This window comes from Bufo bufo, chromosome 3 (genome assembly GCF_905171765.1).
Source record: "Bufo bufo chromosome 3, aBufBuf1.1, whole genome shotgun sequence".
Taxonomy (NCBI): Eukaryota; Metazoa; Chordata; class Amphibia; order Anura; family Bufonidae; genus Bufo; species Bufo bufo.
The window spans coordinates 65,815,645-65,887,733 of NC_053391.1; positions in this window are offsets into that span (position 1 = coordinate 65,815,645).

The window sequence follows — 72,089 nt, forward strand, 5'->3', positions numbered from 1 at the left end:
ACTGCATACAGACCCCGGGGGTACAAGTTGTGAGAACAGGACAGTAAACAACGACTTCCAGCGAGAGAGATGCACCTGACTACACAGAAGTCTGTTACGGTCCACGCAATATCTCCAAACGGACACCACAGCGACTTCTATACAGTCCAGTGCTGCAAGGGGATAGCCGCTTCAAGCAATGTAGACACATTTGATTGCATACTGTGACCGCTCTCTAAGCACAGCGTCCGGCATTCCATAGCACAGTAGTCTCCACGCAGTTAAGTGTCTTCACCAACACCATGTCGCGTAGCACAGTATCAAGCTACAAAACAAGATCAGGGAAGGATGGTTCCACTGAGTCGTCTTCAGTTAGCAATGCGGCTACCATTGCCCGCGCAAAGGCAGAAGCCGCGAAGGTCAAAGCAGCCTTTGCCAAACAAGAAATGAAGATGAAAGAAGAAAAGGCACAGCTGGAAATGAAGATGAACGAAGAAAAGGCACAGCTAGAGGCTGAGAAAGCAAAGCAACAGGCTTCAATAGACATGCAAAAGGTCCTCTTAGATGCAAAGCTAGAGAAACTCGCCGTAGAGAAAGAAACGGCAGCCGCCATAGCTGAAGCAGAGTTCTTGGAAGCAATGGAATACCCGAAAACCGGAAGTCACCGCAGTGTGCTTAGCCCAGAACTCGGCCAGCAAGATCCTGTACAACGCACTTCAGAGAACGTCCGTCAACACTCTAGACCAAACAGCAATGCTGATCCATTCCCAGGAACCGAAGACGTCACCTATGCCACAGAAGAATCATACCGTCCAAAAGAAAGAGTCACACTCAGATCCCAGTCCTATAAACAAGAGAGCCCAGAGCCACGTGACAAAACTCCAGCTAACTTCCCTGCACACTAAGGAAGCCAGCTTCCAGTCCAGCCTGCAGAGCCACCTTATCCCACAAGACGGTATGACATGGGCTGGCCTAAGTCAGAGACTCCATACAGGTATGATCGCCCACCACACTCTCACTGTGACTTTCCACCTCCAACTAACCTTAGTAGTAACCATAGCACAATAGACTTTGCCAGGTTCTTTACTAAACGAGAGCTAATTACAAAGGGACTGGCGAAGTTCAGTGATCGCCCTGAAAACTATAGAGCATGGCGGGCCTCCTTTTATAACATTACAAAAGACTTGGGTCTGTCACACAGTGAGGAGATAGACTTCCTTGTAGATCGGCTTGGAAAAGACTCTGTAGAACATGCCAAGAGAATCAGGGATATTAATATAAACTACCCAGAGATTGGCCTAAAAATGATCTGGGATAGACTTGATGAATGTTATGGTTCTGCAGAGGTCATAGAGGATGCGTTGTTTAAAAGAATTGACGAATTCCCTAAAATATCTAGCAAAGGGTTCCAGAAACTTAGGGATTTAAGTGATCTACTGATGGAATTACAGGTTGCCAAAGCCGAAGGGGCTTTACCGGGGCTTGCTTTCCTCGACACTGCCAGAGGTGTCAAACCTATTGTATTAAAGCTTCCCCACAACCTGCAAGAGAAATGGGTCTCCCACGGGTTAAGGTACAAACATAACTACAATGTGCCATTCCCTCCCTTCAGTGTGTTTGTTGACTTTGTAAGGCTAGAGGCCAATATTCGTAATGACCCTAGCTTTGATCTATAACAGTCTTGTGCAACTCTCTATGACCACAGACCACACAAAGGATCAGTGGCAGTGCACAAAACTAACATTTCACCTGCAGATTCTTACAGGCATTACAGCTCCGCCAGCCGCGAAACAGTCAAAGATCCTGATAAGCAGTGCCCTCTACACAAGAAGTCACACCCTCTTCTGAAGTGCAGAGCCTTTAGAGAAATGTCCATAGGAGATCGCAAAGCCTTCCTCAAGGAGAACCGCATTTGCTACAAGTGCTGCTCATCAACATCACATATTGCCAAAGACTGTCAGGTTAGTGTAAAATGCACAGAATGCAACAACTCAGATCACAACACGGCCCTACATCCTGGGCCTTTCCCATGGACCTCATCACAGAGTAACAGTGCCAGAGAGCATGGCGGGGAGGAAAGTAACTCTGAAGATAACCCACCAGCAGTTACTTCACAATGCACTGAAGTCTGTAAAGGACCCATAGGCGGCAGGTCCTGCTCAAAAATCTGCCTAACAAAAGTTTACCCAAAGGGCTGCAGAGACAAAGCCATCAATTTTTACGCTATCCTAGATGACCAAAGTAATGCGTCCCTAGCCAAATCTACTTTCTTTGACATTTTCAACATCAAAGGGCCTAACACTCCTTATTCTCTAAAGACTTGTGCGGGTACTGTAGAAACAGCGGGGAGGAGAGCTAGTGGCTACCTAATTGAATCCATAGATGGTAAAACGTGTCTTTCCTTACCAACTATTACAGAATGTAACCAAATCCCTGATAATAGACACGAGATCCCTACACCAGAGGTAGCCATACATCACCCCCATTTACAGCGTATAGCCCATCTCTTACCAAAACTCGATCCTAACGCTCAGATAATCCTACTCCTAGGGAGAGATATCTTACAAGTTCATAAAACTAGAGAACAGATTAATGGCCCACATCATGCTCCTTATGCCCAAAGGCATGACCTAGGATGGGTCATAGTAGGAGATGTCTGCTTAGGAAACATACACAAACCAACCTCCATTAATAGCATGCTCACAAGCACATTAGATAATGGACGTCCCTCTATTTTCCAACCATGTAAAAACAATTTCCTCATAAAGGAATTGCCACATAGTACTCACCTACCTTGTTCCTTCATAGACTCTTTAGACCACGACATAGCTTGTGACAGTGACAAAGACCACTTAGGTTGCTCAGTGTTCCAAAGGACCAAGGAGGACAATCAGGTAGCAATGTCCCATGAAGACAGATTGTTTTTAGAAACCATGCAAAAGGAAATCAGTAAGGATGAAACAAATAGTTGGGTCGCACCCCTTCCCTTCAGGCCTCAAAGACAACGTTTGCCTAACAACAGAGAGCAAGTCGACAGACGTTTTTTTTCTCTAAGACGTAGCTTCCACAAGAAGCCAGAAATGAAAGATCACTTCTTTACTTTCATGAGGAAAATATTTGAGAATGGTCATGCTGAGGTAGCTCCCACCCTTAAAAACACAGAAAAATTTTGGTATTTACCCATATTCGGGGTTTACCACCCAAAGAAACCAGGTCGAATTAGAGTAGTGTTTGACTCTAGTGCTAAATATGAAGGCGTCTCCTTAAACGACGTCCTGCTCTCAGGTCCAGATCTTAGCAACAAGCTCCTAGGAGTACTGCTTCGTTTCCGTAAAGACTCTGTTGCCTTCATGGCGGACATTCAGCAGATGTTTCATTGCTTTCTCGTTAAAGAGGAACACAGAAACTTTTTAAGATTTCCTTGGTTTATTGACAATGACCCCACAAAAGATATCGCGGAGTACCGCATGCAGGTACATATCTTTGGTAACAGCCCCTCTCCTGCAGTTGCAACTTATGGTCTCAGACACTCTGCTCAGGAAGGCGAACTAGAATATGGGTCAGACGTCAGACAATTCGTAGAAAGAGACTTTTATGTAGATGACTGTCTAAAATCACTACCCACTGCTGTTGAGGGCGCAGTAAGTCTCCTTAAGAGAGCTCAAGAAATGCTTGCATGCTCAAACCTGAGACTCCACAAAATAGCCTCCAATAGTAAGCAGCTGATAGAAGCATTGCCCTCTCAAGACCACTCAAACGACCTACAGAGCTTAGACTTAGGGACTGACTCCCTTCCTATACAACGTAGCCTTGGTCTCCTCTGGGATCTAAAATCAGACACGTTTACCTTCCAAGTCAGCCAGGAAGAGAAGCCCTTTACCCGTAGAGGTGTCCTGTCTGCCATAAACAGTCCACGGCCCCCGTTACAATCCAGGGCAAATCACTACTTAGAGACTTAACTCAGGAGACATTGGATTGGGATCACCCACTTTCCCCTGAAAAAAGAAACATATGGATAGAGTGGAGAAACTCCCTAAAGACTTTATCTAACCTGCATGTTCCATGTTCTTACGCTCCTGTGCCATCCACAGAAGTAAAAACACAAAGACTTTATGTATTCTCTGACGCGTCCGTCAAAGCAATTGACGCTGTAGCTTACCTTAAAACTATAGACAACAAAGGTCAGTGCCACACAGGGTTTGTCATGGGCAAAGCAAAACTCGCACCACTTCTTGAACATACAATACCCAGGTTAGAACTCTGTGCCGCTGTACTAGCCGTTGAACTAGCTGAATTAATTACATCAGAGATAAACCTAGAGATTTGAGACACCGAGTTTTATACAGACAGTAAAGTGGTCCTGGGCTACATTTACAACCAAACTAGGTGTTTCTACGTTTACGTTAACAACTGAGTGTTAAGAATCAGGAGGTCCACTTTCCCAAATCAATGGCACTTTGTACCTACTGACCATAACCCAGCAGACTTAGCAACCAGGTCAGTTGCTGCCAGTCACCTTAAGGACACAGTTTGGTTCACGGGTCCTGCTTTTCTATACAACTCAGAACATTCTTCTGCCTGTGACTCATATGAGCTGTTAGATGCAGATTCTGACAAAGAAATCCACCCCCATGTATCTGTGCTACTTACTGAAAATTCGTACAATCAGCTCAGTAGCCACCGTTTCATCAGGTTTTCCACCTGGAAGTCACTTGTGCGAGCTATCACCTGCTTAGCGCACACTGCCCCCAGAATCTTGAACTCCATCTTCCTACGAGTGGGCAAAGATAGACTCTCTCATGAATGCCTTACAACCTTTATGGCCAAAGTCTCTGCCATTATCAATGCCAGACCCTTGGCTCCGATATCAAATGACCCAGGAGATCCAATACTGCTTACACCTGCCTCTCTACTTACCCAAAAGACTGGTATAGTGAGTGCTCCTTCTGGAGAGTTTGGCACCAAAGATCTCTACAAACGCTAATGGAGACAAGTGCAAGGCCTCGCCGATACTTTCTGGAATAGGTGGAAGAAGCAATATCTTCCCACCTTACAGACAAGAACCAAATGGCACACAGTTAAGCCCAACCTAAAACCTGATGACATTGTTCTTGTTAAAGACTCTCAGGCTCAAAGAAATCATTGGCCTTTGGGCCTCATTACTAAAGTGTTTCCAAGTGAAGACGGACATGTCTGTAAAGTTGAGGTCAAGATTTTCAAACAAAATGAGACCAAACTGTTTATCAGACCTACTTCTGAACTAATCCTACTGTTATCTGTTGAGGACTCTAATAGTGACATCGGCTGATGTCAAGCGGGGAGTGTGCTGTCTTCACTATTGCATAGTCTGTTCATTTGTGTGCCTTCAGCACCATCTAGTGACCTTTAGCTGTAAGTGCATCTTTTGCCTTGTTAGTTATGCATATTGATTAGGTCACCTGACTTCCTGCTCACAGTGCTTTCTGGGAAAGAGACAGGCTCCTGCTTCCTTTTCTCCTCACCTCATGGAAGGAGCAGCTACACATTGTGTGTCTCTTACTAAAGCATCGTCGATAAGGGATTAATTAATGTTTTTGTGTAAGTTTTGTGTACACTGTACTGTATATTCAGTTCTTGTATGTTCATTTTCTTATAGTTTACCTTATCTACTGCCGGTTAATAAAAACCACAGACTACAGAAACAAGTCTCATCTTATTAACTAGTAGAATGGTGATATCTGCCTGTTGAACTGCATATAGACCCCGGGGGTACATGTTGTGAAAACAGGACAGGTTTGATTCAGGAATTTGAAATACAGCCATTTGAAATACAGCCATTTTGGGCAAAGAAATATTTAATTCAGGCCTACACTGGTTCAGACAGTGTGAGATACACCCTCTACATACAGGGGTTTGATTCAGGCATTTGAAATACAGCCATTTGAAAAAAAAAATTGTTATTTACTTTTTCGGGAGAAATTAACCAATTTTTGGGTGTATAGTACCACTGCTATACCTAGTAGGCCAGTTAAACATATATATATTTTCATTTACTTTTTAGGTTGAAATTCACCAATTTTGGTGTGTATAGTACCACTGATATACCTAGTAGACTGGTAAAAAAAAAAAAAAAAAAGTCAGTTAAATATTCTGCTGAAATTCAACAATTGTTGGGTGTGATGTACCACTCCTATACCTAGTAGACTGAAAAAAATAAATAAATTTGTCAGTTACATTTTCTGGTGACATTCACCAATTTTTGGGTGTGATGTACCACTGCTATACCTTGTATACAGGTTTTTATTTTTTTTAAACTGTCAGTTACATTTTTTGGTGAAATTCACTAATTTTTGGGTGTAATATACCCCTCCTCTACCTAGTTGACAGCTTAATAAATTTTCAATAATTTTTCTGTTACATTCTTGGGTTGACATTATACAATTTTAGATGTGAATAAACCCCTGCTATGCATAGGTGACAGGGAATAAAATTTTATATATTATTCAGTAATTAATGCGCACCACATCCTTACATCAATGCTTAAACTTTGAAAAGTTTTCACACTATTATGCTTTAATAATTTCTCCCATATTTCAACTCTATAATTTTTAATTTTAAATAATGAATCCTCCCTTGGATGTGGTCTCTCTTTCTCACGCTCCCTCTCTGGCCTGGAACCCTGATTCCCCGCCACCCGTGATCACCATGGTAGGCGCAGAAAAGAACATCGAAAGTTGATAGAGCAGATATCAAATTGGATCGTGAACATCACGGGGACGTGCGACATGGTGGGGCAGTAAGTGTGCACACGCCTACACGAACTGACTGACAGGGGTCAGCCCCTGCAACTTCTGGCTCTCAAAATTGGGCACATGGCCTGAGCTTGCCCTTTACCCCTTGGAGGTGCTGGCCTATCCTGCAGCCAGTGTATTGTCTAAACGTGTGTTTAGCATGACTGGAGGGGGTTATCACAGGTTATATTTCCCAATGATTTGGGGTGTACCCTAATTTAAAAAAATACAAATACATTTTAAACCAAAAAGAAGTGTAGGCTACCTCCTCCTCCTCCACCGCCACTTCCACCTACACCGCCACATACACCGCCTCCTCAACCTCCTACTCCATATGGTCCTGGTCCTCCTAGATCAAGATTATTATTTTTAATTTTTACATATTTTATATTATTTTAAGTCATTTCCCTATCCACATTTGTTTGCAGAGCACTTGCCATGCTCTTAACAACATTTTGACGACATTTGCAGCCCTCTAGCCCTTTCCATGACATTTTTACAGCTATTTTAGTGCTCAAAAGTTCGGGTCCCCATTGGGGTTCGGGTTCGGGGTCAAGTTCGGGTACCGAACTCAAACTTTTTTCTGAAGTTCGGCCGAACCCGTCGAACCCGAAAATCCAGGTGTCCGCTCAACTCTAGTAACCAGTCCACTGTACTTTACTGAAGCAATTTAGGCAGACAATACATACAGGCAATTGCAGACTAAGCTCACACTTTTCAGGTTACATGCACAGTTTTCCCAAGGCTGCATATAGGCCATACAATGAGTATGTCTCTGAGTCTCTTTCCAGTTAATCCAAAAACACACTTTTCAATTTGGTCAAAGGGTTAGAATATACCATCGGATTTGAGTTTTCACAATCTCACTGAGAGCGTGAAAACTCAGATCCGGTGGTATATTCTAACCCCCAGGCAAGCGTCCCCGTCACCATGAGAACGCCTGGGGGTTAAAATATACCATCAGATCTTCTGAGTTACTCAGTGGCCTGGCTGGAGCCTCCCCATCCCCAGCCTTTGTGTCGGCCCGGCCCTGCGTGCGCCCTGCTCCAGTCCTGACTCCTTCTCCCCAGTTAGGCCCGAGCCGCACCCCGCCCACTACACTAGTCTAGTGATGTAGTGTGTGTGTAAATAAATAAAAAATAAATCAACAGAAGGTGGCCCGGACGGGCCCCCAGTGGCGTAGGGCCCCATAGCCACTGCTATGGTTGCTATGGCGATCCCTACGCCACTAGTAGGGTGCTAGAAGCTTCTTCCCAACCAAATGCGGTTAAGTCAACAGCCTCAGCACTGTACATGCATTTTCTTGAACTGATGTCTTGTCCCTTCTGCTAAATTCAATGCTTTCTCTCAGAGACTGACACAGGTTTCCAGTTACTGATCACCCTCAGCTTGCACGGCTGATGTAACCCTGTCTGCTGCTTCTCTCACAGACATCAGCTAGCCACTTTAGCTGCTCACACTTCGGCTGCAAGCTGCACAACCTGACTGCTGACTGCATACTACGCTATTATACAACTTCCAGCTTAGAGGGGATGGGGCCAGCACACACCTAGCAACTGAGTCTAAGGAAGGGAAATTAACCATGTCTCCCATATACAGCCAGTGTGACACACAACAAAGTTACACAACCCCATTAACCAGTGAACCCCCAGATCACTGCATAATTAACATGGAACAAGCCTAATGCTCGTTCCCAATAATTGCCCCATGTAAATGTGCTGCTGATCAGTGATCACCTGATGAATAAGCAAATCAGAGCTGATTTCCCGGATGTGCTGCCAGCAAACAACAAATCTGTATGGGGACAAACAGTCACAGAAGCGATTACTTGTTCCCATACAAAGGTAATGATTGCTGCAGCTCTCCCCTTTGCACAACAGGCAATTATCAAGAACAAACAGTTTGTTACTGATAATTACCTCAATCGTTCCATCTTCAAGGGCCTTTACTATCCTGACATTTGTAGGCTTCCAGTAGTACTATGTAGCTGTCAATAAATACCCCAGCTGTCTCTGTCCCAGTCTACCCAGTAACGCAAGTGAGCTCCATAAAACAGGAATTGTCAGTCTATTGTGGCCAGTGTAAAGACTGAAGTTTTTTAGGTGGATAGTCACCAAAAAATAATAGTATCTACTTTTTTTTAGTCTTCTACGTACGCTTCAGTTTTCAGATGATACACATGCTTGTTACAGTATGTACTGTATATTCCTGCGTATAAGACTACTTTTTAACACATGAAAATCTTCTCAAAAGTCGGGGGTCGTCTTATACGCCGGGTATGGCGGGCGCTGCAGTGCCGGGACGCCCGAATTATCAACAGAGAGAGCCCGGGCTATTGCCTTGTATCCCCAGCAGCTGAGAGCTGCGATGTAACCCACGGCATATGCCCCCCCGCGCTGTACCTTGTATACCGCCCCCTGCTCTGTACCTTGTATGCCTCCCCCCTGCTCTGTACCTTGTATGCTCCTTGTACCGCCATCCTCCCGGCCGCTCACATCTCACTCCTACGCATGTGCGAGATTTCATGCGGCGAGCGTGGATACACGGGATCCTCACGGCCGCTCGCATCTCGCTCCTGCGCATGTGCGAGATCTCCGTGCGGCGTATCTAAGTGCGGCGCAGATGTGCATATGTGAATGTGAATATGAAGAATAACATAACAAAAACATGTTCAGGGTATAGGTGGCACATGTTTAGGGTCTGGGAGGCAGGGAGGGAGGACAAGGAAGGTGGTGGGATGCAGGGATGGTGGTGATACCATGGGATGGCGTTGGTACCTAGGGATGGTGGTGGGATGCAGGGATGGCAGTGGTATCGAGGGATGGTGGTGGGATGCAGGGATGGCAGAGGTACCCAGGGATGGTGGTGGGATGCAGTAATGTACGGCTGTGTGTTGAAAAAGGGGTAGTCTTATACGGCGAGTATATCCCAAACTCTATATTTTCAGTGTAAAAGTTGGGGGTCGTCTTATACGCCCAGTCGTCTTATACGCCGGCATATACGGTAATACAGTTCTGTATTCTATAATAGCTGTACATTATTCTCATTTTGGCAGCTACTTATAAGAGATGACTGGACCTGTCTGCTTGCCTCTGGTATACGCTGCAGACTCTACAACTAAGATCTTACTATTGTTACTATTTCTAGATGAATGCCTTCATGTGTTATTAGGTCAGTGAACGCCTTCAGGAATTGTTTCAGTGAAAGTAGAAGGATCAACTATAACAAAAGACATAAAACTCACCGCAAGGCCAGCGCATACAAAGCTGGTACATATACTTAATATGTTTGAAATACTATGTAAAAAAATAATGAGTGGATCTACACTCACCTAAAGAATTATTAGGAACACCTGTTCTATTTCTCATTAATGCAATTATCTAGTCAACCAATCACATGGCAGTTGCTTCAATGCATTTAGGGGTGTGGTCCTGGTCAAGACAATCTCCTGAACTCCAAACTGAATGTCAGAATGGGAAAGAAAGGTGATTTAAGCAATTTTGAGCGTGGCATGATTGTTGGTGCCAGACTGGCCGGTCTGAGTATTTCACAATCTGCTCAGTTACTGGGATTTTCACGCACAACCATTTCTAGGGTTTACAAAGAATGGTGTGAAAAGGGAAAAACATCCAGTATGCGGCAGTCCTGTGGGCGAAAATGCCTTGTGGGTGCTAGAGGTCAGAGGAGAATGGGCCGACGGATTCAAGCTGATAGAAGAGCAACGTTGACTGAAATAACCACTCGTTACAACCGAGGTATGCAGCAAAGCATTTGTGAAGCCACAACACGCACAACCTTGAGGCGGATGGGCTACAACAGCAGAAGACCCCACCGGGTACCACTCATCTCCACTACAAATAGGAAAAAGAGGCTACAATTTGCACAAGCTCACCAAAATTGGACTGTTGAAGACTGGAAAAATGTTGCCTGATCTGATGAGTCTCGATTTCTGTTGAGACATTCAAATGGTAGAGTCCGAATTTGGCGTAAACAGAATGAGAACATGTATCCATCCTCTGATGGCTACTTCCAGCAGGATAATGCACCATGTCACAAAGCTCGAATCATTTCAAATTGGTTTCTTGAGTATGACAATGAGTTCACTGTACTAAAATGGCCCCCACAGTCACCAGATCTCAACCCAATAGAGCATCTTTGAAATGTGGTGGAACGGGAGCTTCGTGCCCTGGATGTGCATCCCTCAAATCTCCATCAACTGCAAGATGCTATCCTATCAATATGGGCCAACATTTCTAAAGAATGCTATCAGCACCTTGTGGAATCAATGCCACGTAGGATTAAGGCAGTTCTGAAGGCAAAAGGGGTCCAACACCGTATTAGTATGGTGTTCCTAATAATTCTTTAGGTGAGTGTATGTATTACAATGAATGCAAAGAACAATGGCGTTGTTGCCTATTATAAACCGTTCTATGTCAGCTCTCAGTGATCAGTGTGATGCAACACCAGCCCCTGGCTTATTCGGTAATGCCTAGCTTCTAATTGACACATTGACAGAACGTAAACACTTTTGGTATCTCCACAGTAGGTGGCATAAGTGCCCTTTGGGTCTCTAATCACCCCTATTCAATGATTCTGTGTGGCCACTTTCCTGACTGAATTTAATAGGGACAGTGGTGAATTGTGAAAAGAGTAAGATTACTCTTGCTTTCCCAACAGGTGAGTCTCAGAGGAGGGACCTGCACATACCAGACAATGATGGCATCTTCTGTGGATTTATCATAAATGGTTAAAGGTGGAAATATTCCTATAAACAGTTTTTCCAAGCCACCTAAAGGCCCGTATACTTTCAAGCAGCCTATCTGCATCCAAATCAGAATTTTTTCAAATTGCCTTTGCAGCGCATGTGTTATGGCAACAGTCCATGTCCATGCCGCTCTGTTCCTCCAGTAGTTACAGCTACCGTATAGCTCACCCCTTCCATTGCTCCAGGTCTCTGATGGCTGGAGCCAACTTCCTGCTTCTATGCTTCTGCTGCCCGTAGGGTGCGTGTGTGTGCTCTCTTGGGCATTTAAAGGGTCAGCAAATGCACTCTAATCAGTTTCAGGATATGGCAGATGTTCCTAAAGTATTAAAGGTACCTTTCCCAGTGGGAGAGTACCTGAGCAATAGGTTCTCGTTTTCTGTAAATGTGTTCTACTTGTCCCACTTGCTCTCCTGTGCTGACTTCTACCTGATTCCAGATTTGACCCTTCCCTCCGTGACCTGAACTCTGCCTGATCTCCATACTGACCCTTAGCTTCCTGCCCTGACCCTCGGACTGACTTTGGATTGCATGAACTCTGCCTGACCTCAGCTTGTCCCTAACTACAGTTTTGCCTGGTCCCTTGTTGCTTCGCACTATTGTATCCTGACCCTCGTGAGTCAATAGTCTATTGAGCAGAGACTACTCCAAGAGCAAGAGGTAGCAGCCTGGTGGTTCAACTGCAACAAAGCCCAGATCCCTGTAAATGGGTTAAAGGGTGAAGACCAGGGAGGCTATGGCCCTGAGATAATGCCTTAAGGAGTAGCTCTAAGTCAAATCTGTATAGTAGACACAGTAGATCTACATCTGCTTAGTAATATTATGGTGATAATATTGTCTTTTACCTTGTTCCTTTCAATGTGTCCCCATTTTCTATTTCATTTTTCTCTCCATTTTTACTCTTTCTCCTCTACTCACCAGTTTATACAGCCTGTACTTGTTATTTTTGTGGTGGTCCCTCGAGTTTTACTTTCAAAATCACAATCGATGCTCTACCGACTTTATTATCTTATTTCTTGCTCCTCAATTGCAAAGTTTTTGCTCTGATATCACAATGTTTTATTATTCTAAGACAATATTTACTTCTCATCAAGGGTACAGGTACCATAGAGACAACCCTAGGCCCCTGGTGGTCCAGACCAGAATGGTCCAGACCAGGTTGGCTGCATCCCTTATTTTAATGGGCCCGCAAAGCAACCACCTCTCCACAGGTCCTACAGTGGTATCAAGAAAGGTTGTGGAGAATTAATTCAAAGATCTTGTAAAGGAGATTAGAGGAACAAACAAGCACCAAGGCATCTCGATCAAGAAGGTTAGGGTTGTGGTACTGTATTTTATTTTATGCTATGAGGCCCCACACCCCTATATGACTGTACTATGGCAGTCAGTGGTTGACTAGGTTTAATATATACCACCAAATTATTGTATCTAGAGATGAGCAAAGTATTGGAAAATTCAATTTAACTGCTTTGGCGAATTAAAAAATAAAAGGCTTTGCGATGAATTACTTCGTCACGAAGCGCATTTCTTTGTAAGTAGTGGGTGCAATGACAGGGAACGGCGATTGCGCCGCTCCCCATCATTGTACCCCTCAGATGCCGTGTTCATAGCTGATCGCGGTATCTGACATTAATATTAAAGTGTAAACTAGAAAAATAAATAAATGAAATCATACTTACCTCATCCATTTGCTAGCGAAGAGCCGGCCGCCGACATCTTGATTGAAGATCCAGCACGAAATCTTGCATGGCCCATGATGATGTCACCACATCTTTTGGCACGCATGGGATTTCACGCGTGATCTTCAGTCAAGATGGTGGCGGCCAGCTCTTCGCGTTTAAATGGATGAGGTAAGAAATATTTTTTATTTTTTACTGCAATTTCAGGGAAAATCGATTCGCTACCAAGAAGCACAAGGAAATTTGGCTTTGCGGCCTGAAATTTGGATCGAATTGATTCGCTCAACACTAATTGTATCTTCAGACACATACAGAGATGCCTGTCTGTATACATTCAAATACAGTTTTGAACCGATGTTCCCCTGTAGTAAATTTCACCTCCAGAAAAGGATCAATACTGCTAACTTGCGGAGACAAAATACGGAATCGATGTTCCTTCTTCGTGTCATAAATGCTGTCTGTGCCCTTTGCTATCACCCTTCACCTTCTAGGCTTGAGTTCTGTCCAAATTGACCATTCCCATATAAAAACTGAGTGACTAAGAGTTATCCGAGTGTTTCTGAATATACGTCCTATTTATAGTCAAGGACAGTGTAAAAGCTTAGAGTGGGATCCGAGCCATGGGAAACAGTGCAGATTTCCATCAGATTTAAATAGATGAAACACATCTACTATAATGTGTGAAGCACATTGGGAGGTCACCTTGCAAGTTATAGGCTACTTTAAGCACAGTATACTGAGAATTAAAAACTAGCATCGTTATCTACCAGAAAGAGCTATGCTAAGCAACCTGCTACATAATAACCACGTGTTCCCCGTGATATGAAAGGCATCAACTTTTACTCACTAGTATATTTCATTTTGAAGCACAGGTTAATTTTGGGGAGTCTATGCATATACAGTAGGTAATTACACTTAAAACAATTCCAGAACATAATAATAAAAATAAATAATGATAAATACATAATAAAGTAACTTAAGATGTGAACAGAATATATATATATATATATATATAAATATATATATATACTGTATACATATAATAGTAAGGCAGCTCTCACCTGCGTTAATTGCAATCACCCTTTGTGCACGGATGCCGCACCTGGATGCGGTAAAGTCCAGAAAATTACAAAGATATCCAGCTCAGTTCAGGTGAAATTATAGTTCGCTTTTTTTCCAGCGTTAAAAATCCGTATTACAAGTATATATCTACGCGTTTCAGACCTCTTAGATATATGGGTCCTTCCTCATGACAAGCTTGCTATATACATACATTCCAGTTGGCCTTGGCCCTTTAAAGGCTAAAAAATGTCCCCCATATGCCCGGACCCCTCACACTGAATCTACATACCTGGCTCCCCGCTCCCCGTGTCGCTCCTGGTCCCTGGACCGCCACTGCTGCTTCTCCCCATGTGTGGATGGCCAATGGCAGGCAGTGACGGGGACGAGGCTCGTCCCTGTCACGCCTGCCATTGGCTGCTCCCCCCAACACTGGATGTTTTCATCTGCGCGACGGGGGAAGCAGGAGCGGCAATGCGGGGAGCCAGGTAAGTAGATTCAGTGTGAGGGTCCTGGGCATATGGGGGACATTTTTAAGTCTCAGATAACCCCTTAAAGAGTGTGTCTCTGCACAGTCTGACACTGACAGAGCAGACAGGACAGTGTCGGTCTGTGCAGGGACAACCTCCCCCCTTCCCCCAAATGCTAACACCCAGTTGGCAATTCATTTTCAACACTTCTAGCAGGAATAATAGAGGAATGGGTCAAGAATTGCCATTTCACGTAGAATACAAAAATTTACTCAAGCAGACATGTCAGGAGTAGTGACAGGATATGGCCAAGTCCTTGTGCATGGAGCCTATATGACTCCTTTGTATCGAGCTGCATGCCTTCATTGGCCACGTCCGGGTTCAGTTGCTTATGTATGTTTCTAGGGGATACTAACTTCATAAGTAAGAGTCTAGTGAACATGACACATTTTTCTGTCACATCTTTATGGAACGTCTAATAAACAAAATCTTGGTATGTCTCCGTATGAAATCGGAAGAATGCAGAGGTACGAATGCATGAGCCCTCAAACAACTTTAATAATGTGCATACTATTTACGAACAAATATCCCATTTGGATGCAATAAATAAAGTGTCTCTTTACTAAATTGATAATGGGAGTAGTAGTTCATATAGCAGCGTAGGCACAGTTACAGAGCAGCCTTCTCCCAATAGTTGTGTATAGGCAGTAGCAATGATGGTAGTAGTTGTCCTCCCTGTGTCTCACTCTCAGTTCACTTTGCAATTTCCCCAAATAACCACTGGTGTGAAAATCCGCTCTCGTTAACTCTTTCTGCAATTCCCGGGCAGAGGGGTGCAGATCTAAGATCTGGGTGACCAGTCTATGCGCGTACCTTCAGGTTTATCCTCTCAGTCAAGTGGCCTTCTGGCAGCTGTTCAGTTTCAGGAGCTGTGTCTCCTGGATGACGCTTCTCTCTGGGCCTACTTTGTAGAGACTTTCACACACATCTTACCTGTAGCTTCTCTCAGCTAACACTCTAACTAACCAGGAGGCGGACCAAATCCATCACCCTGGTAACCTATCCAGGTGTGCTAGTTTGTTAACCATTTTTTTTCCATACATTGCTGTTAGGCACCTTTTCTTCCTTTGGGGCACACCCTGGATCTTCTGAGGCTCTTCCCTGGTATGGGTGCCCTTGGTGGGGGATGTTTGGTAATACAAGGGAATTGTATGGGTGTAGCACGCCAGCAGATGGCTGGTGGAGTCAATAACCAGGCCCGTTCATTGTAATAACAAAGTATTTCTTTGCTGAATTGAAAATGGGAGCAGTAATACATAGCTATGTATAGGCACTATGTGCTCTCCGCATTCGCATTTCAGGAGCGCGGCCCCGAATTTCTAGGCTTTGGACCCGAACTTCCAGGACACGGCTCCGGAAAAAAAAAAAACATGACCTATTCTTGTCCGCAATTGCGGACAAGAATAGGCAGTTATATGGGGGGTGCCGGACGGGTGTATTGCAGATCCTCAATTTGCAGATCCGCAATACACTACAGACATGTGAATGGACCCTTAGTCAGAGGGTCATTTAGAAAATGACAGGCAGAGGAAGAGGCAGACCGTTCTGCAGGGATGGTAGGGGTCGGGCAGGTGCACCAGGCCAGAGCCTAAGTGGGAAGTTGGAGAAGGCGCATGCGATAACTTCAAAGGGTGCACCAGAGTTGGTTGAGTGGCTCACTCAGACTTTCGCTTCTGCACCCTCCTCATCCTCTGCATCTGCACCCTCCTCACTCTCTGCTGTGTGCAACCCCAAAGACACCACCACCACCATAGCCCCACCACCACCATAGCCCCTCCACTCGAGTGAGAGGAATTATTTTTCCATCCATTCCCAGACCTTACCGATGTGCAGCCATTCTTGGCATCGGATGAGGAAGAGGAGGTAGCAACGGTCGCCGCCCAGTGGTCTGACGACAGTACCAAGATCAGCCCAAGGAGGGTGGTCCCCGCTGTTGCTGCCTACTCCGAGATCTCTAATGTCAGTGGTGGTGAAGGTGACGATGATGACGTGTCGATGGATGTCACGTGGGTGCCCACAAGAGAGGAAGAGGAGGGAAGTTCAGAGGTAGATACGGAGCAGCAGATAGGGAGGAGAAGCAGGCAGAACTCGCAGTACACAGAAAAGGCAAAAAGCAGACGAATCTGGAGCGAGCCATCCACCATGCACGGTCACATCTTGCGCTCCCAGGACGCTGGCACATGCCTCCGCAGTGTGGTTTTTTTTAACGTGTCAGCTGCTGATAATAGTGTTGCCATCTGCAGCCTGTGCAGTCAACGCATAAGTCGCGGTAAGCCCAACACTCACCTGGGGACGACCGCCTGAAGAAGGCACCTGAGCCCAGTGGGAGCAACGCCGTCAGAACCCACAAAGCCACACTCCCGGCGCTCTGCGTCCAGCCTCTTCTCCTTCTCCTCTCACCTACATTTGTCCTCCACTCCACCTTCCACCGTCGCGTTCATCTGGCACAAGGCAGGCTTCCGTGGACCAAATATTCTAGCGTAAAAGAATAATGACACTGGATAATCCTCTTGCCCAACGACTGACCACTGGCTTGTCAGAACTGCTAGCCCACCAACTACTGACATATAAATTGGTGGACTCTGAGGCCTTTCGAAAATTTGTGGCCACTGGCACACTGCAATGGAAGGTCCCCGGAAGGAAATATTTCTCCCAGAAGGGCATCCCTGAACTATATAGCCACGTTCAGCGGCAAGTTAATATATCTCTGGCACAAAGTGTTGGTGCCAAGATACATCTGACCACAGACACATGGTCTTGCAAACACGGGCAGGGAATGACCTGTACATAACTTTTACTGCCCACTGGGTGAACCTTCTGATGGCCGTCAAGCATGTTACCCGTGGCACCGGTGTGGATTTGGTGTTACCTCCACGGATTGCATGCAGGCCTGCCTCTTCTTCTCCTCTTCCTACTGCATCCTCCGTCTCCTCCTCGGCTGACTCCTCTTTTTCCACTGCTAACGCCTCTCCCGCTGCACCCCCCAAGCTCCAGGAACCTATTCGACGTGCCAGGTGAGACGTTGCCATGCTCTGCTGCGGCTGTTGTGCCTGGAAGCCAAGAGCCACACCGGTCCTGCACTCCTTTCAGCTCTGCGATCACAGGCCGATCAGTGGCTAAACCCTCTCAATTTGACAGTTGGTAAAGTGGTGTGCGACAACGGTGCCAATCTGCTGAGCGCACTGAAACAGGGCAAGATGACACACGTGCCGTTCATGGCACACGTAGTCGTGCAGAAATTCGTTGCCAAATTTCCTGGGGTCCTGAACATCTTGCGGCAGGCCAGGAGTGTAATTTCAAGTGGTCACAGCACCCAACAGTAGCCTGGCTTATTTTGGGCATGCACGTCACGGATATGTTCCTCGCTCTACCTCAGGAACCACACTTGTAATATATATACAATTAGACAGCACTCCGTTTGATTGATGTGATGATTAGTGAATTTTATTCAGCCGGACATAATGATGTACAATGTACAGTTATGACAACGTTTCAGGCTTAATGAGAGCCCTTCATCAGGCTTGCGGCAGGCCAGGAAAATATCTGGCCATTTTAGATGATCTTACATGGCCATGGCTCGCTTTGCTGACGTTCAGCAGCGACACCACTTGCCCATCAGACGTCTGATTTGTGACTACCCGACGCGCTGGAACTTCACCTTGTATATGCTTGATAGGGTGCTCCAGCAGAAACGTGCCGTTAACGACTACCTGTACGAACTCTGCGGCAGGACAGGTTCTGGGGAGCTTGGTTTCTTTTTACCGCGCCAGTGGCTGCTCATGCGCGACGAATGCAGACTTCTGGCGCACCCAGGGCGCCATTCTTTCTGGAGCGTGCATTGCATTGTGTCATTGATCAAGCCGAGGAGCAGAAGCTGGAAGATGAGGAAGTTGCAATGCTGAATGAATTCCCAGGTGGGCTACTCCATCTGAGACAAGTCAGCAGGAGTCTGAAGAGGAGTCAGAGGAGGATGGTGGCTGGGGGGAGAGGAGGAGGAGCAAGAAGAGCAGGCTTCAAATTTTTCAGGGATCCCTGGTGTTGTCCGTGGCTGGGGGGAGGAGACCGAGGACGACATTCTCCTGGGCGATGAGCAGGAGCTAGGGCGCTCCACCGCTTCCAATTTAGTGCAAATAGGGGCCTTCATGCTCCAGTGTTTGAAGAGGGACCCCCGGATAAAAAGCATAAAGGTCAAGGACCTGTACTGGGTGGCAACGTACTTAGACCCCCGGTACAAACACAAAATTGAGGACATGTTACCAGCATCACAGAGGGCTGTCAGAATGCAGCATTTCCAGGCCTTGCTGCGAAAGATGCTGCAATCTGCTGTTGCGGGCACTGGCAGAGGAATTTCCACCCACAGCAAAACAGGTGCGGGTACCAATCCTACCGCACCTGCAAAAAGAGGGCGGTTTGAAGATGTGTTGGTCACTTCGGATATGAGATCATTCTTGCAGCCAACTAATCGAGGGCCGCCCTCCGGATCCAGCCTCAGGGAACGCCTAGACCGACAGGTGTCCGACTACATCGGGTTAATGGCCTATGTGGACGCTCTGAGAAGCAAGAAACCCCTTGACTACTGGGTGCGCAGGCTTGACCTGTGGCCAGAGCTGGCACAATTTGCCATGGAACTCTTGGCTTGCCCCTCGTCGAGTGTCCTGTCCGAAAGGACGTTCAGCGCAGCAGGGGGGACGTTCAGCTCACGACAGTGTGGACTATCTCACATTTTTTAAAATGAATAAGGCATGGATCTCAGAGGAATTCACACAGGACAGCCCACACATTTCCGCCACCACCCAGAACAAAGAATGGTACTTGCCTTATATACATAAGCGGCATAAAATGAATTTTATGTCAGGTGAATGCCTAATTTTTGGGGCCTGTACTGGCTGACAGTTACATATTAATCTTGTGTACGCCTAATGCACATCCAGCCACAGAATCCAAAGTTCTTTGCTGTCAGCTGAACGCCTATTGCCTAATTTTTGGGGCCTGTACTGGCCGACAGTTAATTTTTTTTTATCTCTAGCCACATTATCACACCCCTGTCTCACTCCTCTGTCTCTCATTATGGTGGCGTATGAACCACATTCACCATAAGGACCTTCTAATGTCACAGGGTCATGTGACTGTACACCCCACCCAGTACTGTGCCCCTCACCCCGTATTGTGCCCCCTTATACCCTGCATTGTGCCCTCTTACCACACCCTGTGCAGTGCCCCTAGTCATTCCCTGTACTGTGCCCTCTTATACTCTTTTATCCGGTCATGGTATAGCGGTGTTATCCGGTCACTGTACAGAGGTGTTATCCGGTCAATGTATGGCGGTGGTATCCAATAACTGGATGGCCATAACTGTATCCCTTTCCCTGCCCATGCCATCCTTTTTTAGACCTGGCATAAGCAGGAAAAATATTCAGATTGCGGTGCTAAGGACCTTTGCGCCACAATCTGTTTCAGAAATACGCCTAACATAGATGTATTTCTATATAATAAATGACCACCTAATAGTATTATCATTCGGGGGTAGGGTTAATATCTTTATATTATATAGATTCTAGTGTATTATACGTGCCCTGTATTTCCTAGTAGAAAATGATCCTTGGGAAACACAGTCCTCATCCCTGACCACCAGGACCAGGTAGCGCTCTGTCAGTACATGGCGGCCTCCCCTCTCCGCCACGCTGCTCCGCTGTGTACTGGTGCTTATTCTGACACTAGGGCTGGGTTCACATCCTATTTTTGCCATGCATTTAATGCTTACCAAAAATGTATGCGTTAACAGATGCCTCTGACTGATGCCGTACAGTGGCGTCCGTTCACCATACAGTTCCATGGTAGAAAAAACATTTACGTTAACGTATGCATTTTTTTTATGGACTCTGCAGGATACAAAAATGTGGAGTGCTGCACATTTGTATACATCAAACCAATAAGAAATATAATTTTTCTAGGCTCCAGCAGGGCCTTTGAGAGTTTCCCTGTAAGACGCATAAAAATGGCCTCTGATTAAAATACATATTTTTGGTGGGAATTTTTGCCAATGATCCCCCTCTGGTATATCACTGTCCCTGTTGTGGGACTATTTGTGTACTTCTAGCAAGTGTTTGCTGGCTGCGAATATGAGCTGAAGGTTTTTCAGGTTCGCCTGCCATTATAGTGAATGGGGCCCGCCGCGAAAGCGTGGTTTGCGAACATTTGATTGCGAACACACATTTGCAAATTGTCCCGGCCTATGTTCCTCCATCACTAGTAATGATTAATTCAAACCCGCCCCCCCCCCCCTCCTTCCCAAAGTGTTCAATTTCCCTGCAGCACCTACACAGGGAAAACAAAGTATTACACAATTTCTATTGAAATCAATGGGTTGTACTTGTGATGCCTATGTGCGACGGGTCCTTCAGAGCACTTTGTTGTTGCTGCGCTGTTTTCTGGCTAAAGTATAAGGTTTCTGAATGGTGGACATCCCTATATTAACTCTAAATGTCTTTATGTTTTTCTAAACTAGACAACCCAAAAGATAGAGATGGATATGGGCCTGAAGTACGAGGGTTTTCATAAATGTCTAGGATTGCTCTTTGAAAGTCACCTTACATTTCTGTATAAAGCAGCCATCCCACAGGTTCATTACGACTTCAATTATCTTTAAATGTACAGTTGAGGTACATTATATAATAACTGAAAAGGCACAAAAATCTAATTATCAGATCGAATCTTGTTAGCTTAAGCCTGAGTTAAATATTTGAGGAGGTTGTTTGATGCAAAAATATCCACTGGCTTGAAACTAGAGTTAATTAGTGAATAAAATGTGAAATATTCTTTAATCTCTGCCGTTAATGTAGGGCTGAGAGCGAACCATATGATGTATGCTCAAGCTTTGATACAACCATGCAATTTCTTGCAATAAGAATCGTTGAAATTAAGGAAATTAGGTGTACTGTTAAAGGAATGTCCCACAAAAATATTCTACAGTTTTCATTCCTCCACCTGGATCTGAATGCTTTTGTAATTGCATGTAATTTAACATTTAGCATAACCACTGAGTTATTCAATAATATGTATCTGTACAGCGCCACCTGCTGTTTGTTTTTTCTTCTTTGTCCTGCTTCTTTGTCCTGCTTACTGAGATGGCCGCACATGCTCAGTTTCATCTTTCAACTACCTCCTGGTCCGTGATAAGGAGAGCATGGACACGCCCCCTGAGCTGTGATAGGGAGAGATTGGACACACCTCCTGAGCTGCAGCAGAAGAGACACTCCCCTGAGCTGTCAGCTTGATATAAATCTAGTAGAGCAATGAATGGGGAGATCTCTTGAGTCTTGATCCATGTGAGGTACAGGGCGGTTCTAGTTTTATTAGAAAGAGATTGTCATGTGCTATATGATGTCTGATTTTCACTTTTTACATTGATCATGGGATAACCGCTTTAAGTTCGTTATTCTCTCCTGATTGAAATGTTTCTATCACTATCCACTGCTGTGCCTTCATTCCTAAGAAATTCAGTTTTAATATGTAAATTAGCTGTTTGGTGCAACAAGGGCGGCACTATTGCACCTCGTCGCACTGCATGATCCCTGCTCCCCCTGCTTTGTGATTACATGGCCAGGCAGCGGCAATGTACTCTCCTCTAGCCCTGTGTTCGCGGTCATCCACCGTCACTTCAGCACTCAGTGCATGCACAGTGCAGCCCTGATGCTTGCCAGGGCTGAAGTTGTATGTACCGCGCAGCCCTGGCAAGCATCAAGGCTGAACTGCGCATGCACCGACTGCCAAAGCGACGGCACCTGTGCAAGATCACATGGCCAGGCAAGATTACATCCCCACTGCCTGGTCCTGTCAATCAAAGGGCGGGGGCAGGGCTGTGATAAGGAACTGAGCTTTTTGGTGAATAGTAAATGGTGAATAGTTGCAAATTGCACAATGGTTGCAAAAATTGGTGCAAATCTATACCCGTTCATTTTCTTATTGTTAGATTTAAAATGTATACTCCTTTTAAAAAATTGGGCACAAATCTTTCTGACTACCTCTATATACTAGCATAAGATACACCAGTCTTGGTAAATAGTACGTAAGCAGAATGCTGCACGCTCCTGTGTATGCCAACAGTGCTGACTTACATCTCAGGAGCCCGAAGGCACAGGGGGGCAGATTTCTGAACATTTTGTAAGAGAAAAACTCTTTGTTACCCAGAGCAACCAATCATAGCACAGCTTTCATTTTGCATTCTGCTGTTGAAAAATGAAAGCTGCACTGTGATTGGTTGCTATGGGTAACAAAGACAGTGGAGGAGATTTATCCAAACTGGTATAGCAACCAATCAGATTCCACCTTTCATTTTCCAAAGTGACTACACCAGTTTTGATAAATCTTCCCCATTGCTTCTCTTAGCCAGTTTCATAAATCTCCCTGATTGTACACTTAGCATCTTAGACTTAATCCATCACGTAGGCCTCACTTTACATGAGTTGATCAAGATTAGAAGAAAGGGTATGTTTTTCTTCCATAAACGGCCCCAAGGCATAGGGATAAGCTGCAATACCACACTGAGCCCATAGACAATGATGGCGCTGTTTTTTTGGGAAAAAATGCAGGCTTCCGGGCTACCTGTCCTCTGTCCGGTGCAAAGGCCTGGATGGATGCTGGGGTGTCCTCCTTTTCTGTGGCTCCACGCTTAGGGAGCAGCACTGCACTGTCTGAGCGTGTGCCAAGATTAGAAACTGACCTCCCTCAGTCACTAGAGCCGGCCGACCTGTCACTCTGTGACTGACTGAAGGTGAGCGATGAACTCAGGGCCCGTGTGCAGCTGAGTGCCCCGTCTGAGTTCGGGCACCAAAGCAGCTGCTTCCCTTATGCCCCTTTTTCCTTACCTGGAACTGATACTAGGAGGGGGGTGTAGCTCAGCAGAGTTGGGGCATGACTTAGCTGAGTTGGGAGCGTGGTCCTCCTTTTTGGGGTTAATCTAGTTTTGGGCTCATTCACACCACCGTATGAATGAGTCCACATCCGTTCCACCCATTCATTTCAATGGGGCTGCAAAATATGTGGACAGCACACGGTGTTGTTCCGTTCCCTGGCCCAGCAAAAAATATAGAGCATGTCCTATTCTTGTCCGCAATCGAGGACAAGAATAGGCATTTCTATAATGGGCCGCGCGCTTCGATCCGCAAATTGCGGAACGCACATGGGCGGCATCCGTGTTTTGCAGGTTAAGCAGGTGTCCACCCTACTCCTGACATATAGCATGAGTAAAATGTATTTAACAATTACAAGGAGAAGAAAGTGAAAAAATTAAATATCCACATAATCCTAGAATTTGCATCTTTTCCTGGTGAAAGATGAGTGCGACGATGACAAGAAAAGATCTGGAAATAAAAACGGAGATTACTGGTGGAGTTTACACGAGCAGTGGGATTACTGACAGGATTCTCTGAAAGCACTGGCTGGATACTCCTAACGTGAGAGGTGTATGGGGCGAGCTCCAAGAAAGATTAATGGAGGCTAAAGACGGAAACACGTAATAAATACATGCAGCAGATGGGACTGCTCAATGAGATAAATATATTCCACTGCTCTTTACAGATCTTTCAAGATGTTAGCTCTATGAGTAATTTGTAATTTAGAAGGGTGACAGTAATCAGACCTTAACTTAACCCTTTCAGCACATGTCGATTTTTCGTTTTTGCGTTTATGTTTTTTTACTCCTGCCCTTCCCGGAGTCATAACTTTAAAAAAAATTCCTTCCGCATAGCTTATGGGGGCTTGTTTTTTTTCAGGACAAGTTGTACTTTCTAATGGCACTATTTACTGTTGTATATAACGTAGAGGGAGGCTGGTAAAAAAATTCCAAATGGGGTGGAATTGGAAAAAAACACCCAAAACTCCACCACAGTTTTATGGGTTTTGTTTTTAAAGTGTTCCCTAATGCGACACAACATTTGTATATTTTTCTTGGGTTTTAATACTTAAGAAAAATAAAAACTATAGAAAAAATACATTTATATTTACATTCTGACTCCCATAACTCTTTTTTATTATACATTTTATTTTTCTACGTCTACGGACCTGTACGAGGGGTAGTTTTTTCAGGGAAATCTGTAAAAAAAAAATAATCTGTAAAAAAATTTAAATACCATATCGGGTTGTGTATGACTATTTGAACACTTTTTATAAAAAAAATTGGGGGAGGTGAAGTGATGAAAAAAATGGTGAATTGGCCATTTTGATTATTTTTTTCCATTACGCTACTCACAGTATGGGTTAAATATTTATGATGTTTAATGGCGTTTATTTTTTACTGTTTATTCTTATTATGCAGAAAAAGGAACATAGGAACAGAACAAGCCTGCCACAGGGAATGAATGGCCCCCAATTGCTGGTAGGGGTGCTGTTCTGGCCCAGGGAGTGCAGTGCTCCTGGGTAGGAGTGCACCTCCAATGAGGCCAGGTGAGGCGGTTGCCTTAGGCGGTGAGACCAAGAGACAAGAGGGGGCAGTGGCAGGGCCATGACAAATGAGCGCTTCCATGCTCCTGGGTTTTCAGCACTCAGATGCTGTGGTCAGCACTCAGATGTCTACGATTATCACCAATTGCAGACATTAGCCCCAGGTGTCTGCTGTGTCAAACAGCAGGCACCCAGAAGCTATGGTGCTTGCTCTGCAGTAGGTGTAGTTTTTAAAGGAACAACATCCTACATACGTCTGCCAACTAGGCAGGCCAAGGAAATCTTGCAAGCTGCCGGAGACATTCCTGGTGAAACCTTGCTATGTGTGGGCGAGCATTTTTCTGCTGAAAAATGCCAGTTGGAAGCCCTGCCATGAGAGGCAAAACACATGTGGCTGCAAGATGTCCTACACAGATTGTTGTGTTGCATTTTCCCTTGTATCACTACTAGGGGTGACTGACTATCGTAAGTGATGGCTCCCCATATTATCACACCAGAAGTTGGGGCAGTGCATTGCTCCACAGCAAAGGCATGGTTGAAGCACTCACCATGAGGCGTTCATACTCAAACCTGACTATTGTGGGATCCCAAGCAGAATCTGGATTCTTCAGTAAAGAAAATATGGTTGCAGTCTGTAGCAGTCCAGGTTTCTAGTTCATACTACTTGCAAACAAAAGCAATGGTGCTGGCTGTCAATGGCAGGACACAAATTGGGTGATGTAACACCAAAGTTCCTTCTACTAAGGGCTTGGAATGGTCTGAGCAAAGACAGGGGTGTGTAAGAAGAATGTGACCTGTATCTTCATGGTGGACTGAGAAACTGTGGGAGCTGCTCGTGCTTTTCGGTGGAACAAACTATCCTCTACACTGCGTGCAGAATTATTAGGCAAATGAGTATTTTGACCACATCATCCTCTTTATGCATGTTGTCTTACTCCAAGCTGTATAGGCTCGAAAGCCTACTACCAATTAAGCATATTAGGTGATGTGCATCTCTGTAATGAGAAGGGGTGTGGTCTAATGACATCAACACCCTATATTAGGTGTGCATAATTATTAGGCAACTTCCTTTCCTTTGGCAAAATGGGTCAAAAGAAGGACTTGACAGGCTCAGAAAAGTCAAAAATAGTGAGATATCTTGCAGAGGGATGCAGCACTCTTAAAATTGCAAAGCTTCTGAAGCGTGATCATCGAACAATCAATCGTTTCATTCAAAATAGTCAACAGGGTCGCAAGAAGCGTGTGGAAACCAAGGCGCAAAATAACTGCCCATGAACTGAGAAAAGTCAAGCGTGCAGCTGCCAAGATGCCACTTGCCACCAGTTTGGCCATATTTCAGAGCTGCAACATCACTGGAGTGCCCAAAAGCACAAGGTGTGCAATACTCAGAGACATGGCCAAGGTAAGAAAGGCTGAAAGACGACCACCACTGAACAAGACACACAAGCTGAAACGTCAAGACTGGGCCAAGAAATATCTCAAGACTGATTTTTCTAAGGTTTTATGGACTGATGAAATGAGAGTGAGTCTTGATGGGCAAGATGGATGGGCCCGTGGCTGGATTGGTAAAGGGCAGAGAGCTCCAGTCCGACTCAGACGCCAGCAAGGTGGAGGTGGAGTACTGGTTTGGGCTGGTATCATCAAAGATGAGCTTGTGGGGCCTTTTCGGGTTGAGGATGGAGTCAAGCTCAACTCCCAGTCCTACTGCCAGTTTCTGGAAGACACCTTCTTCAAGCAGTGGTACAGGAAGAAGTCTGCATCCTTCAAGAAAAATATGATTTTCATGCAGGACAATGCTCCATCACACGCGTCCAAGTACTCCACAGCGTGGCTGGCAAGAAAGGGTATAAAAGAAGAAAATCTAATGACATGGCCTCCTTGTTCACCTAATCTGAACCCCATTGAGAACCTGTGGTCCATCATCAAATGTGAGATTTACAAGGAGGGAAAACAGTACACCTCTCTGAACAGTGTCTGGGAGGCTGTGGTTGCTGCTGCACGCAATGTTGATGGTGAACAGATCAAAACACTGACAGAATCCATGGATGGCAGGCTTTTGAGTGTCCTTGCAAAGAAAGGTGGCTATATTGGTCACTGATTTGTTTTTGTTTTGTTTTTGAATGTCAGAAATGTATATTTGTGAATGTTGAGATGTTATATTGGTTTCACTGGTAAAAATAAATAATTGAAATGGGTATATATTTGTTTTTTGTTAAGTTGCCTAATAATTATGCACAGTAATAGTCACCTGCACACACAGATATCCCCCTAAAATAGCTAAAACTAAAAACAAACTAAAAACTACTTCCAAAAATATTCAGCTTTGATATTAATGAGTTTTTTGGGTTCATTGAGAACATGGTTGTTGTTCAATAATAAAATTAATCCTCAAAAATACAACTTGCCTAATAATTCTGCACTCCCTGTATACCAGGGGTACTCAACTGGCGGACCACGGTCCAAATACGGACCGCGGCCGCCAGTTGTCCGGACCCCGGCCATCCTTCAGAGCGCTCCTCCTCTCCTGCACACTGTACCGTGCAGGAGGAGGAGCTTACCGGCGCACTTCCTCCTGTCCCAGAGCGCAGTGAGACAGGGCTCCCTCCACATGTAGCGCTCCTCCTCCTGCACACTCTGGTACGTGCAGGAGGAGGAGCTTACCGGCGCACTTCTTCCTGCCCCAGGGGCGCAGTGAGAGACGGCACCTGCCCGTGGAGGGAGCTTTCTCCCTCAGTGCGCTCACAGGTCCCTCCTCCCCTGCAGCAGCGGCAGCACGTAAGGGAGCTTCAAGCTCCAAAGGACACTTACGTGCTGCTGGAGAGGGGAGGGACATCACCACTGCCACCAATGAAATAAATGTCACATTTGGGAAGGAAGGGGGGCGTGGAGAGGGCTACAGAGAGGCTGGAACACGTCACTGACTGCAGGAAAGGACTCCAGTCAGTGTCGTGTTCCCATCTCTCCTGGGCCATCTTCTTTAGGTAACCTGATTAAATAAAGTGATAAAGCCCCATCAAACCATGATAGTTTTGTTCCGCATCCAATTCCCATTATTGGGGCATTGGATGCGGACCCCTTAGTTTCAATGGAGCGGAAAAAGATGCCGACAGCACACAGTGTGCTGTCTGCATCTCTTGTGGCCCCATTGTAATTAAGGGGCCGCATCCAATCCCCCAATAATGGGAATTGGATGCGGAACAAAACTATCATATGTCTGTTCTGTGGCTTGGGTTGCCACACGGCCAGTAGTTCACCAGCAAGGCTGGTATTTTAGTTCCCTTGCCGGTGCCAGAATTTTCCTGTAAGGACTGTTAAGGTACTTTCACACTTGCAGCAGGACGGATCCGACAGGCTGTTCACCCTGTCAGATCCGTCCTGCCGCTATTTCGCCGGACTGCCACTCCCCATTGACTATAGCGGGAGTGGAGCTACGGCGCAGCATGGCAGTGCACGGCGTGAGGCCGCCAGATGAAAAAGTCGGACATGTAGTACTTTTATTCTGGCGGCCTCTCACCGTGCCATTATAGTCTATGGGCACAGAGCAGCGGCACGGCGAAGTAGTGGCAAGATGGATCTGACAGGGTGAGCAGCCTGTCGGATCCGTCCTGCTGCAAGTGTGAAAGTACCCTTACTAATGAGCGCTTCCATCATGGAACGCCCATTAGTACAGCCTTTACCTCCACCGCTACTTGTGCTAGTAAAAAAAAAAAAAAAAAATTATGGTACCTCCACCTCCATTTGCTCACGCTGTGGAGAACACTCCCTGCTGACTAGAAGCTCAGGACAGGACCTACAAGACGTCATCACGTTGGAGCACCGGTCCTGAGCTTGCAGTCAGCAGCGAATGGTCACCGCAGCCAGGTGAATGCAAATTATTTTTTATTTTTTTTGGCAAAAGCAGAGAAGGGGGGCACTAATGGGGGCATTACTCTTACTGGGGGCACTAATGGGGACATTATTCTTACTGGGGGCATTATTCTTACTGGGGCACTAATGTGGCCATTTTCTAATTCTGGGACTTACCCAGGGCGCTCCACTATAACGTCAGAGCGCCCCACGCGCATGGATCACATGATCACATGGCATCTTTACTGTTGGCGTTCAGCTTGGACCTTCACCTGACTGCAGACCCAGGTATGTGGACCTTTAATAAAACTAGTTGAGTACCCCTGCTCTATACTGATGTTCTGTCTATGCCATCCAGAGCCTGTTGTGTGCTCTCACATAGCCACTGCTCCAAACAGCTCCTAACAGCAAGGTCAGAACTGCCTAGATGGCGGGTAATTCATTGAAATAGCCATCCTGCTTCTCTCATTCCAGTGATGCAGCCCTTTTCAAAGTATGTCAACTGGGCAAAATGTCTTTGAGTGCCTCATAGAGGCATGTCTAGCAGACAACGATCTCTCACCAAAATGTACACTATATCAAAAGTATCCTAGGAGAGCTTTTTTTTAGGGCAGCGAAGGAAGTACTTATATGCCTTCTTGTGGAAAGACTCTAATCAGACCAAACCTTTAATCAGGCTTGGACTGGCCCACAGAGGTACAGGTGAATCTCCCAGTGGGCCCCTGAGCAAGGTGGGCCCCTAGTCTCCCACCCACTGCACAAGTGGCACATAACACAGTAGACTTACTGCACTATATACATATATTCAATGTACAGCACCTCAACCAGCCTATGTTCATATAAAAAACTTGTTAGGTTATTAAAGAAACTCCCCAGTTTATTATTATAGACACGATCAGAGCTGAGATGACTTCTAGGTATAAAGGAAAGCTAGCCAGTGTCCTCTTCTCCCCAGGACCTGTCGTCTCAAAGTTCTGGTAGCATCTTACTGCTGTGTGAGCAGGAAATATTTGAATATATCCGTACGGTGGGCCCCCAAAATACATTTTACTGGTGGGCCCTAGACACCTCAGTCTGACACTGCCTTTAATCATTTACATATCTGTCATAACTGCATGCCGAATTTTGCAGCATTATCTGGGTGTGTAATTTTTGTTAACCATCCATATTTGGACAATTATATCACTGGAGTTTTTTAAGTCATTGTGACTGCCCAAATATGGACATTTACATCAGTTTCCAGCTTTCCTGGTCACTGCTTTTCCCGACAGGCGCCCTAGTGTAAGCTGCAGTAAGCTCGCTCTAGCATTGGGTCCATGCAGGGTTGAGAGGATGAAGCTGCTGGTCAGGAGGACGCAATCCATGCTGTTCACCAGCTCAGGGGAGGACTGGATCTGCCGGTATCCGCTGCCTTCTCCTGCACAAACCACACTTGCAGATTACCTTACCACCTACCAGAGAAAGTGGAGCTTTTCTCCATGCCCTAAAGTCCAGGAAAAAGCACTTTTTGTGACCGGACTAGGTTCCTATGGATCTTCCCATAGAAAGCCTGTTGTGATAAACCCACAAAGGTTCATTCTTATAATTAGTTCCAGATTTCATGCGCCCTTCTATCCTGCCAGGTGGACTATCATGAGCTCCTCAGACATAACCCTGGAAGAAGCTGCAGGTCAGAGCTGAGCCATTGGGGACATTGGTCAGAAGTTGAACTCCTGTCAGCGGATGTGTCTGCTCCCATGCTCAGCAGTTCTCTGCCGGGGAATCCAGTGATGTCTCTGGAGCTTTGCAGTGCATAAATTAACGGAGGCCAGTGACACATATTATGGCATCCATGATATATATGAATTTTTGCAGTTGTATGAAATAACATAATCTACTATATTGCTCCATACTGTTTTTTTCGGTACTAAAATGGTACGATTTATGAAAACTGATGTGATGGGTCGCTGTGGTCAGTATCCGCTTATATTCTCTTGCACTGTTTGAAAAATGTATTTTGTTATGTAAGATTTAATATAGAATTAGGTAACATAGCAGATAAGCCACAGCCCCTGTCAGGAGCTCTGACTGATGCCCCCGGGGGCTCAGCTCCGACCTGCAGCTTACCTGTTGGCCATTATGATGAATAATGAATGTAATCCATGAATGGCTCAGAGCAGAGATGTCAAATTGAGACAGCCCTTCACAGAGTGATATTATTGCAGCAGATGACAACAAAAATAGGAGGGTCTTTTTGAGTCCCATGGCTTACATAATAGGGTGAGGCTAATCTACTATTTAAGATACAGTAATAGCATAGATACAGTGCTATACCAAACTCAGTACATAAATACAGCACCGGAACCAAGGTCTTACCAAAAATTCAACACCAGAACTAAGCTCAGCACATATATACAGCACCAAAACCAAGCACAATACAAACCAATCTAATAACATAAATACAGCCCCAGAACCAAGCAAAGAACATCAACCCAGCAAAGGAACCAAGCATGACACATATAACCAACATCAGAACCAAGCTTATAGCATAAATACAGCACCAGTACCACTCTAATAACATGACTATAGAACCAGAACTAAGCATAGTACATAAATAAAGCACTAGAACCAAGCTCAATACACATATTTATATAAGCACTAGAACCAAGCCCATACATAAATGCAGCACCGGAACTAAGTATGGTACATATATACAGCACAGGAAACAAGCTCAACACATAAATGCAGCACCAGAACGAAGCCCAATACATATATAGCATTGTCATTTAGCTGTCGCCATTTAGGTTTGTGAAGTATGAAAGTACAGCTCTCTGTATAGCCTTAACAGTTGTGGTTTCACAAGCGGGCCTTCCCGGATCCAGGGTGGTGCTACAGGCCTCTAGGCCTTAAGTGCCTAGTGGTTTCCTCTCTCCTTGTAGATTGTCACACTTACACAGAGCAACCATCCTCCCGATGCTCCAACGATCCCTGGGTGTTTGCTCCTCTTTGACCCAGCAGCACTAGCCCTAGTCTGTTTTCTCCTCTACTTACCCAAACTTTGCTGCTATAGTTGCATACACAGAATACAGTATATCATGAATACGGTTATTTGTCTAATAAGTGTTATAAGTTATTTGTGAATAATCTCATAACACATAGACCGTAGTGACTGGATGCAAATCAAATTGTCTTCTGATGGGTCCTATTCTTCTTTCCGAACCTGGTCCTACAGGAAGATCCTCTGGTATTCTGGTATAAGGGTTGACGGGGTAACATAAAACATGAGTGCTGAGTTGGAGTACTGAACCAAGCAATTAAAATAACTACAGACTCATGGACTATGCAGGATCGTTTTATGGCCCGATCCAAACCAACAGTACTACTTTCCTCTTTGTATTCCTACATAATAAATAGAAACCTGATGTCCGACATGTATTCCACATCTACACTACTCACAAAAAGTTAGGGATATTTGGCTTTCGGTTGGAATTTATGGAAAATGTACAAAGTTCACGCTACAGTGATATTATATTATGAAAGTATGGCATTTAAGTAGAAGCAGCAATGGTGATTTCCTCGTCTCAAACAATTTATTGAAACAAAAGCCAACACCAGTGGTGGGTATACCTCCACAAAAATGTCAATGTCTCAATAACTTGTTATGTGGCCCTGAGCATGTCAACTTATTGTCTGCTGAGGCATGGCATCCCACTCTTCTTGAAGGGTGGATCTCAGGTCATTGAGGTTCTGGCGTAGAGAGTTACGAGCCTCTACACAGCGACTCCGCTGATCCCATAGGTTTTCAATAGGATTCAGGTCTGGAGATTGTGCAGGCCACTCCATTTAAGGTACTCCAGTCTCCAGCCAGAGCCGGTTTTAAACAAAGTGGGCAAAATTAAAAGTGGGGCCCCAAATCCTGAAATATTGGACTAGAAGTCTGACAGGACTTTGTAGGCATGGACAATGTTTGCAACCACAGCAGCTGATTGTAGAATGCCACCTTATCTCTTTTTAGCCTTTCCACTGTAAACTGCTGATCCTGCAGCGTCTTTGGGTATGTTCACACATTTTTCTGTGCTTAAAAAACCTAATGCAGAATCTGCATCAGTTTTTTTTTGGATGTGTTTTTTTCTGATGCATTTTATAACACACTTGTTGATGCAGTTTTGCTGTGGATTTTCATTAATGCCTATTTTCAAACCTGCATCAAGAATGGCCAGGGCACTTCATATTTTTTTTTTATGGTGCAGTTTATAAAACCACAAGCAAAAAAAAAGGGGTTGTCCCATTTGGACCCCTGAAGTGAAATAAGATGTCACGAGGGTATCAAGAGCCACGTCTGACTCCGTTATACCCGGGGTCAGGAGGTCGCAGCGGGTGGCTGCGCGCTCTATATCTAAAGATCACGTTGTTTCTTAGTGATTGTTTTCTGTGTTTGCCTTGCTATCCTTTTTGTCTCAATCAGGGATCCGTAGCTTCTCCTCCTCAGCTGTTTCTTGTCTGCCACTCCCAACCTCCTTATATTCTCCCCTCACTCTTCTCTAGTTGCCAGTTATAGAGCTTCCTGCCTGGACATCTATACTGACCCACTGGAGTTGTGAATCCTGGTTGTCGTTCCAGAGTGCTTCCCTCCGGATCCCTGTTGGGCTTCTTGTTGTCTCCTGTTGTCGCCCACCTGGGATTATATGTTGAGTTTGTATTGTCTGTCCTTCCCTTGGTGTTTTACTTTAGAGCTAGTGGTGCGGACTAGTGTTCCCACCGCCCTGTTCACTATCTAGGGCTCAGCTTAGGGAAAGCCAGGGCTTTAGGCACGTGATCGGCGTACGGGTGAGGAACCCGTCTAGGGACGTCAGGGCAGCCAGGTGCCAGCCGCTAGGTGAGTCAGGGGTCACCACCTTCCCTCTCACTTGGGCAGGGCCTTCCTTGTTCCCTCCCTCTGTGTCACGTATGTGATAGTCACGCCGACCGTGATAGGAGAGCACAGTGTGCAGGCACAGTCATCCTCCATTATACTATGAGTGTTCTGATAATAGCTGATCACTGGCAATTCCATAGCAGTGAATGGAGATAATGCTGCGCATGCACACTGTTATGGGGGATCTGTGGATGACACACTGTTATGGAGGATCTGTGGATGACACATTGTTATGGAGGATCTGTGGATGACACATTGTTATGGAGGGTCTCTGGATGACACATTGTTATGGAGGATCTGTGGATGACACATTGTTATGGGGGATCTGTGAATGACACACTGTTATGGAGGATCTGTGGATGACACACTGTTATGGAGGATCTGTGGATGACACATTGTTATGGGGGATCTGTGGATGACACATTGTTATGGGGGATCTGTGGATGACACACTGTTATGGAGGATCTGTGGATGACACACTGTTATGGAGGATCTGTGGATGACACACTGTTATGGAGGATCTGTGGATGACACATTGTTATGGAGGATCTGTGGATGACACATTGTTATGGAGGATCTGTGGATGACACATTGTTATGGGGGATCTGTGGATGACACACTGTTATGGAGGATCTGTGGATGACACACTGTTATGGAGGATCTGTGGATGACACTGTTATGGAGGATCTGTGGATGACACATTGTTATGGAGGATCTGTGGATGACACATTGTTATGGAGGATCTGTGGATGACACATTGTTATGGGGGATCTGTGGATGACACATTGTTATGGGGGATCTGTGGATGACACATTGTTATGGGGGATCTGTGGCTGACACATTGTTATGGGGGATCTGTGGATGACACTTTGTTATGGGGAGATCTGTGGATGACACTGTTATGGGGATCTGCGGATGACACACTGTTATGGGGATCTATGGATGACACTGTTATGGGGGATCTGGCTGTGATATGACCACAATGTGTGACATAGCCCTGGTCTGCTCCCCCCAAGTACTGAAAAAATAATAATAAAGACACTGCTAATTTGGACCTCAGATTCTTAATCTATACTCCAATGCCTCCCCCCACCCCCCATATAACAATGCAGGCCACCTAAACAATGTCGTCTTCAATATTTTAACTAGAGCACTCTATGGCCCAGACAGCCATGCAGTAATTGAATGCAGCATGGCCACGTCACAAGCACCACAAGCCACGTCACAAGCACGCCATTTGGTGGTGTCCTAAAAGTGTTGCAGACCTAGCTCCTCCTGGAGTCACAGGGAACTCACACAGGGGTCGCAGGGAGCGCACACAGAGGGTGCAGGGAGTACACACAGGGGGCGCAGGGAGCCCACAGATCAGTGACCATCAATACTTGAGGGCAGTGCAGGACTGCTACAATAAGAGTGTGACCCCCAACAGCCCTGCACCCGCTCCTATACAGACACTGCTACATGCCTTTTACTGGATGGACTTACCAGGTGCTTTCATAAGACATGGTCCTGGGAGCTCCTGCAGTCCAGAGTCTGGGGGTCGGATGCAGCAAAAGGCCCAGTCATCCCAGTCTGGTTTGGGCCTTGCAGCCTGGAGCAAGTGCAGCCAAAGGATGGGGGCAGGGCTATGTTAGCTCTGCCCACACAGAACGTCCGATGTCTGTGGCAGCAGGATTCTAATGCTGCGCAGTTACCGAGGTCTGGGGAGATGGGGAGACTGAGCAGGATGGACAGCTGCGGACCGCTGCAGCATGCTAGAGTGCCAGTCAGGGACCATGTGGAGGCAAAAAGGCTCCCACCGTCGGCCCACTTAACTTCCAAACAGCAGGGGGGCCCTGTTTGCCCCCCTCCCCCCCTAATGCCGGCCCTGTCTCCAGCAGCCGTTCCCTAATAATGCTACCTCGATGAGCTGGCGCATTATCGTCCATGAAGATGAAATTAGGCCTGTGTTGTTCATGCAGAGGCACAATGCCTGGGTTAATGATGTTATTCAAGTAGTATGGGCTTGTCACTGTACCATTCACAAAGTGTAGGGCAGTTCTGTATTGACTAGACACACCTGCCCCCACTGTAACACCACCACCACCAAAGGCTCGCCTGTGGCTGATGCATAGCGCTCTCCTTGACATCTCCAACATCGCTGGCGGACATCATTTCTGCTCAGTGTGAATCGACTTTCATCAGTGAACAGTCTAGCGTAGATGCTCCCTGGCCAGTGGCGTAGCTATCAGGGAAGCAAGGGAAGCGGCCGCTTTGGGGCCCGAGCTGAGAAGGGGCCCAGGAGAAGCAGCAGGGGAGGGGGGGAAAGGTGGCCATCAGGGCCCTATTAAATTCTTTTATTAATTTTTTTTATTTGGCTATTCCACTCTTTCCCTCCCTGACGGTGGTGGTGGGGGCTTGGGGGGGGGGGGGGATGTGGTTCCTACTGCTGCGGCCTCTAATGAAAAAAGAGGAGAGGGGAGAGAGGGATTATCCTACCTCTCCTCTTCTGCACTTTGTTATCTGATTGGTGGAGCAGCAGTGGGCGTTAGCTGCTGCTCCACCAATCGTTCAGATGGACCCTGGATTTGCTCTGACATCCCGCCCTCTTGCCCAGCCGCACCACACTTTTGTATGGCCATCCGCCTTCTTGTCCAGCTACCCCGCACGTTTGAATGGCTGGCCGCCCTCCCGCACGTTTGTATGGCCAGCCGCCTTCTCACTCAGCCACCCCGCGTGGTTGAATGGCTGCCCGCCCTTCCACCCAGCCATATTGTATGGCCACCCGGACTCCCGCCCAGCCGCACGTTTGTATGCCCGCCCGCCAAGCTGCACCTTTGAATTGGCGCCCAACACCCACCTCTGAGAACCGCTGCTGCCTGCCTGCAAGCCAGAGCCAGGACTTAGGACCCTCCTGCTTCAGACTCCCTGCCAGCTTTGGTGAGTCTGATACCCTGGACTGTGCCCCACCCTGCAGTCAACTGTGCCCCCTAAATATACACTGTTGGTGGCACAGTACAAGGGTATAAGGGGTATACGCCTGTACTGTGCTTCCTAACCTCTACTATGCCCCCTTATACTCTATAATGTGCCTCCTACCCTGTACTATGACCTGTTATACCCTCCATTGTGCCCCCTTACCATACCCTGTACTATGCCCTCTAATACTCTATACCAGAGGTGGGCAAACTTTTTGACTCGTGGGCCACAATGGGTTCATATATTGGACCCGGAGGGCGGACCAAGAGTAGATGGATGGGGCATTTGTGTGAATTAATATAAATTAAATTAAAATTTTGTAACATTAAAGGTTTCGTTTAATTTAAGGTAGAAAAGCATAAAAAGAGTTATTGTACAAAACTTTTATGCAATGTATTTCTTTCATAACATAGTATGTATAACTCACCTTCAATTTTAGTGGGAACAGTGTTGTTGGTCTTCCTGCTAAGGCATCAAAGTCTGGAGTTAGCTTTGTTGTTGCAATTCGCCCCCATAGTGCCCCTCATAATGTGCCGATATATAGGGCCCCCATAGTGCTTCCCCTCTTCTCCATAGTGCCCCCCATATTGTGCCAGTATATAGGGCTCCCATAGTGCTTTCCCTCTTCTGAATAGTGGCCCCCATAGTGCTTCCCCCTCTTTTCCATAGTGCCCCCCCATATTTTGGCAGTATATAGGGACCCCATAGTGCTTCCCCTTTTCTCCATAGTGGTCCCCATAGTGCTTCCCCTATTCTCCATAGTACCAATCCATATTGTGCCAGTATATAGGGCCCTCACCCCCTCTTCTTACCACAGTATACTATAAATAATAAAAACAATAAACACATATACTTACCTTATGCTGCTGTCATTGATGTGATGCAAGCCTCTTCCGGCATGTGTCCTGCTCTGTACAGCTCAGGCATAGGCCTGTAGCATATCAGAGGAATGGGCAAGGGAGACGCCTCTCCCCTGCTCCTCCTCACCATTCATCTGTATCGCTGTCCTGAGGACGAATGATACAGATGAATATGGAAATGAGCGCTTCCACAATGGAAGCTCTCATCTCCACTCCTGTTGCCTCTGGACAGCTCTGCGGGCCGGATAAAAAGGTCCGCCAGGCCGTATACGGCCCGCGAGCTGTATTTTGCCCATCACTGCTCTATACTTTGCCCTCTTATACCCTATATTTAGTCAATGTATGAAGGCGTTATCCAGTAACTGTATGGAGGTGTTATCCAGTGTATGCCGGAGTTATCCAGTCACTGTATGGAGGTATTATCCAGTCACTGTATGGCGGTGTTATCTGGTCACTGTATGGTGGTGTTGTCCAGTCACTGTATGGTGGGTTATCCAGTCACTGTATGGAGGTGTTATCCGGTCACTGTATGGCGGCATTGTCCAGTCACTGTATGGCAAGTTATCCAGTCACTGTATGGAGGTGTTATCTGGTCACTGTATGGCGGCATTATCCAGTCACTGCATGGCGGTGTTATCCAGTCACTGTATGGTGGTGTCATCCGGTCACTGTATGGCGTTGTTATCCAATATGGTGGTGTTATCCGGTCACTGTATTTAGGCGTTATCCAGTCATTGTATGGCGGCATCATCCATTCACTGTACGTAACTATTATGCAGGCCCTGTATGGAGGCGTTATCAGGTCACTGTATGGCGGTGTTATTATTTGGCTGTAGGGCTAACATATTTACAGTGTATACTGTAGATTCGAGTATATTATGCTGTAGTGTGGCCTGTATTTCCCAGTAGAGTAAATGAGCCTTGTAGAACACAGTCCACAGTGCACCACTGACCACCAGGACCAGCCTTCCCTATATAGCCTACAGTACATGGCAGCCTCCCTTCTCTGCCATGTTGCTCCGCTGTGTACTAATGCTTATTTTGGCACACTTAAGCTGGGTTCACATCACCTTTTTGCCATGCGTTTAACATATACAAAAAACGTATACCTGAACGGATGACTCAGATTGATGTCATACAGTAGCATATATAGGATTCCATTGTAAAAGAAAGTACATTTTTTTTGCTGGACTCTGCAGGATACAAAAGCGTGGTGTGCTGCGTTTTTGTATCCCTTTTTTCTAACATATACGTCAAACAGATGGTAAAAAGGTGATGTGAACCCACCCTTACATATGCGCACAAGCAATGCCAGGATGATCATGAAGAGGGGGCCCCGTGCAAAAATTTGCTGTAGGGACCAGTCAGTTCTAGCTACGCCCCTGTCCCTGGCCCATGCAAGACTATGACGCCTGTGCCTGGTGGTGTGGTCAGGTACCCTTGCAGGTCATCTAGCACGCAGACCACGCTGATGTAAACGGTTTCAAATGGTCTGAAGTGATACTTGTGTGCCTCTCACCTCCCTTAAATATGCCTGGAGTTGTGTGGCATTCATCATCCGGTTATGCAGGGCATTGTTCACAATGAAGCGGTCATCAGTATGGGATGTGGCCAAAGGAAGTCCGCTTTTTTGCCTTTCTGTGACTCTTCCAGTCTTTCTGTATTTCTGATACAACCTGCTGATGATACTCTGTGACACTCTAAGCTCAGTAGTCACTTCTGTCTGAGAACATCCTGCTTGAAGCCTGGCAATGGCGAGGTACTTTTGTTAGGTGTCGTCTTGGTCTCATGATGTCAAAATGTGAACAGCATGATGAGGAGGACTGTTTAAATACCAATTGTAAATGAACCAGGAAATTTATTGGTCGATTCATGGATCAAACACCTGTTGGGAATTTTGCCGTTAAGTTCCTTGTTAGAGAATAGCAAGTTGTGCAAACAGTACTGAAACATTGAACAGTTGGACATGTGTATTCAAAAGTTTAGAGAAGGTCACATTAAAGAGGAACTTTCACTGGTTTAAAAACTAAAAACTAACTATATCAGTGGGCAGAGCGGCGCCCAGGGGTCCCCCTGCACTTACTAGTATGTCTGGGACTCCCAGGCTATGAGCTGTGCGCTACGATTGGCCAGCGCTAATGTAAACACCAAAAAAGAAAACAAGGCTAGCACAAATAATGATGGATGTAAACTTTATTATAGTCTCAACACGAGACAAAATGTATTAAAATGCACATAAAAAACACAATACAATGGTGAGTGGGGTGCACTCAGAATAATGGAGCACCACTGGATAACAGTTTCAAGGCTAGAGAAATGATAAAAATATCCTAAAATATGTACGTATGGCACAAAGCCAAATATCAAATATATGAAACCTAGCCAAGGCTACCAGGCCTAGATCAGGGTGAGGTACAATGCATGCCAAGATATAAAGTGCATAGTGCAGAAAATGACAAAGTGCATAAGTATATCACATAGACATAGCCATAGAAAAACCATGAAGAAAATACCTGAGTGGTGAACCAACAGAGCCCCAACGCACGTTTCAAGTAAGCTTCTTCAGTTCTGCAGCAAGGGACAACCCTAATACAAAAACTCTGCCCCGTACAAAAGAGGGAGCTGCAGACACCGGAGCCTATACCGGGCGAACGGAGCGGCGCCCAGACATACTAGTAAGTGCAGGGGGACCCCTGGGCGCCGCTCTGCCCACTGATATAGTTAGTTTTTAGTTTTTAAACTAGTGAAAGGTCCTCTTTAAGTTCACCTGTAAAGGTTAGAGTGCATTTTAGGTTCTTCCTCAAATGTCACCCACAAGCCAAATATCCCTAACATTTTGTGAGTAGTGTATAACCCAGGTGTTTTTCTAGGCTCACAATCCTGCTATATACCATTTCTAACGTTTTATCCTATCCTGTGGATGGGAAATAGCTTTTTCTAACCGAAATACCCCTCTAATGTGTCTCCTTCCTGTCTGTGAAAAGATTAATTTTTATTTATTTTTTTGGGGGGAGGGGGGAGTCAGGTTTGCTGTGGTTTTTACAAATGAACCATTATCAGTCGTGTTTAAGACTTGAGCCAAGTTTTGTCAACATCAACAAGCTCTCAAGCTGCAGGGATGTCTTTTGGGGTTTAACAAGTTCACACAGCGCAAATTTGCAATTGGAAAATTCAAGAAATATACAGCAGAAATCTGAAGCTAAGCCACGGCTTCTCCATGCAGAATCGGCAGCTATAATGCTATGGGTTTTTAAAATGAATTACTTATTTAAAATAATTTAGCATTATTCTGCAGGGAACCCTTCCCTAGCTTATGTATGGGGTATAAAATACAACATTTGCAATTATTTATTATTTTTATTTTTTTTCTGCAGAGATTTTTTCCAGGGCATATGGCGTATAAAATGATCCATTCACATGCATCTCCCACACTATTAGCAGTTCAGTCTGGATTTTAGGTAGGAAATCCATCCCTAAATTCTTACAGAATCCTGAAGGTGCAAACATGGTTACAGAATGGTAGCATGTCACACGAAAGATACATAGAAAAGATGCCACCACCTCCAAATGTTGGTGGTAGTTGCCCTGGAGTGAGTTGGCTCTAGCCCCATTGTATTTCCTACCATCTAGCCCTTTTAAATGCTCTTTATTTTTATTTAGGGGGTGTTCAGATAGGACTGAACTAGTTGAATTCCCTTTTAAACTTTCTGGTAACATAGCTGTATAGGTTTTACTCTAATGCATGAAATATTGCCACACAGTGGACATTCCTGAGTATTACATTATGAGTTGATGATATTCACAAGAGTTCACTTTTAATTTTTGATTTCATTGTTTACCATAAGCACCAACGTGTGTTCTTAAACTGTACAAAATCTCTAGTCACATAGGACGGTATCAGTTCCCAATGAGGATCATTGTTGGTAAGTTTTTGTTCTTTTCTGTTAGACTAAATATAATACTATTATTAGGCTACTTTCCCACCTGCATTGTTGTTTTCCGGTATTGAGGTCCGGCAGAGGATCTCAATACCGGAAAAAAAACACTTCCATTTAGTCCTAATGCATTCTGAATAGAAATAAATCAGTTCAGGATGCATCAGGATGTCTTTCGTTCTGGCAGCGTTCTGTTTTGTGATCCGTCACCCATTGACTTTGTTTTTTCCGTTTTGATTTCACACAGCCACATCCTAACGGAATGGGTGTACCCTGATGTGCAAAATCAAAATGGATCCATTTAATTCCGGTATTGAGATCCTCTGCCGCAGGGACGTGCACAGACATTTTGAAGGGCAGGGGCTTAAGTAAAACAAAAAAGAAAAAAGGGTACTTGTCATAATTTCAAAAAATTGTGGTGGTGGACCGAAAACAATGTGTAGCGGTACATTGTGTGGCACAGTGTATGCTATATGTGTATAACATAAACCTATTTCACATGAAAACTTACAATTACTTGACTTGGCCCTTGGGGATCTCGGACACTACTTCAACACTTTGGCCACAGGCTCGGTGGAGCTGATGTGTTTTATCCTAATGAGAAAGATTTCATAATAAGGATTTGGAGAAGGGGCAGAGGGATATCAGAGCAGGGAGAGGATGGTGCTGCTACTAGGGGGTCATACCATGGGGGAGTAATAAAGCCCACCATAATGCCCCCCCAGTAGTAATAATTCTCCTTATAATAGACAGTGAAAAAAATACCCCCTTGTAATGCCCCCAGTTGAGCTAATGTTCCCTTACTGTTCTCCATAATGTGCCAGTATAAAATACCCCTATATAGTGCCCCCAGTAAATGCCCCATAGTGCTCCTCTCCCTCCTTCCTCCTAGTGCCCCCATAATGTACCAGTATAAAATGCCCCAGTAGATGCCTTCATTGTCCCCCATAATTTGCAAGCATAAAATACCCCTTCTTAGTGCCCCCTGGAGATGACCCTATAGTACTCCTCTCCCCCCTTCCCCATAGTACCCACCATAATGTGTCCCAGTATAAAATGCCACTGTACAGAGCCCTCCATATAACATACCCGTTTTCTGTGGCCTCAGTAGATGCCCCTATAGTGCCCACCAATAATGTGCTGGCAATAAGTGCCCCCATAGTGCCACCTAATGTGCCAGTAAAAAGTGCCCACCCTCCATGGCACATTTCTCCTCCTCCATGGGCCTGGCAGCGCAGCAGCACATCTTAACCCCCCCCCCCCCCCCCGTGGGCCTGGCAACAACTCTGCTCCACTTTTCAGATAGGCTCCCTGCTCACCACGCCGCCCCACGTGACTAGTGACCTCCCTGACTGCAGCGCTGAACACTGCAGCTTGAAAGCGCCGCATGGGCCCGGCCCACGCAGACTGGGCGGGCGCACGCACGGCAATTGCGTATGTGAAAAAAAAAAGGGCATTAAAGGGACCAGGGGCAGAAGGGGGCAGGGGCTCAAGCCCCCTTTGAGCCCTATGTGTGCACATCCCTGCTCTGCCGGATCTCAATACCGGAATTAACAACGCAAGTGTGAAAGTAGCTTAGTAATATGATTGCAGTACGAACAATGGCAGTAATAATATTTTATATTAAATAGAGAATAAATCGAACATATAAAGCGGAGTGTATGTATGTCCGCTAAAGCAATCCGCACCGTCGCATTTACAATTACAAAATTTGGCCCACAGATACATCAGGTGTCCGGTAAGGTTTTAGACTGGGTCTCAGCTCTCTAGCACATACCGTTCCCAAGACATTCCCAAAAAATGTATTAGCCAATAGAAGCCTGGTCACATGACTTTTATCAGCTAATAGAAGCTCGCAGGCCCTTAGTCTCCACATACACACAGTTTTACAACAGGTTTCCATAACAACCCAGCCATTTTTCTTCACTGCTGTAGGTCAGGTTTAAAGAGGTAGGGCGCTGTGGATGACACTGTTAAGGGAGCAGAGTGCTGTGGAGGTCACAGTTAAGGGGGCAGGTAGGGTAGCCATTCAGGACACCCTCAAAGACGGACTTAAAACACCGCCCCTCAGGCCCCGCTAAGCCACCTCCACGACCCGGTTAAGCCATTTCCCTCCCACTCCGCAGCCGATGGGATTGAAAAAATAAAGGGGAAAATCAACTTCTGTCAGCTGCAGGGGTGGGAGGGAGGGTGACTTTCTCCCTGCTGCTCACGCTCAGAAAGCACAGTGCTGCTGTCTGAGAGTGAGCTGTTCAAAAGGATGGAGGACAGGGAGTCTGAAAGCCGGACTGTCCGGCCTAAAACCGGACCTCTGGCCACCCTAGGTGCAGGCTGCTGTGGAGGTCACAGTAAAGGGGACAGTCCGCTATGGAGGTCAGTGTTAAGGGTCAGATTGCTGTAGAGGCCACTGTTAAGGGGACGGGGTGTTGTGGAAATCACTGTTAAGGAGATGGGGTACTGTGGAGGTCACTAATATAAGGGCGGCCGCTGTGGAGGTCACTGTTAAAGGGGAGAGCTGCTGTGGAGGTCACTGTTAAGGGGGCGGGATGCTGTGGAGGTCACTGTTAGAGGAGCGGGCGCTGTGGAGGTCTCTGTTAAGGAGGCAGGGAATGGTGGGGGTCACAGTTAAGGGGACGGTCCACTATGGAGGTCAGTGTTAAGGGGCGGGGTGCTGTAGGGGTCACTGTTTAGGGGGCGGGTTATTGTGGAAATCACTGTTAACGAGACGGGGTACTGTAGAGGTCACTAATAAAGTGGCAGCCGCTGTGGAGGTCACTGTTAAAGGGGAGGACGCTGTGGGCGTTACTGTTAACCCCTTAAGGACACGGCCATATTTCACCTTAAGGACCAGGCCATTTTTTGCAAATCTGACCAAATAACTTTAAAACGCTTTTACTTATCCAGGCCGTTCTGAGATTGTTTTTTCGTCACATATTGTACTTCATGACACTGGTAAAATGGAGTCAAAAAAATTAATTTTTATTTATAAAAAAATATCAAATTCACCCAAAATTTTGAAAAATTTGCACATTTCCAAGTTTCAATTTCTCTACTTCTATAATACATAGTAATACCTCCAAAAATAGTTATTACTTTACATTCCCCATATGTCTACTTCATGTTTGGATCATTTTGGGAATTACATTTTATTTTTTGGGGACATTACAAGGCTTTAAGTTTAGAAGCAAATCTTGAAATTTTTCAGAAAATTTCCAAAACCCACTTTTTAAGGACCAGTTCAGGTCTGAAGTCACTTTGTGAGGCTTACATAATTGAAACCACCCAAAAATGACCCCATTTTGGAAACTACACCCCTCAAGGTATTCAAAACTGATTTTACAAACTTTGTTAACCCTTTAGGTGTTCCACAAGAGTTATTGGCAAATGGAGATGAAATTTCAGAATTTCAATTTTTTTGCAAATTTTCAATTTTAATTAATTTTTTCAAGTAACAAAGCAAGGGTTAACAGCCAAACAAAACTCAATATTTATTGCCCTGATTCTGTAGTTTATAGAAACACCCCATATGTGGTTGTAAACTACTGTATGGGCACACGGCAGGACGCAGAACGAAAGGTGCGCCATATGGTTTCTGGAAGGCAGATTTTGCTGGATTGGTTTTTAGACACCATGTCCCATTTGAAGCCCCCTGATGCACCCCTAGAGTAGAAACTCCAAAAAAGTGGCCCCATTTTGGAAACTACGGGATAAGGTGGCAGTTTTGTTGGTACTATTTTAGGGTACATATGATTTTTGGTTGCTCTATATTACACTTTTTGTGAGGCAAACTAACAAAATATAGAAATTCAGAAATTTCATCTCCATTTGCCATTAACTCTTGTGGAACACTTAAAGGGTTTACAAAGTTTGTGAAATCAGTTTTGAATACCTTGAGGGGTGTAGTTTCCAAAATGGGGTCACTTTTTGGAGTTTCTACTCTAGGGGTGCATCGGGGGGGGCTTCAAATGGGACATGGTGTCAAAAAACCAGTCCAGCAAAAACTGCCTTCCAAAAACCATATGGCACTCCTTTCCTTCTGCGCCCTGCCGTGTGGCCATACAGCAGTTTACGACCACATATGGGGCATTTCTATAAACTACAGAATCAGGTCAATAAATATTGAGTTTTGTTTGGCTGTTAACCCTTGCTTTGTTATGGGAAAAAATTGATTAAAATGGAAAATTTGCCAAAAAATAGCTGTTTTGGCACTTTTTTTATTTTTCTATTATTCACAACGTTCATCTGACAGGTTAGATCATGTTCTATTTTTATAGAGCAGGTTCTTACGGATGCGGCGATGCCTAATATGTATACTTTTTTTATTTATTTAGGTTTTACACAATAATATCATTTTTTAAACAAAAATAAATCCTGTTTTAGTGTCTCCATAGTACTTCGCCACATCTTTGGGCGATTTGCGCTTTGCACATTGTCCCACGGGGGAGGAGAGGTTTGTCCTATAAAGGTATAAAAAAAAAAAAAGAAAGAAAGAAAATCACCGGTAAGCAAAAAAGTTAACGTTCAGTTGAAAAAGTTAAATAAAGTTTATATGTTCCGTTCAAATTTTATTATAAAGTTAATAAATTTATTGCGTTGCGGCTTTTTGTTTTGTTTTTTTTACCTTCCAGGTGGACCAACCGATCGACTAGCTGCAGCACTGATGTGCATTCTGACAGAAGCATTGCGCTGCTGTCAGATTACACAAAAGTCGGTGTATGCGGCGCTGCAAGACGAGATTTCTCCTCTGCAGTAAAAGATATGTTTGCCGAGGCATATGAGCTGAGGAGGTGGCGGTGTTCATATACTTTGGCAAACACTTTATATATAAAAAAAAAATCCCGGCAAGGATTTTTTCATCCACATTGATCGATGTGAATGAATAAATCTGTGCCGTTCATTTTTTCTTTCAGCCCAGAGGCTGAACGGAAAAAAAAAATCTCATTACCCGTATGCTCAATATAAGGAGAATAGCAGAAACTCCAACATGTAATGATTGCGGAGACCCTCAAATGCCAGGGCAGTACAAACACCCCACAAATGACCCCATTTCGAAAAGAAGACACCCAAAGGTATTCGCTGAGGGGCATATTGAGTCCATGAAAGATTGAAATTTTTGTCCCAAGTTAGCGGAAAGGGAGACTTTGTGAGAAAAAACAAAAAAATATATATTTCCGCTAACTTGTGGCAAAAAAAATAAAATTCTATGAACTCACCATGCCCCTCATTGAATACCTTGGGGTGTCTTCTTTCCAAAATGGGGTCACATGTGGGGTATTTATACTGCCCTGGCATTTTAGGGGCCCTAAAGCGTGAGAAGAAGTCTGGGATCCAAATGTCTAAAAATGCCCTCCTAAAAGGAATTTGGGCCCCTTTGCGCATCTAGGCTGCAAAAAAGTGTCACACATGTGGTATTGCCGTACTCAGGAGAAGTTGGGGAATGTGTTTTGGGGTGTCATTTTACATATACCCTTGCTGGGTGAGATAAATATCTCGGTCAAATGCCAACTTTGTATAAAAAAAATGGGAAAAGTTGTCGTTTGCCAAGATATTTATCTCACCCAGCATGGGTATATGTAAAATGACACCCCAAAACACATTGCCCAACTTCTCCTGAGTACAGCAATACCACATGTCTGACACTTTTTTGCAGCCTAGGTGGGCAAAGGGGCTCACATTCCAAAGAGCACCTTTAGGATTTCACCGGCCATTTTTTACAGATTTTGATTTCAAACGACTTACCACACATTAAGGCCCCTAGAATGCCAGGGCAGTATAACTACCCCACAAGTGACCCCATTTTGGAAAGCAGACACCCCAAAGTATTCCGTGAGGGGCATGGCGAGTTCCTAGAATTTTTTATTTTTTGTCACAAGTTAGCGGAAAATTATGATTTTTTTTGATTTTTTTTCTTACAAAGTCTCATATTCCACTTACTTGTGACAAAAAATAAAAACTTCCATAAACTTACTATGCCCATCACAAAATACCTTGGGGTGTCTTCTTTCCAAAATGGGGTCACCTGTGGGGTAGTTATACTGCCCTGGCATTCTAGGGGCCCTAATGTGTGGTAAGTAGTTTGAAATCAAAATGTGTAAAAAATGGCAGGTGAAATCCTAAAGGTGCTCTTTGGAATGTGGGCCCCTTTTCCCACCTAGGCTGCAAAAAAGTGTCACACATGTGGTATTGCCGTACTCAGTAGAAGTTGGGCCATGTGTTTTGGGGTGTCATTTTACATATACCCATGCTGGGTGAGAGAAATATCTTGGCAAAAGACAACTTTCCCCATTTTTTTATACAAAGTTGGCATTTGACCAAGATATTTATCTCACCCAGCATGGGTATATGTAAAATGACACCACAAAACACATTCCCCAACTTCTCCTGAGTACGGCAATACCACATGTGTGACACTTTTTTTGCAGCCTAGGTGGGCAAAGGGGCCCACTTTCCAAAGAGCACCTTTAGGATTTCACCGGCCATTTTTTACAGATTTTGATTTCAAACTACTTCCCACACATTAGGGCCCCACAAGTGACCCCATTTTGGAAAGAAGATATCCGAAGGTATTTCGTGATGGGCATAGTGAGTTCATGGAAGTTTTTATTTTTTGTCACAAGTTAGCGGAATATGAGACTTTGTAAGAAAAAAAAAATCATCATTTTCCGCTAACTTGTGACAAAAAATAAAAAGTTCTATAAACTCACTATGCCCATCAGTGAATACCTTAGGGTGTCTACTTTCCGAAATGGGGTCATTTGTGGGGGTTTTCTACTGTCTGGGCATTGTAGAACCACAGGAAACATGACAGGTGCTCAGAAAGTCAGAGCTGCTTCAAAAAGCGGAAATTCACATTTTTGTACCATAGTTTGTAAACGCTATAGCTTTTACCCAAACCATTTTTTTTTTTACCCAAACATTTTTTTTATCAAAGACATGTAGAACAATAAATTTAGAGAAAAATTTATATATGGATGTCGTTTTTTTTGCAAAATTTTACAACTGAAAGTGAAAAATGTCATTTTTTTGCAGAAAAATCGTTAAATTTCGATTAATAACAAAAAAAGTCAAAATGTCAGCAGCAATGAAATACCACCAAATGAAAGCTCTATTAGTGAGAAGAAAAGGAGGTAAAATTCATTTGGGAGGTAAGTTGCATGACCGAGCAATAAACGGTGAAAGAAGTGTAGTGCAGAAGTGTAAAAAGTGGCCTGGTCATTAAGGGTGTTTAAGGTAGGGGAGCTGAGGTGGTTAACCTGAAAACATTAGTGCAAAAACATAGTGCATTTATTAGTGCAATAATATGCTCAAATATAAATTGAGTCCTTTTTTTTCTTTTGAAGTGCTTGATGTAGAATCCTCTGGAAACAGATAAAAGTTAATTGTAATCCACAGGAACAATAAATTTAATTATAATCCAATAAGAGGCATAAAATGTTATGTAGTAGTACATAAAATAGCAGCATAATAAGAACCATAGTTCCATGAGGCTCTCAAGTAACCTGAAAAAGGGGATAAAACAATGCGAACTGGGGCATAAAACAGTAGTTGACGATGGGGGGAGTCCTCACAAGAGTGGCCATCCAGCTGAGGCTGTAACTTGTGGCAACCGGAAACAACAAAACTGGCCAACAGTCTCTCAGTCTTCCAAGACCAGTCCACACTGTGGCTCCCAATAGTCCTTTATTTTTGAATGAGAAGGGCATTTAGAGAAGGACTTCCAGGTCCTCCTCGATGCTGGAGCTACTGAAGCTCATCAGGGGGCGCTCTTGCCTTTGATAACTCAGCTTGGCGGCTGTAGTGGTGCGCCACTGCCCTCTTGTGGTGTATTTTGGAATTGTCCGAGCAGTCAGCCTGGTGAATGCAGCTGTGACATGCTGTAAGCCGGGATCCCTAGCCGATGCAGAGGCGGACAAAACCTCCAGCTGAAGGGGTTCAGGCAGGCAAACTGAGGGTGCCTGAAGCAGCTTCCAGTGTAGGATGTATGGCTGCTCCCTGGGGTTGAAGGAATTGTTAATCTGGCCCACACGTAGTGTGGGGGGTGTGGCTAGGTCAGGGATAAGGGGTTCTGGTTCCGGCTGGGCTTGTTCCCTGAACCGCATGCTGCCGTCCGGGGTCTCTTGTAAGCAGCGGACTCTCCCTGCAGAGCCTGGGTCCTCCTGCCAGCACTCTGGGGTTAAGGCAGGGGATAACGGTTTGGCGAGTAGAGTCACTCCTGCGGCAAAGGGATCTTGCAGTGACTGCATTGGGGTGTACTCTACTTTGTTACCCACATACAGGTTGTGGCGGGCCTGTGGCAAGTAGGGGCGCTTAACAGAGAGGTGGCCCACAAAGATCTCCGCTCCGGAGTAGTTGTCCTTGAGGAAGCCCACTCCTCGTTGTACGGAGAACCAGAGGACTGTCCCTGTCCATCTGGTGAGCTTAGGGTCGCTAGGCTGGGTGGCATCTAAGACTTGTTTACCCCTTCCTCTATGGCAGTCTTATATTCCCATAGGATCTGGGCGTGAGCGGTTATCTCTAGCGGGACCTCCAGGTTAAGGTGGCTTGGCCTGGGGCTGTCTCTTCTGGGAGGAGGAGTGGAAGCTCCGGCCGCCTCCGCCGCGCCAGCAGGCGTGCGGAGCAGGGCCTATTCAGGCCTAGTGGCAGTGTCAGGAAACACCCGGTGCGGTGCAGGGGCAGCTACAGGCTGGACCGGGACCTTAGGGAGCGGGGCTGCTTCTACCCAATGTTGCGGCCGGGTGGCCGGTTCCGATGCCTCCTGCTGGTGCGCGGGGACCTCTGTAGTAGGTGACGTCATCGCGGCGGTTTCTGAAGCTGTAGTCCGCTCTGCAGGAGTCACGGCTTGCTTCTGGGCCGGGACATCAGTCACTGGTACGGACGGTAAGGTGGTTGATGCAGTTGTCTCCTCCAGTGTCTTGACAGGGGTGGCAGTTGCTTCCGCGGGAGCGGGCTGGATGTCGGCGGCCATCTTGGGTGCAGATTCAGCTGCCGCGGAGGGATCCACTGCCTCCTAGATTGTAGCCAGCGTCGATGGACCATTCTTCCGGACCAGCTGGGACACGCGGATCTCCGGTGGGTACTGTTTGTAAACTGGCTCCCCGTTGATAAGCATCTCTCCCCACTTAGGTTGTGGGAGACCCATCTTCTCTGCTTCCTCCGCCACGATCAGTGCAGGAAATGAGGGTGCAGCCCAGAGGGAGGAGTCTTCACTCCCTTGGCTCACAATGCAGAGTTCTTGGTGGGCAGTCTTGAGTTTTCCCGTTCTAGGGGGGCATAGTCATCATTTTCGCGTTCCTGAGAGGCCATTCTTGTGTTTTCCCGCTTCCAAAGGGCAGGAAGAAGCGGCACCATTACAGTAATATGGCGGATTAACCCTTGGAGTGCCGATGTGCAAGGTTTAGCGCTGGCTGGCACCGCAATAAAGCAACAAAGTCAATTTTCAGGGTTTTGGCAGAGTCTGTAGGTCTTGTAGCAGGGATAGTCATACAATGCAATCCTGGTATGGCAGGGATAGGCACACAATCCGATCCTGTTATGGCAGGGATAGGCACACAATCCGATTCTGTTGGCACACAGTTTGATCCTGTTGGCACACAGTTCGATTCTGTTGGCATACAGTTCGAACCTGTTCCAGTGATGCCAAATTATGCAGTGACCAGGAACGGGTTAGGCTGATGCCACTTATGCAGTGGGTCAGGATATAGGTGGTTAATAGTCTATAGTTTGTTCGTGATGCCAATTGCAGCGTGCACAGGGTACTATCACGGGGCCCTCCAAAGGTGTTATAACGCACCTCCCAGCTTAGGAAAGCCAGAGTGGTGTGTAATGGTGTCAACGGTGTCTCCTACCTGGGTACGGCTGGACTCCTGGCTCCTGGCTCACTTGCAAAAAAATTGAGTGTAGTGATAGTAGGAGTAATAGAGGGATTTTGGAGCAGAAATTTATGTCCAGACCTTTAGGTGAAATTCAAACTTTCATCCAAGCAGAATACAGCTTGGTCCCAGCAGGTTTTGGCAATGGTTGGCAGGAATAAATCTTCTGCACTATAAATCAGAAGCTTGCAGGAAAATAAGTTTGCTTGTTAGCTCTATAACTGTGGCAGGAATTTGGCTTCTGCACTTCTCTTTATCTTCTGCTTTGTGGGACTTACTAGCTGAGAAAGAATATAGCTTCTCCTAGGTCTCTGCACTTTACTCACAGATAGGCTCACAGGGAATGCTTTCGTCCTGGAACTCTGGAGATTGTCTGCTTGCTTGTCATCCAGCTGAGGCTGCAGCGCTCAGGCTGGGGATTTGATCAATGTCTCAGCCGAGACAAGATCCTGGCTTTCTTCCCTATATCGGGGAGCTCCTAACACACAACCCCTACCCATAGCAGAGGGTGGGCTACACTGAATCTAACTTCCCTTCTCTCCCAAGCTGCAGGAAGTGGGAACAGTCCACACCTCCACAGAGGGGGAGCTAAACTGGAATAAACCATTCCAGCTTAGATATACTAAACTAAAACAAATTCCTTACCAATACATTGCTGACACCTGCTGGTGAACATGGAAAATTACAAGGAATTTTACATTTAACAACATTTTAAATGCACAGTTGTGAAGACATGAGTAAAATCATATCAGATGACAAATGTAAAGGCTCCTAACAGATAGTAGAATGGTAGAGGAGTGTAGTAAAACAACTCTGGGGTGTTAAACAGGTAAACATTCCAGGTAGGGGTGGGCCGATGCCCAGGGGTCCACCCAAGGTCCTCCTCACTGCCTCTAGTCAGGTACATAATGATCTGATGCTCTCTGATTTAATTAATGCTGGTGCATCAAGTACTCACATACCTGGTAGTGTTGATCGAGCACCAAAGTGCTTCGGTGCTCGAGTAGAACACTTTGGGATGCTCGGGTGCACAATGGAAGTCAATGGGAGAACCCGAGCATTAAACCAGGCACCCCCTGCTCTGAAGAGGGGAGGGTGTCTGGTTCATAGGAAAAAGTCAGAAATTGATGGAAACACGACTTAAATGGTTCGGGAACAGCATGGGGAGGATGTCTGGATGCATCTTGGACTCCTAGGTCGCTGCTAGAAACGATGTTGTCCGAGTAGTATGCCACTTTTACAGATTGACAATAATACGCACAAAACCGAAGATAAAATCGATTTTAGAGGACAAATTGTTAGGAAACATTCTTTCCTGTATATTTACTTGTATATAAAGTGCACGTGCTGCCAAAAATGACAAGGAAGAGGCACTCTGAAACAACCTGTATATCACATAATGGAGGGCCTCATTCACATTGTGGTACAATTGTTCAGGTAGTGGGACTCCTACACTCATAAAGTCTATGCACTAAGTGAAAGGGCTGCCAAAAATTACAAGGAACCAGCACTCCAATACACACTTTACTACACATAAAGTAGGGCATCATACACCCTTGAAAAATTATGATTGATGACCTGCTGGTGACCCTCAAAAACATTAGGAGCAAGGGCCTGCTGGTGACCATCTAAAACATTAGGGGTGAGGGTCTGCTGCTGATCTGAGCATCGAAAAAATTATGGGCGAGTGCCTGCTGCTGAGCTGACTATTGAAAAAATTATGGGCGAGTGCCTGCTGCTTAGCTAACTATTGAAAAAATTATGGGCGAGGGCCTGCTGGTGAGCTGACCCTGTGAAACATTATGGTTTAGGGCCTGCTGGTGATATGACCCTCAAAAACATTATATGCGAGGGCCTGCTGGTGAGCTGACCCTCTAAAAGATTGTAGGTGAGGGCCTGCTGGTGAGCTGACCCTGTAAAACATTATGGTTGAGGGCCTACTGTTGAGCTGACCCTCAAAAACATTATATGCAAGGGCCTGCTGGTGAGCTGACCCTCTAAAAGATTGTAGGTGAGAGCCTGCTGGTGAGCTGACCCTGTAAAGCATTATGTTTGAGGGCCTGCTGGTGAGCAGACCCTCAAAAACATTATATGCGAGGGCCTGCCGGTGAGCTGACCCTCTTAAAGATTGTAGGTGAGGATCTGCTGGTAAGCTGACCCTCTAAAACATTACATGCGAGGGCCTGCAGGTGAGCTGACCCTCTAAAAGATTGCAGGTGACCGCCTGCTGGTGAGCTGACCCTCTAAAACATTATATGCGAGGGCCTGCAGGTGAGCTGACCCTCTACAACATTAGGAGCGAGGGCAGACTAATAAGCATGTTTGATATAATGGAAGAGGAGGAGGATGAGAAAAGAAAGATTGTACCATATACCCTTTTTTGTGGTAAGAGGGGGTGCATGGGAATACAGTGTATTCAGTACATTATAAAAAACACATATAAAGTGCCTTTATGTTCAGCCACTTTCCTCTGGTGGAGTAGAGAAGTCAGGGGCAATCCAGGCTTTGTTCATTTTTTATAAGAGTCAACCTGTCAGCATTTTCACTTGACAGGCGGATGCGCTTATCAGTTATTATGCCCCCAGCAGCACTAAATACCCGCTCAGACAAAATGCTGGCGGCAGGGCAGGCCCACACCTCCAAGGCGTAGCTCATGCCACGTGTCCAGCTTGGACACCCAGTAGTTGTAAGTCACAGAGGGGTCATTGAGGACGCTGACACGGTCTGCTATGTACTCCTTCACCATCTTCCAAAATTTTTCCCTCCTTGTGACATTAGGCCGCGCATCAGGGTGAGGATGCTGGTGGGATGTCATGAAACTTTCCCACACTTTGGAGAGTGTTGCCCTGCCTCTGATGGAACTGCTGTGTGTTCCCCTTGTCTCCCCACCTCGGTTGCCCAAGGAACTACATACTCTGCCGCCAGCGTTGTCAGCGGGAAATTTTTGCCTTGTCTCCATCCAGATAACAGGCACGGGGGAGTAATAAAGCCCACCATAATGCCCCCCCCCAGTAGTAATAATTCTCCTTATAATGTGACAGTGCAAAAATACCCCCTTGTAATGCCCCCAGTTAAGCTAATGTCCCCATAGTGCCCCCATAATGTCCCAGTATAAAATACCCCTATATAGTGCCCCCAGTAAATTCCCCCATAGTGCTCCTCTCCCCCATGCTAGTGCCCCCCATAATGTACCAGTATAAAATGCCCCAAATATAGTGCCCCAGTAGATGCCCCTCAGTGTCCGGCCTCTGATAGGCTGCCGGCCTAGTGTCCCCCATAATGCCCCCCAATAATGTGCCAGTAAGTGTCCCCATAGATGCCCCCCCATCATGTGCCAGTATCAAGTGCCTCTCTCCCCCCCACATGTCCCAGTATCATAGTGCCATCTCCCCCCCCCCACAAAAAAAGTGCCAGTATCAAGTGCCTCTCTCCCTCCCCCCCCCATGTGCCAGTATCAGGTGCCTCTCTCCCCCCCCCCATGTGCCAGTATCAGGTGCCAACCCCCCCTCCCCCCCCAGGTGCCAGTATCATCAGGTGCCAACCCCTTCCCCCCCCCCATGTGCCAGTATAAGGTGCCTCTCCCCCCCCCATGTGCCAGTATCAGGTGCCAACCCCCCTCCCCCATGTGCCAGTATCAAGTGCCTCCCACTCCCCCCATGGCAGTAACAGTCGGGTATTAAAAAAAATAATAAACACTTATACTTACCTCCATGTCAGCGATGCGATGGAGCCTCTTCCTGTGTCCCGCCCTGTATGTCCATATATGGAGTCAGTGCTTGTATTTCAGAAAAGTTTCTGCTGGGATTCGAACCCACGACCTTCTGTATAAGAGGCAAAGCACCTAACCACAAGACCATAAAAGCTGCCTTGCTGCTGACTGAAAAAATGTGAGACTTCTACTGTTATAGCTGGCTAAGTGTACATCTATACACATGCTTTGCCTCTGATACACTGATACATTGGAGGTTGTGGGTTCGAATCCCAGACACATCAGGAGACTTTAGGAGACAGTAAGATTAGATCACATTAGCGAGGGGGCCTGGTCAGCCGATGCTGCTGTGAAGGGGCCCTGAGAATCGATATTTAACTAACTTGAAAATAAACTGTCGCACACGCTGCCTTGGCAGCTCGGGCCCCGAAGCAGCTGCTTCCCCGGTAGTTACGCCACTGACTGCACTATATAGGCTGCGTTCTTTGATATCTCCATTAATCAAGATAATATTTGTTAAACTGACATATTAATTGTACAATTTATGCCTGTCCTGTCACCGTGCAGCTGTTCTGCTGAAGGTGTTGCTAATAACGTTACCATAATTGCGGTCTTATATCAAGTCCCTCTAAACAATCTATAGTGATGTAACTGTATATTAATTATCTATATGTGGCTCTATTTGTAGTGACCACTATATTAGGAGAGAAAGAGATACCCTTGTCTCTTTTCTCCCCTCCCCCCCTTCCCTCCCCTTTCTTGTCCTCCTTATATGTTAATATCTTTGGTGCTGGATACTTTGCTGTCTGTTGTTTTGTTTTGTTTTTTGTCCCCTGAGGAGCCCCACATCAACCGGGCGAAACGCGTTGGGACGGATAGTCTAGAAATGTCAAGGTGACACTCTAGCTACTCTTTTTTTCAATTACAATTTTGCACTAATTCATATATGGGTGGTCTAGTTATCACCACATGGGGGTGTGTCTCACTAGATTTGTGTTTTTTTTGTATATGTATAGACTAGTCTGGACCTTCAGTTAGGAACAGTCTTAATTGTCACCTGTCCTAGGGCTCTCCAGGGATCATCAGGAGGCACGAGATACGGGATCGGCCATTCCGTTTGTAGGCAGGGCTACCATAATAGGGTAAGCATCAGGGATATTGCCCCATTTTAGCCTACATTAAATATACCTGACTCGCCCTTTTGCTACCAAGGAGACAACCGATACATAGTTTTTTGATTTCATTTCTTATTATTTTTTTGTTTATATTTAAAGGGTCCATTCTTTTAATAGTGATTATTAAAGGCTATATTTTAGAATTAATGGTATTCCTGTGAAATCTGTTTACTAATTGACCTAATTCTACTATACTCGAACAGGGTTTTGTTCAGTCTGTGACTTTGGAAATTTTTGGAGCAATTTTTCCACAATGACCTTCTGGTATTCCACCATTTTGCTAGTCCTCTCCACCACAGAAATGAGGTGCTGCGGATCCCTCCCCCTCTGTACTGCTGTCCTCGCTGGGCTTGCCACCTTCCCAGGTGGGGTCAGTGACTTCATCGTCCATCACCTCCTCTTCCACTTCCTCACTCTGCTCATCCTCCTGAGTTGTTGATCTAACAACAACCTCAGTTATTGACAACTGCGTCTCATCCTCATCATCAACCTCTTGAGACACTAATTGCCGTTGATGTATTGGCAACTGTGTTTCATCATCATCATCATCATCATCCACCTCGTGAAACACTAAGGCCTCTTTCACAGGGGCGTTGCAGGAAAAGGTGCGGGTGCGTTGCGGGAACATGCAGGATTTTTCCGCGCGAGTGCAAAACATTGTAATGTGTTTTGCACTCATGTGAGAAAAATCACGCATGTTTGGTACCCAAACCCGAACGGCTTGGGATCGGTGTTCTGTAGATTATATTATTTTCCCTTATAACATAGTTATAATGGAAAATAATAGCATTCTGAATACAGAATGCATAGTACAATAGGGCTGGAGGGGTTAAAAAAAATAATAATTATTTAACTCACCTTAATCCACTTGCTCGCGCAGCCCGGCTTCTCTTGTCTTCTTTTTTGCAGTGTGCAGGAAAAGGACCTGTGGTGACGTCACTCCGGTCATCACATGGCCCGTCACATTATCCATCACCATGGTAAAAGTTCATGTGACGGACCATGTGATGACCGGAGTGACGTCACCACAGGTCCTTTTCCTGCACACAGCAAAAAAGAAGACAGAAGAGAAGCCGGGCTGCGCGAGCAAGTGGATTAAGGTGAGTTAAATTTTTTATTATATTTTTTTAACCCCTCCAGCCCTATTGTACTATGCATTCTGTATTAAAAATGCTATTATTTTCCCTTATAACCATGTTATAAGGGAAAATAATAATGATCGGGTCCCCATCCCGATCGTCTCCTAGCAACCGTGCGTGAAAATCGCACCGCATCCGCACTTGCTTGCGGATGCTTGCGATTTTCACGCAACCCCATTCATTTCTATGGGGCCTGCGTTACGTGAAAAACGCACAAAGAGGAGCATGCTGCGATATTAACGCAACGCACACAAGTGATGCGTGAAAATCACCGCTCGTGTGCACAGCCCCATAGAAATGAATGGGTCAGGATTCGGTGCGGGTGCAATGCGTTCAACTCACGCATCGCATCCGCGCGGAATACTCGCCCGTGTGAAAGGGGCCTAATTGCCGTGTATGCGCAAAAAAATAAAAAAAGGTATTTGGGATGTGGAAATGTCATACAGGAGATATACCGCAGATAATGTCGCTGATGTCAGTAGCGGCAAATATAAAATTACAGGGAATGTCACAGGTATTTGGGATGTGGAAACGTTACACAGGAGAAATACCTATTACACAACAAGGTCTGCTGCTAAAGTGGTCACACGTAACCGGAATACTCAATAATTAAACAAAACAACAACCCAGAGAGTATGTATAATTCCGTACAAATATATATATTTTATTAATGGTTAAAAAAGTGTACAAAACACTATCATAAAAAATAGTACAAGTTTCCAATGTTACAATATAGCATCTATAACGTCCTGTAACCTATGCAATCAATCCACATTCGTCATGATCAATGTATAGGGGGAACACAATCAGCCTGACTAAATTATCAGCAGGGTATGTGATTTCTTACTAATTACTATTGCGTATGTGTCCCTTAACCTAAAGCATATAATATAAAGTGACTAGTGCACAATGAAAGACTGAGTGTGGAGTTAGTAACTACCTGTGTGGTTGCGGTATGGACGAAAGATGCTGCTCCTTGACGCGCGTTTCGTCGTGAATGACTTCCTCAGGATCCTCTTGCTGTGTATGGTTTGTCCTTTTCCCTGCTACTAGACCTTTTGAGACTCCTGTTCGTCCGTGTCCTGGAAGAACAGGGCGACTCTCCTCAGCTCCTTTGTGAGGGATTCTCAGGGCGACTCAGGGCCTCAGGTATCCAGGGTATGAGCCGTCCTACCATCCAGGTCCGCTCATACGGTGAAGAGTTAGGGCGAGGATTAGGGACACTTTCGGAGGTGACCTGCTCCCTGATCCCGGAATCTAGGCCTAGTTGCTTTCCTTATCCTCCAGTCATCGTACGGTGGGATTTTCCCCCACTCCCCACCGTGACAATTATTGTCCGCATTACGGACAAGGATAGTACTGTTCTACGAAGGGCCAGCTGTTCAGTTCCGCAAAATACGGAATGCACAAGGATGTCATCCGTATTTTTTGCGGATCTGTTTTTTGCGGACCGCAAAATACATACGTCATGTGTGCAAGAGGCCTAAGGGTACATGCACACGTTCAGGATTCATGTGCGGAAAATCCGCACTGAAATCCGCAGGTGCTCGCAGGTAAATCCAGGCGGTCAATCCGCATCAATTGGTGAGGATTTGCATGCGAATTTGGTGCGGATTTTCCGCGTGCGAAAGTGAATGGAGAAAATCCGGTCAGGAAAAATAAAATAAATTGACTTTGTGCAGATTTTAAAATCCACAACACAGGTCAAAATCAGCGCGGAATAAATCCACATCATGTGCATTGAGAATTTCAAATTCTCATAGAATACAGTGAACATCACCTACAGTGCGGATTTTCCGCACGGAAAATCCGCACGCAATCCTGATTGTGTGCATTTAGCCTAAAGGGGTTTTTCAGTTACACAGAAAAACATCAGCATTGAACCTTACTGCATTTGACTCCTCCGTCACAATCTGTGATCCACACCTTGGGGAATGTATCATAAGGATAATATTTGAAGTCAGTTTTTCCTTAAATGCTTAAATCTACATCTTTTGTCTAGAAAATCTACTCCAGTTTTCCTTCTCCACACTCCTACTGGAGTGTGATTGCGACTTTTTTAGTGACTCTTTAAACCCTTCAGGATCAGCAATTTTTTTTTATTATTATTTTCTTCATTTCAGTCTTCCCAACTCCCTTTAAAAAAATTTACATAGCCGTATGAATGCTTGTTTTTTGTGGAACAAGTTGTACTTTCTAATGGCATCATTTATGGTTGCATACAATATAGTGGGAGGCAGGAAAAAATTCCAAATGAGATGGAATTATAAAAAACAACACAATTCCACCACAGTTTTAATGGTTTTGTTTTTACAGCATTTCCAAAGTGGTAAAACTAACCTGTTAATTTTATTCTCTGATCAGTATGATCATAACGATACCACATATATATATATTTTTATTTTTATTTTTTTTTTTCTTGGGTTTTAATAGTGAAAAAATAATAAAAACTTTCGAAAAAATAATTTTTTTCTTTGCATCGCCACATTCTGACCCCTATAACCTTTATTTTTATGTGTACAGTGTATGTGTCACGGCTGAGGATGGGGAAAACCCTCAGCCGTGCGATGCCCGATGATGTTATGGCTGCTCGGCCAGGACAACAGGATTAGGGAGCAGGTCACCTCCTACAGCGTCCCTAACCTGACCCTAACTCCTAGCTGCACGGGCCGACCTTTAAGGTAGGAGGACCCGTGCGCAGGAACCTCGGATCCCTGTCTCACCCTCCGGCAGGTCCCTGGACTAGGAGTCAAGATAAGACAACCTGTTCCTTCTGAATACGGAGGAACAGGGGTCTCAATGACCATAAACATGGTTGTGACACTCCCACCCCTCAAACCCCCCCCCCCCCCACCAAAAAAAAGAAAACTGGTGAGGGACTTACACAAGGGGATAGGAGAAAAGGGAACCAGTGTCAGTACCTGCGCACTGGCACTGCGTCCACTCTCCACTCACGTCCCCACTCCAGTCGCTGCCAGCAGACACCCCTAACCAGCACGCAGCTGGACCACTAATGGAGTGCTGCCAGCAGACGACCAGAGATAGGAACATGGAGAGGGACGAGGGATCACCAACACGGACACGGAAGGTAAGGTGGCGGGGAATAAGCCACCAACCGTGCCGTTAACGGTGATCCCCCTGTAACGGTCGCGTACACACACACACAGGGGGGAGGAAAGTGACCACTGCGCTCCACCCTTACCCCTGGCCCTGCCTACTTGCCTCGCGAGTCCTAATGACAGGGGACAACTGGACGGAAATCCCTAACTTGGAGTAAGTGCAGGGATGACAGACAGACAAACAACAGCACGTGAACGGACCGAGTCAATACCAGGAAAGCTGCAAAGTACAAATGGAGCAAGCAGAGAATTGTCAGGAGAAGCCGGGGTCATAAATACCAGGAGAGCAGAGAAGTACAAGAGGAGTCCTAAGAGAGTAGTCAGGTGGGAGCCGAGGTCACAATACCAGGACGGATGCGCAGTACAGGAGGATCAGGCAAAAGGATGGTCAAGGAACAGGATCAGGTAAGTATTCAGCAGTCCAACAAATAGCCAGGAACCTAGAAATTAACAGGCAACCTGTAGCCAGCAGGCTGCCTGTATTTATAGTGGGGAGTGAGGGTCATGTGACGTGGCCAGCGTCACATGACCGACAGACCAACCAGTCGAGCACCGAGTGATCAGCTCGGCGCTCAAGGCAGACTTAGGAGCAAGGAGCCACCCAGCTAGTAAAGCCGCCCTGGGAATGAGGTCAAACACAGAACCTCATTCCAAAAGCTAAGCAACAGTTCTGCGGGCAATGGGGGACCGAGTGCACCTTCAGAACCCCGTGACACTACCCCCCCTTTTACGAGGGGCCACCGGACCCAAGACTTCAGGGGATGGCTTTTCAGGGTGTTCTAAATGAAATTTACGAACAAGTCTAGGAGCATGAACCTCCCTGGCAGGTACCCAAGATCTCTCTTCAGGTCCATACCCCTTCCAGTGAATCAGGTACTGCAAGGAATTACGCACCTTCCTGACATCCACTATTTTAGACACCACATACTCGACAGCATCATTAACAAGAACTGGCGGAGGCGAGGCTTTTGATGGTACTACCGGTTCAAAATATTTTTTAAGCAGAGATTTATGGAACACATTATGAATGTGGAATGACTCAGGCAGCTCCAACCTAAAAGATACTGGGTTAATCACTTCCGTGATCTTATATGGTCCAATAAAACGAGGAGCAAATTTTTTAGAAGTTACCTTGAGAGATAGATTCTTGGAGGACAACCATACTTTATCCCCAACCTGAAAGTTTACCCCCCTTGAACGTCTCCTATCGGCCTTGAGTTTTTGAGAACATTGAGCCTTTTCTAGGTTCGATTGAACCCGGGCCCAAACTGTGCACAGTTCGGAGGAGAGTTTATCAGCTTCAGGGTTAGAGGAGGAGACGGACGACCCAGAATGAAAACGGGGATGAAAACCATGGTTACAAAAGAAAGGGGAGACCCCAGCAGAAGAATTGACACGGTTATTCAGAGCAAATTCAGCCAACGGAAGGAATTTGACCCATAATTGCTGGTCATCAGCAACATACAACCTCAGGAATTGTTCCACAGACTGATTAAGGCGTTCAGTCTGCCCATTACTCTCAGGATGGTAGGCAGAAGAAAAAGACAACGAAATTTTACATCTTTGACAGAAGGCCCTCCAGAATTTGGACACAAACTGCACACCCCTGTCCGAAACAATATTTTCCGGGATACCATGCAATCGAACAATTTCTTTCACAAAAATAGACGCCAGGGTTTTGGCATTCGGGAGTTTAGACAGGGGAATGAAATGGACCATCTTGCTAAACCTATCCACCACTACCCACACTACAGTCTTACCCTCCGTCAGCGGTAGGTCAGTTATAAAGTCCATCAAGATATGGGACCAGGGTCTACTGGGAATGGGTAGGGGTCGTAGGTTACCAGCAGGGCGAGTCCTAGGTGTCTTGGACCTGGCACAAACCTCACAGGCTGACACATAGGACTTGACATCCCTAGTTAGAGTGGGCCACCAATAAGATCTAGAAACCAGATCCTTAGTGCCCTCAACACCCGGATGTCCACAAAAGGCAGAATCATGACACTCACCCAACAGCTGGAGACGAAATTGTACGGGAACAAACAACTTATCTGTTGGGGTGGATACCGGTGCCAGATGTTGTTCCGACCTAATGCGAGCCGAGATATCCTGGGTAAGAGCTGCTAAGAAGATTTTTGCTGGTAGGATGGATTCAGGTGGTACCTCAGTAGGTTGAAAAGCCTGGAAGCTCCGAGATAATGCATCCGCCTTCACATTTTTACTTCCCGGCCTGAACGTGATGGAAAAATCAAAACGAGTAAAAAACAGAGCCCATCTGGCTTGACGGGGATTCAACCTCTTAGCAGACTCGAGAAACATAAGGTTTTTATGGTCAGTGACAACAGTTACACAATGCCTTGCCCCCTCCAGAAAATGCCTCCACTCCTCAAATGCCCATTTAATGGCCAGCAGCTCCCTATTCCCTATGTCGTAGTTTCTCTCCGTGGGAGAGAATTTCCTGGAGAAGAAGGCACATGGTCTCAGATTAGTGAGGCTGGCAGGACCTTGTGAAAGGACTGCTCCTGCGCCGTCCTCGGACGCATCCACCTCCACAATAAAAGGTTTCTCCTGATCAGGCTGGATCAGAATGGGAGCGCTACTGAATGCCTTTTTTAATTTTTCAAATGAAGAAATGGCCTCAGTAGACCAATTCTCCAAATCCGCCCCTTTCTTAGTAAGGTTGGTCAACGGTTTAGCAATTACGGAAAAATTCATAATAAATTTACGATAGTAATTGGCGAAACCTAAGAACCGTTGTAAGGCCTTTAAGGATGAAGGTCTTACCCATTCCTTAATTGCTAGTACCTTACCAGGATCCATCTTGAAGGCGTGAGGAGTCAGAACATGCCCTAGAAACAGAATCTCCTGCACACCAAAGACACATTTCTCTTGTTTAGCGGATAGCTGATTCTCCCTCAACACCTCTAATACTTGTCTAACATGAGACACATGGGATTCGAAGTCAGGAGAGAATATCAAAATGTCGTCAAGATAGACAATAACAAATTTACCTAAGAACTCCCTAAGAATGTCATTCATGAAGTTTTGGAACACAGCTGGGGCATTGCTGAGTCCAAAAGGCATCACTTGATATTCAAAGTGTCCTACCGGAGTATTGAACGCCGTCTTCCATTCGTCTCCCTCCTTGATTCGGATTAGATTGTATGCCCCTTTCAGGTCAATTTTGGAAAACCAGGTTGCCCCCAGGACCTGGTTAAATAAATCCGGAATCAATGGGAGGGAGTATCTATTCTGGACAGTGATTTTATTTAATCTCCGGTAATCGATACATGGCCTAAGACCACCATCTTTTTTCTTAACGAAGAAAAACCCCGCCCCCATAGGAGAGACAGAAGGTCTAATATGCCCTTTTTTCAAGGCTCTCCTTAATATAATCTTCCATGGCCTTGTGTTCGGGCATAGAAAGATTATAAATTCGTCCTTTAGGAAACTTGGCCCCCTCTACTAGCTCTATGGTACAATCATAAGGTCTATGGGGGGGGTAGAACCTACGGGGTTGGTGATGAGAATACATCAGAATATTCTCTAAAAACAGAGGGTAAAGTATCAGACTTTACTGAGACCCCAGCCTGTACCACGGACAGGCACGAGTCACACTTAGGCCCCCATCTCACCAACTCCCCATTGGACCAATCTATAGTGGGGTTATGTAGTCGGAGCCAAGGCAACCCTAGTACCACCTCAGCAGGTAGGTTCTCCAGGACTAGAAGCGAACATCTCTCTGAGTGGCACACACCCACGGTTAGAGAAATCTCCGAGGTACATAAGCTCACCGTACCACCAATAAGAGGAGTAGCATCAATAGCCATGACATGGATAGGAGTTGGTAAGGCAAACATAGGAATACCCAATCTAACAGCATACTCAGAGTCAATAAAGCTAGCCGCTGAGCCAGAATCAATAAAGGCCTTACCCGGCCATTTATCTACTCCCAGAGAAATCGTAATGGGTACCGAAAGCTTACATTTAGAAAATTCAGGGTGTACCTGGTCTTTAGGTTGCCTTGCCTTAGGAGACTTGACAGAGAGGACCTTCTTAGGACACTGGTTGATCCAATGGTCAGAATCTCCACAGTAAAAGCATTCTCCACGTCTGCGGCGAAGATTCCCTCGGGTCATGCCAACCTGCATGGGTTCCTCGGTGGAGACCTCAGCATTGTCTCTGGGATAGGCCTCTGGCTGGACCACCATCTGGGAAGAGAACTGTTGTTCCTGTCGTCTCTCTCTAACCCGTCGGTCAAGTCGGACAACAAGGGTCATCATCTCCTCTAAGGTCTCTGGAAGTTGATAACTGACCAGAAGATCCTTTAATTTATCAGACAGACCTGACCTGAACTGACTCTTCAGGGCTGGTTCGTTCCATCCTGAGGGGACACACCACCTTCTGAATTGGGTGCAATAATCCTCCGCTGGTAAATTGCCCTGAACCAGTGCCTTTAGAGCCGTCTCGGCTACTAGAGCCCTGTCTGGTTCATCATAGAGGGTACCTAGGGCCTGAAAGAACCCCTCCACAGAATATAAACAACTGGCGCCAGCAGGTAAAGAGAACGCCCAGTCCTGGGGATCACCCTGTAATCGGGAAATGATAATGCCCACGCGTTGACTCTCAGGGCCAGAGGACACGGGGCGCAAACGGAAGTAAAGTTTGCAACTCTCCTTAAAAGAGAGAAACTTCTTCCAGTCTCCAGAAAAGGTTTCTGGGAGCTTAATCTGGGGACTGGAGGCCTGAGGAGTGGAGGAGCCTTGCCCTAACTCAAAAGAGCTGAGTTTTTCCCCTAACTCCTGCACCATCTGCGTCAGATTAGAGACATAGTCAGTCAGGGTCAGCAGAGGATTCATAATACAGTGGTTATTGGGCCTGTTAATCTATAACGGTCGCGTACACACACACACAGGGGGGAGGGAAGTGACCACTGCGCTCCACCCTTACCCCTGGCCCTGCCTACTTGCCTCGCGAGTCCTAATGACAGGGGACAACTGGACGGCAATCCCTAACTTGGAGTAAGTGCAGGGATGACAGACAGACAAACAACAGCACGTGAACGGACCGAGTCAATACCAGGAAAGCTGCAAAGTACAAATGGAGCAAGCAGAGAATTGTCAGGAGAAGCCGGGGTCATAAATACCAGGAGAGCAGAGAAGTACAAGAGGAGTCCTAAGAGAGTAGTCAGGTGGGAGCCGAGGTCACAATACCAGGACGGATGCGCAGTACAGGAGGATCAGGCAAAAGGATGGTCAAGGAACAGGATCAGGTAAGTATTCAGAAGTCCAACAAATAGCCAGGAACCTAGAAATTAACAGGCAACCTGTAGCCAGCAGGCTGCCTGTATTTATAGTGGGGAGTGAGGGTCATGTGACGTGGCCAGCGTCACATGACCGACAGACCAACCAGTCGAGCACCGAGTGATCAGCTCGGCGCTCAAGGCAGACTTAGGAGCAAGGAGCCACCCAGCTAGTAAAGCCGCCCTGGGAATGAGGTCAAACACAGAACCTCATTCCAAAAGCTAAGCAACAGTTCTGCGGGCAATGGGGGACCGAGTGCACCTTCAGAACCCCGTGACACCCCCCGGAACGCTCTCCCTCCAGAGAATGCGCATGCAGGCCACAAGAGGATGGCACTGCATGCTGCACCCTCTTCCAAAGGTGTGCACCCGCACACCAAACAACTACAAACGGTGCAATAAAATCAGGGGACACCAAGACAGAACACGTTGAGGAAATGGCGGGGAAAAGCCACTCACCGTGCCGACAGCGGCGAAACCCCCATAATGCTCTCCCTCCGGAGAACGCGCATGTACCCCTTCCGCAGACGGCGGTACATGCTTCTTCCTCTTTCGAGGGAAGGCCACGTGAGGAGCCATTGTGGTCATACTGTCATGGCTGAGGATGGGGAAAACCCTCAGCCGTGCGATGCCCGATGATGTTATGGCTGCTCGGCCAGGTCAACAGGATTAGGGAGCAGGTCAGCGTCCCTAACCTGACCCTAACTCCTAGCTGCACGGGCCGACCTTTAAGGTAGGAGGACCCGTGCGCAGGAACCTCGGATCCCTGTCTCACCCTCCGGCAGGTCCCTGGACTAGGAGTCAAGATAAGACAACCTGTTCCTTCTGAATACGGAGGAACAGGGGTCTCAATGGCCAAGCTGCAAGGAACAAGGGAACTAAAACAGACTTACGGATATGGCAGGCGAACTAAATAGTTCCACCAACCTGCCACAGCCTTGCTGACTGGATCCCTGTATGAGGGCTCATTTTTTGCAGAGAGATATCTACTTTTGATTGATACAATTTTGGGGTATGTATGACATTTTGATCACTTTTTATTCAATTAATTGTGGGAGGTGAAGCGACCAAAAAACAGCAAATCGGCCATTTTGCCATTTTTTTTTCCATTTTCCCGTTTGCCGTATGGGATAAGTATTTTTATATTTTAGTAGTACGGGCATTTTCACATGCGACGATGCCCATGATGTTTATTTTTTTATTGTTTGTATAGTTTTATTAAAATTTTAGGGAAAAGTGGAATTTTTTATATTTTTTTTATATTTTTAAAACCTTTTTTTTTACACTTTTTAATAGTTCCCCTAGGGAATTTGAACAAGCAGTCATTAGATTACTTCTGTCATAGACTCCAAATGCACACACCATTTGGCTCCTCCAATCCTCGCTCGGGGAAGTCAGTGCATGGCTCGGAGCATGGTTCCGGTTTTTAACCTCATAGATGCCGTGGTTGCATTTGACCATGGCATCTGAGGGGTTAAATGTGTGCGATCGATGTTATAATCAATTGCATACATTAGCCCCAGGTGTCTGCTGTTTAAAACAGCAAGCACCTGGAGGCTATGGCGCCTGCTGCTCTTGCGAGTGGGCGCCATCTTTAAATACCCGACCAGCAATGTAAATTTATGTTATGAAAACCAACCAAAAGGAATGGGTCAATTAGGTACAAAAACACTTATAATACTGAAGTAATCAAAAAATAACATGATTTTATTGAGAATCACAACAGGACATAATTGGCACAAGTCACAAAACACATTTAATACAGGTCACAATACATAAAAGTATTAAAAACCAAGGGGACCGATGGTGGACTGTTGGTATATATTTATAAAGTGCAAGTGCAATAATTATGATTGGTCACTAGTAGAAAGGTATATTACACCAAACCACTATGGCTCAAAAATACATAGTACAAAAAAACTCATATGCATATTTGTACAACAGACAGCAAAGCATGTGGGTGATAATACACACCACAAGGGCTGACTGAGGCAATAGAGCAACTAAAAATGTAATAGACACATAGAAAATACTGACCAACCAACCTAGTATACCACCCACGAACACCACCGGTCCACTCCCCAACGCACGTTTCGCGTTTAGCTTTTTCAAGGGGTACTGGCTGATGTGGTGAGGATGGTCTCTTAAATAGGTGGAGTGGCTATACCGTGTTTGCTGATAGGTTTACATTGATTCCCTTGCTAATGTTATTGGCTGGCCTGTCGTCTATCCGTTTCAACTCACCTGAATTATATAAAGTGGTGAGTGCTCATTATGTGGCGCCCGGCACTCCGCCATGAACGCCGAGCTCGCAGCCACGCCCAGCCGGTCTGGAGGAGGAGAGTCACGCAATTACTGCGCGACGATCGTCATCCAGGAGCGGCGGGCGGGCTCGAGTTCAGCTCATGCGCGTCGGGCGCACCGCAACCACCATATTAGGTGAGGGCAATCTGAATTGGCGACTACTATCAATGTAGGCAATGGGGTTATTTTACCAAATCTCAACCCCAATACAATTGGGGTATAAAACCCCACCCCATACATATATAACACCACAATTTAGCAAGTTTTGAATGCAAATTCAGATGTATAAATGCAGCACCCAGGGAGCAAAAAAAGAAGAGACAACAAGGCGGGTAGAGAAAGACAAGGGAGGGGAGAAGAGCATAATAAAACAAGAATAGACAAATATTATCTATCCTACTTAGAGGGCAATCATATTTTAGAAAAAACATATATGTATATAATGCAAATACATTACGCGCACAACATATAACACCAAATTAAGATGACAATTATCTATGTGATGATACCCAATAGCATGGTGTATGTAGATTAATTTGTCAATTATTTGATGAACTTGATTAATCTAGTGATGAAACCAAAACAACAAAAATAAAATACCAAAAAAAGAAAAGGACAAACAAGTGAAAAGAATATTTTTTGGCGTGCTCACAGAAATATATATGATACTGTGAAAAAATTATGTGATGTAGTAGAATACCTGTGGAGAAAATTTGTTATACCATATATGTGTTAAATCAATATACAATATCATAATAAACCAGGATCTAAGGTGAATGACATCCATACAAATAAAAACCATCCGGCAGTGATTACTATAGCAAGAACCCTAAATACCAACTATTTGTAGTTACACAATTATAATTATGCCACATTCTAAGCCATTATATCTCCCCATCACCCAATGATAGAACCCATGCACATCTTACCCGCCTCAATAGCCCCTAAAGAGACACACTATATGCGCCTACCATAGATGCTACATTCATACACATGAAAGTGGATTAGCCTTTTTCACGATTAATAGCCCATTCAGGACTCATACTCACACTACCATCATAATTACAATAAAAGAACCTGGACACAGCAAGGAGATTCAAGGAGGAGTCAATCACAGAAAAGAGGCAAAGGGGACCATTAAGCCCATATGGTACTTGGGTCTGGAGTTTAATTATCCATTTACTTTCAACCTGTTCTAGACGTCTAAAGAGGTCACCACCCCTGGAGCCAAGATTCACTCTATCAATGCCACGGACCTTGAGGTCCTGCCATCGATTATTATGTTTCAGGCGAAAATGTCGCGCAAATTTATGTTAGGCAGTCGGGAAGGGGTAAAAAAACTGTCTAAGAGATAAATCTGGAATGAAACTTATTAACATAGCTAAGCGCACCAACTTTACCACTAATATTTCAAAACTGGAGTGAGTGGTGTAAAAATGCAAAACCTCACAAAATGTTTGCCCAAGTGAGCCCAGAAGCCCAGAAGCCAGTGAGCCCATGCAGTCTTTTCCTCTTCTTCCCCTCCCAGCTGGAAAATCGTAGATCCAGGCAGGGCCTGCGGCCTCATTTACTTTAGTGCAGTGATTACTAATAAAGCTGTGTTGGGTATTGGTTGGGGGAAGGGCCTCTTCCAGCACATAGACCTTTACTAAATAAATGATTTATTATCAGGTCTTCAACTGCAAACCTTCTGCATGGTAGGCAGAAGAGTTACCATTTCATTATAGACCTGCTCTGTTGGAAGGGCTAAATTTTCTGCCCTTAAAAAGCTATTTTCTTCCCAAGCATAACACTAAATAAATAGTATATTAATGAAATAAGGGGGGAAAAATGGTGCCGTTTTACGAATCACTATAAATAATGGGGGTCATATACAAACAGATAAACGCCACTTTTTGGTGTATCTGTCGCAGATTACAGCACAAAGGTTTTTTGCACCTGTAATCTGCGACTTTTCCCCACTCACAGCAGGTCTACAAAAAAGAGGGCATGGTGTGGGCAGGGAGGGGTACATTTTCTACGTCTGTTTTTATCCTTTTATCTCTTTTATCCTTTGCTGCATTACTTACTATGGAGCTCCATGATCACATCAGAACCTTCACAAAATAGGTTTCTTTGGTCGAGCAGCTGCACACAAACCTAAGGTCACCATGCTCAATGCCCATCATTGGCTGGTGTGGTATAAAGCACGCTGCCTCTGGACTCTGGAGTCGGGAAAATATATAATGACCACTTCTTTGAGAGAACCATTTATAGAGCAATTTTGGATGGTTATCTCAAAGAGGTTTTGATGAATACAGTCTAGCCTTCCTCTTTCTCTTAGACGTTAAGAAGCTCAAGGCAATGCCTCAATGGACACTTATTTGGAAGGGAAGGAATTTAACATCCTGCATCACATAGCATTATGGGTCACTGTTTCAGCTGAACTAGTAGACTGCACCCCATGAATGAATGACACATGAGAGTGGCCTCTTCTAGCTCACCCCTGGCCCAGCCATGCTGTTACTGCAGAGCACAGCACCGTTAGCTCTAGATATGGAGTAATCAGCAATGCTATGTTCCATGTTATCCCTTATGTGGAAACTACCACTTCATCCTCTTGCTGTAATCTCCCATCTGTGCAGCAGATACTAAATAGTCATCGTTCAAAGAGCATTGCTGCTTAATTTTTTAGCTCAATTGACCATCTCAAATAAGTAAATGGAGAAGGGAGAGCCCAATTAAAAAACTAGTAAACCTTTGATGGAAAATTTTGATTGACTGTTCTATTTAAAGAGCTGCTACGCCACGGCGGAAATGTTTCTGTACTGAAGTCATTTCATCTGAAATTAGGTGAAAAGACTGATGGACAAGTCATTTTCTTGCAAAATTAGTTTTATGCACGTTTTATGGTGCAAATAAATGCCCTCCAATTCAGCTGTAAAAGTGTGTTATAGAATAAGAGTGTTTTAGGTTATAAATTTTTTCGCGGCCAGTGTTTAATACAAGAAGATAATATTCCTATAAAGCTGGAGTATAAAAGTTCTTTGAAAAGGAAAATTAAATCGCATTGCCTTATATTAACCAGACAGATGAACCTACGCAGTGGTAGATAGATAGATGGATGCATGGATAGATAGATGGATAGATAGATAGATAGATAGATAGATAGATAGATAGATAGATGGATAGATAGATAGATAAAACCCATAAAACTAAGGTGGAATTGTGTTGTTTTTTTTTCCTATTCCACCCCATTTAGAATTTTATTTCTAGCTTTCTACTAGATCCCATGCAATATTATTAAGTGGCATTAGAAAGTACTACTTGTCCAGCAAGAAAAATTCCTCATACAGCGATGTGAATGCACGGAAGGGCATGTCTAGCCCTGGAAAGCTAAGGAGCTGAAGTGCACTGAAACCCTCATTTGCATAAATAATAAATATATTTTTTTTTCCTCAAAGTCTGCAAGTTAATTTCCACTAGACGGGTATCATTTTAATCAGCAGAATTGGCTTAGAAATCAGCTTATTAACATAGACACAGGTTATTGTGACATAATCACAATAGATTAAATTCTAGAAACAAAGAAAAATCAACAGTTGGGGCATCATCACAATAGAAAACTGGATATGAAACGTCCAGTCTATTATTCAGCATCAAATTAGAAAACAACTTGTAAATGAAAAGTAATTGTGACACCAAACAAAACAGTTTATAAAAAAGACAAAAGTCAGCGTGCCATCATCACGGACGTACACAACTTATAAATAAACACATGTAG